The sequence below is a fragment of the Ochotona curzoniae genome, unplaced genomic scaffold (genome assembly GCF_017591425.1).
Source record: "Ochotona curzoniae isolate NIBS_2020 unplaced genomic scaffold, NIBS_Ocur_1.0 contig_2688, whole genome shotgun sequence".
In the NCBI taxonomy this organism is placed as follows: domain Eukaryota; kingdom Metazoa; phylum Chordata; class Mammalia; order Lagomorpha; family Ochotonidae; genus Ochotona; species Ochotona curzoniae.
This window is the reverse complement of record NW_024465553.1, coordinates 233,362-295,845: the sequence shown is the minus strand read 5'-3', so window position 1 is coordinate 295,845 and position 62,484 is coordinate 233,362. Positions and strand designations below refer to the sequence as shown.

Below are 62,484 nucleotides of genomic sequence, written 5' to 3'. Positions count from 1 at the left end.
GCTGCAGTGAGCACAGGGCCTCTCCTGGTCTGAGTGCCACGTCTCCAGAGTCAGAGCACCACTTAATAGCCTCCAGACACGGCTGTGCATGGTGTCCCCTGGCCAGGTACTCAGATGCCACCATGGTCAGTTCGTGGCAACCGCAGTCCCCAACCATGCCCAAGAGCTGCACTACGTGCTATGTCCACCCTTCGCCCCCAGGCACCCTAGACCAGGGTGCCCCCGTGCCCGTCCTCAGCAGCAGAGGGGGCTGGAGGAGAGGTGGGCTCAGAACAGGCCTTGGAGGGAAAGTGATGGCTTGTATGTGGGGGTGGCCACAGGTGGGCCAAGCAGGACGTGATCCAGGCTGGGTCCCTGACTGCCAGGCCCAGCTGGGGGCTCCACTAGGCGTCATTCTTTGAAATGCCAACCAGCAGTTGAAGTCTGCAGGTGGTGGGCAGTGGGCACTTGTGGGGTGGGAGAGGTGGAGGGGCCAGATGCTGAGGAAGCCTCCTGGGTCACGTCCTGCATCTTCCAGCTGCCCGCTCACAGGTGGCTGGGAACCGCTAGGCCAAGTCCCTTGCACAGGGAATAGCAGGGACAGCACTGGTTGTGACCCCACCTTGTAGCCTACTGAGGACTGCCTGGCTCCACCCAGCATCAAGTCCCCAAGGTGCCCTCTGGCTGTGTTCCCTCCTTCTCAGCACCCCAGGGTGCCCTGTGTGCTTGCTCACCCGATCCATGAGCACTTGGGCTGCCCTGAGTGTGGCTCCTGTGCTGGCCCATGGTGAGCACTCGCCATCCTTGAGACCCCCGACGTCAACACTTCTGTGATGCCCAGACGTGTTAGGGACCCAGGCCTCCTTCTCTCCCTCCCTCCCGGCACTTGTTCTGTAACCCTGTGAGCCTTGCTTCCCCCACCCCGAACCCCCTAGGCTCCGCGTGAAACTGACCCAAGTCCCACCACTCACACCCCCCGTTTCCAGGCTCAACCGCCTGGCCCTCTAGCATTCGCCATACTGGGGTGGGGGACGGGCGCGGGACCCCTGCCCTGTCCCCGCAGGTGTGCGAGCCGCAGCAGCGCGGGCGCCCGAGCCGCCACTGGAGCGTGAGCATCGACGAGCGCCGACAGCTGGCCGTGCTGGGCGCGCGGGAGCGGCCCGACGCGGCCAGGAGCTCCTCTCACTGCTCGGTGCGCGGGGCGCTGCCTGGGGCCGCCCGCCCCTCCCCTGCCTCGCGCCTGCCTGAGCCCACTGCCACCCGCAGGACATCGCGCACACGGTAGCTGAACTGGTGTCAGATAATGTGGACAGGGACGTGCTGCTCCCCCACCCGCCGCAGTCCGCCGCATCCAACCACGCCTTCCACGCGTTCCTGACCCGGAGTGCACCCTTCTGGCAGAACGCCAAGATGGAAGCCCGGAGCCCGCAGACGCCCCCCTCCTAAGAGCCCGCTCAGCCCAGCTTCTGGCGTCCAGCTCCTTTCCTTGGGGGCCCCCGGGGTGAGGAGCAGTGAGCAGGCCCCCGGAGGACCTGCCCGCCTGCCCGCAAGTGCCGACCGTGAGGTCGGGTGGCCTCCCGAGGCCTGAGTGGGCACACCGTGTGTAGGTGCCGGCTCTGGGGGGCTGTTGAGCTCAGGGTCCCCGGAGACGTAGGGAGGCTTCCTGCAGAAGGTCAGGGCTTGCCCCGACCGCCTGTGCAAGTGCTGGTGGACAGGGGCCGGCCAGGCTCCTGAGCTGCAGGTGAGAGGGACATCAGAATGGGGAATGGGGGAAGGGCAGTGAGGGAGTCAGTGCCCAGAGCAGCCTCCTCGGGACCCCCTGCCCGCCTGGCTCCCTGCCAAGGCCCTCAGCCACTGGCCCTGGTCCCTGGATTCCCAGCACCCCAGGAGCAGTCCCTATTACTGACTTGGTGGGCCCATCTCCCCAGGAAGCCTTCAAGGTCACTGCTGGCACCTCCCTGGGTCGTGGAGCCACAGGGACTGTAAGAAACCCGTCAGGAGACCCACGAATCTTGGCTCAGAACCCACTGATGTGGGGAGCACACTGGGCCTGCTGAGTGCTGTGTGGGTCTGCTGCCAGACCCACTTGGGTGTCCCCTGAAACTGTCCCCAGTGGAGCTCACTGGGATGGCCAGCCTGACCCTCAGACCCCTGGCCATTGCAATGGCTGTGAGGCCAGCCCTCCTCCTTGGGAAATGGGCCTTGCCTCTGAAACGCCAGCCAACACCAGTGCACGTGTGTGCTGGCAGACAGCTGTGAAAGCACAGCTGGATTTTCATCTGTTCCCATGATGAGGTCCCCTAAAGTCCCACATGGGTCACCCCAGGTCAAGTTGAAGGTGCAAGCAGGACTGCCTTGGGGTAGGCTCCTGCAGCATTCCTGGCTTGATCCCCAGCTGTGGGCAGGCCCAACCCTTTCCTACCGTAGTACCCTCTGACCCCAGTTGGGCCGACCCTGATGTCAACTTGAGGTCTGCTTGGGTGTGTTGCCCAGTACATACAGGCTCTGGACATTGTCCTGGGTCTCTCCTGTCAGTGGTACCTGACAGAGAACTTCTGGGAGTGACCCCAGGACAGAGGGGGTGGATGCCCATGAAGGATGACACATCACACAGGTGGGACTATCCCAGGCTGTGCAAAAAGGGGAATAAGGGACCCGGGCAAGTCGGCCTCGGAGTGGGTGTGGGGACCCTGCTGCCATAGCACCTTGTGGTGAGAATGTCACCTCTGCTGCCCCTGCTGGGGATGCTACTGTATGGCCACAGGGCACCTGGGGCCAGTCAGCTCTGTGGCTCCTCTTCCAGCAGGTGCACTGAGGTGGGCGTCACAGTCCCCAGCTGAGAGCCCTGGAACCACTACTCCTGTAGTCTCGTTGCAAGTAACTGTCAGCTTTACAGAAATATTGGCCTGCTGACGCTGCAAAAAGTGGTTTGTGTGTGACCAACATGTAGAGGCAGAGGGCCCAGTCTCTTCTGCGAGGCTAGCATTACACATGGGCACCAGTCTCCACTGCCCTCACTTGCAACTCAGCTCCCAGCTGATGCACCTGGGAAAGCAGAAGGCAGCCCAAGTGCCTTCACTCCTGCTGCCCATGAGGGTGACCAAGGGGGACAGTTCCAGACACCCAACTTGCGCCTAGCTGAGCCTCAGCCCTAGGCCATTGAGGTATGAACTATGTGTGGGACCTCGGCCCCGGCCATTGAGGTGTGAGCCTTGAGTGGGACACCTCTGTGTAACTTTGCCTTTCAAATCTTTCCAACAAATGAGTGTGAAAGCAACTCCCAATGTGGTCATGAAAGTGACTTCCATAGATCACTCCAGATGTTCTGGAGCACGCAAAGGTGAGGGGATTTTTGAAACATGGAGAGAGTGGACAATAGCTACTCTTGAAGCTTAGAATATTGGGGAAACCCCACTGAGGTTGGATGCGGGATTCTTTACCCTGAGGGTTTTTTTTTTTAAGATTTATTTTTATTATTATTATTTTTTTATTGGAAAGGCGGATATACAGAGAGGAGAGACAGAGAGGAAGATCTTCCGTCCGATGATTCACTCCCCAAGTGAGCGCAACGGCCAGTGCTATGCCGATCCGAAGCCAGGAGACTCTTCCGGGTCTCCCACGCGGATGCAGGGTCCCAAAGCCTTGGGCCGTCCTCGACTGCCTTCCCAGGCCACAGGCAGGGAGCTGGATGGGAAGCAAGGCTGCCGGGATAGAACTGGCGCCCATACGGGATCCCGGGCGTGCAAGGTGAGGACCTTAACCACTGCGCCACCGTGCTGTGCCCTACCCTGAGTTTTGAAGGTTCTAAGATGATGAGAAATCACCAAATCTCCAAGCTGTGTGCTAGTGCAGGTAGGTGAGGGAGCTGGGATGGAGTTACGCTGCAAGCAGGTGAGGGAGCTGGGAGGGGTTATACTGCAGGTAGGTGAGCTGGAAGGGGGTTACACTGCAGGCAGGTGAGGGAGCTGGGAGGGGTTATACTGCAGGTAGGTGAGCTGGAAGGGGGTTACACTGCATGCAGGTAGGTGAGCTGGGAGGGGGTTACACTGCAGGTAGGTGAGCTGGAAGGGGGTTACACTGCAGGCAGGTGAGGGAGCTGGGAGGGGGTGTTTCAGAGGCTGGCTATCAGAAGGCATGTCTGAGTCAGGTTAAGGCATCTGCCCACATTGGAGGCTTGGGCTAAGCTAAGTAGCATTACCCACTGCCTGCTGGCATATCCAAAAGCTGGGGTTGTAGGTGTGTCTGGATGGGCTGGGCCGTAGTACCCACTCGCGAGTGTTGGAGCAGGGGTGGGCTACATAGGCTTGAATCACAGCACCCACCAGACCATGAGAAAACCAGATCTGAGAGGGGACAAATTCTTTACGGGAATTGTGGGCTCACTTCTGTGGGACTGCAGCATCCACAGATTTGTCCAAAACCTGTGGTTGGTGACAGACTGAGTCAGGCTGTACTTGGGTCTCGCCTGACACCCGGGTCCAGGGCTGGGTCAGGGCTCGATGGAGCCAGGATGCAGCAACCACTGACACATGCAAAGGCCAGGACTAGGGCAGATCATATCAACCAGGGCCATGGCACCCACTGACATGCATCAGATCTGGAGCTGGGAGACAACCTGGTAGGGGAACTCCCTGATAGGCCACACTTCTTGCTAGGGAACGCAATAGTTGGACCAGGCAAGACTACATTTGTGTGAGCCAGGTCTGGGGATGGGCTAGGCTGGGCCAGGCCTTAGCCTGTGCTGGCATGCACAAGAGCCAGGACAGGGTGTGGGCTGTACCTGGCTTGGCTGGGCTGGGCTGGGCTGCAAGAGCTGAGACTGCAAGTGGGCCATGACAGGCTGGGTTGAAGCACCTGCCAACGAGTGAGAGCTGGGGCTGGGCACAGGCCTAGCAGAACTCTGGGGACTCCCCTACTAGGCAACAGTTCCCACAGGGGAGTGTGAGAGCTGGGGCTGTGGGAATGTGTGTGGGTTGGATTTGGGGGCAGGCCAGATTAGGCTAGAATCAGAAGGCTTACAAGAGCCCAGGCTAGGGACCCAGTGCGATAACGTAGCACTTAAAGTCCTCACCTTGAAAGCACAGGGATCCCATATGGGCACTGGTTCTAATCCCAGCAGCCCCACTTCCCATCCAGCTCCCTGCCTGTGGCCTGGGAAAGCAGTTGAGGATGGTTCAACGCTTTGGGTTCCTGCACCCGCGTGGGAGACCCAGAAGAAGCTCCTGATTTCGGATTGGCTCAGCTCCAGCCATTGTGGCTGCTTGGGGTGTGAACCATCAGAAGGAAGATCTTCCTCTGTCTCTCCTCCTCTCTGTATATCTGCCTTTCCAATAAAAATAAATATTTTTTTTAAATGAAAGAGTCCAGGCTGGACTAGGCTATAACAACGTCCACAAGAGCTGGAATGGGTGCAGGCCAGTCAAACTAGGCCAGAGTGAGTACCAGGTCTGTGGGCCCACCATGCCAGTGTGGAAGGCAGTACCCACTGGCACACATGAGATCTGTTGCTGGGGGTGGGCCTGGTAGAACTTGGGAAATTCCCTGCTAGGCTGCAGCTCGCACTGGTGAATGTGAGAGCTGGGGCAGGGGGCAGGCTGGGCTAACATCCACAGCACACACTGGCACTAAAGGCCAGATTGGACAGCACTGCCACTTCCCAGCAGGGCTGGTGCTGGGGGTGGGCCAGGCTGGGCTAGGCTGCAGCACCTACTGCCAAATAGCAAGATTGGAGACAGACCATCTCAGACCAGGCTGTAGTACCCACTGGCATGCACAAGACCCAGAGTTGGGACCTGGTAGGCGGACTTCAGGAATTCCCTTGCTGCTGTTGCTTCCATCGGAGTGTGAGAGCTGGGTTTGGTTGGGCCAGGTTTCTGAAGCCACTGTTGTGCACAAGACTCAGAATGGGTGCAGAACAACCGGGTTAAGCTGTATCACCTGCTGGCAGGTGCTGAGACCAGGTGCGAGTCAGACTGGACCACAGTAACCCTGGGCAGGTACAAGGTGTGGGGCTGGGAGTGTGTCTGGCAGCAGAACTGTGGGCACTCCCCAGATGGGCTGCAGTTTCTGGCTGGCGAGGTGGGCTAGACTGGTCAAGAGGCAAAAGTCAAGTCTGAGGTCAACCCTGGTGAGGTTTTTTGGGGTTCTCTTCAACTACAAGGCTGGACTCAAACCCCAGCTGGGGAAAGTCACAAAAATATGGGCTGGCCTTGGAGGGCATGTATCAGGACTGGACCTCCTCAGTTGCTTCTGCGTGTGCAATGCGCAGCATGTCCAGAAGCACACAGGGGACATGACAGCCAGCTCACCTAAATAACAGAGGATACTGAGTGCCTCATCAGAAGCAGACAAGTTGGGCCACTCTCCTGGCTGAGTTTTGCAGCATGTTCCTGGGCTTGGTCATTTTTTTAGATTTTTTATTTATTTTTAAAAAATTTATTTTTATTAAAAAGGCAGATATAGGGCCCAGCGCGGTGGCGCAGTGGTTAAGGTCCTCGCCTTGCACGCCCGGGATCCCATATGGGCACCGGTTCTAATCCTGGCAGCCCCGCTTCCCTTCCAGCTCCCTGCCTGTGGCCTGGGAAAGCAACAGAGGACGGCCCAAAGCTTTGGGACCTGCACCTGCGTGGGAGACCCGGAAGAGGCTCCTGACTTCGGATCGGCATAGCACTGGCCGTTGCGCTCACTTGGGGAGTGAATCATTGGACGGAAGATCTTCCTCTCTGTCTCTCCTCTCTGTATATCCACCTTTCCAATAAAAAAATAATAAAAATAAATCTTTAAAAAAAATAAATTCTTAAAAAAAAAAAAAGAAAGATATACAGAGACAAGAAGAGACAGAGAAAAAGCGCTTCCCTCCACTGATTCACTCCCCAAGTAAGCTGAGCTGATCCGAAGCCAGGAGGCAGGAACTTCCTCTGGGTCTTTCCCATGAGTCCAGGGTCCCAAGGCTTTGGGCTGTCCTCGACTGCTTTCCCAGGCCGCAGGCAGGGAGCTGGAAGGGAAGTGGGGCTGCCGGGATTAGAACCAGTGCTCACTTGGGATCTCTGCGCATTCAAGACGAGAAGTTTAGCCACTAGGCCGCTGCACTGGGCCCAAGAAGGATTTTTCCAACCCTGGTTAAACAAAGCTGATGATGTCTCAGAACTATCAAAGCCACACAAGCACATCCTTGGAATACTCTTCCCTACAGCGGGGTCTCGAAAGCGTCAACAAATGATGGTCCCCTGTCCCCGAGTGTAGTCTGACAGCGAGGAGTGGTTCCCTTCCCTGTTCCCCTGTGAACACAGGAGGGAAAAATGGAAACTCGCGTTCCACCCATCTCCCTCCATACTCCCACATTTCCCACCTAATCAGAAGCCCCATGGGCATGCGTCCCTTTCAACTATGCAAACAATATTAAGACAAAGGAAACCATTAAAAAAGAGAAATCACAAAGCTGGGGTGGGCCTAGCGTCCCACCCCAGCTCCCTGCTGGTGTGTCTGGGAAACCCTGCTGGAGGTTCTAGCTTCCTGGTCCTCTCTTCCCACCTCTGTCATTCTGCCTGTCAAATCTTGGCGAGGAAAAAAAGGAAAAACCATGACAAAGCCAATGTGGCCTTCCACTTTCACGCCAGGCCTTGCCCATGTCGCCACATGTGCTGTTGTACCTGGATAATCCCATGGCTTCCACCTCCGGGGTCCCACACTGCAGTCAGCTCACCCCAGAGATGGTGCTAGATCCTTTAGACGAGAAATTTGAGGGTCCTATGCGATGGCCTAATGGCAAAACCCTTGCCTTGCACATGCCAGGATGCCACAGTGGTGCAATGGTCTAGTGGCTAAATGCTCGCCTTCATGCACTGGCATCCTTTATGAGCATCCCAAAGGAGAATCGGTTCAAGTCCCAGCTGCTCCACTTCCCATCCAGCTCCCTGCCTGTGGCCTGGGAAAGCAGAGGAGGATGGCCCAAAGCCTTGGGACCCTGCACCGTGTGGGAGATCCAGAAGAAGGTCCTCGATCGTGGCTTTGAGTTGGTTAACAAAGCATTCCTATCTTCACAGTGCACATACTGCTTTCCATTCCCCTGCACACACCATTTATCCCTGTGCAATGCTCCTGTGTCTGCCCATGCACACACTCCTGTCCATCCCCGTGCACACACTCCTGTCCTTTGTACATACATTCTTGCCCGTCCCTGTGCACACTCTCCTGTCTGCCTCTGTGCAGATGCTCCTGTCCATCCCTGTGCACATACCTCTGCCCGTTTCCATGCACACGCTGCTGCCTGTCCCTGTGCACACGCTCCTGTCCGGCCTCCTGCACCAGCCTAAGCTTGCATCTGTCTGGCCTGATGGAGCAGCTGCAAGCATCTGAGCTCTGAAGTGTCAGGAAAAACGTGCCTCCGTGTCTGTCATCCTGTGCACTCTGTGTCCTCCCTTCATACCAGGCCTGCCCAACAGACTGCCCCTTCTCCTCCTCCTAGCGCTTCCCTCCCACATCTGTCCTTGAGTTCTGGGCTCAGGGGTGGCCGGTACTTGGCTGGTGTCTCCGGGGGGGGGGGAGGGGAGGGATCCTAGCAGGGGTTGGAGCAGTCTGGGCTCCCTCCTGGCTTCTGGGCCAGACGCTCACGGCCGCTGCCCACCCTTTCGGGGCACCCCCTGCTGCCCTCCGGAACGCACTCACGGTGCCTGGCCTCCGGAATGGAAAAGGCCAGCCCTGGGACCCGCGGCCACCCCCGGGGGTGGCACCCAGAGCGCTCAGGCTGGCATGGCCAGGAGGGCAGTGTGCTGCAGAGACAGAGCTAGGGGGGCGGTCCACCCGGGAGAGACCCCCTCGGCAGGATGGCGGCCCCGCGCTCTGTACCGCGGAACCCACGCAGGCCCGGGGCCGAGCCGGGGCGCGCCGGCGAGCGGGCGGGCGCGCGGCCGCGGCGGCGCGGGGTCGGGTAACGGCCCGCGCGGTGGGCGGCGGCGCCCGAGGCCCCTCCCCGCCCCGCCGCTCCTCCCCTTCCTCTCCCGCCCGCGCCGCGGCCCTCCCGTCCCTGCGCGGCCTCGGCGGCTCGGCGGCGGCGGCGGCGGCGGCGGCGGCAGCGGCAGCGCGGCCCCTTTAAACCGCCCGCCCCGGCCCGCGCCGCCCCCGCGCCAGCCTCCATTTTCCGGCCGTCCGCGCCGCGCGCCGCGCCCGCCCGCGGCCCCGCCGCCGCCGCCGGCCCGGACATGGCCGCCAACATGTACAGGGTCGGAGGTAAGGCCCGGCGCCGCCTTTATGCGCCGCGGCGCGGCCCCGCCGCCCCCGCAGCCCGGGCCCGGCCCCGCCGCCCCCCGCAGCCCGGGCCCGGCCCGCGCGCACCGTCCGCGCGCCCCGCGCCGCCCGCGCCCTGCCCCTCCGCGAGCCCCGCGCCCCGGCCGCCCCGACCCAAAATGGCCCCGGGCCGGTGGGCGGGGGTGGGCGCGCGGCCGGCGCGGCGGGGGCCGGGCCCACCTGTTGGGCCGGGGGCGGCTGCGGGGCGCGGGCCGTGCGCGCCTCGGGTCGGCGCCGGGGCGCCCTGCGGGGCCTGGAGCCCGGCCTGGCGGGAGCCCCCCGCGCGGAGCACGTGGCCGGGCCGGCGCGCGCCGCCGCGGGACTTCGGGGGCGTTGGGCTGTGGGTGGCCTGGGAGCCGGGCTCGGCTCCGTGGAGCGGGGTCCTCCGGGGAGCGGGGGATCGTGTCTCCGTGCCCCCCAAGCGCCCCGCCTGCAGCCGCGTGGGGTGGGTTGGGGATGAGGGGTTGTCAGCAAGGAGCGATCGTCCAAGTGGCCCCCAAACTTTTCACTAGCTGGTTCTCACCCGGCCTGCTGGGGCAGCGCTGTGTGGGGCCTAGGCCAAGGCCTGGATGTGGGGGAAGTTGGTGGCTCCGGCCTTGCCCCAGTTTGCGGCTGTCTGTGTGTGTGTGGCTGGGCTGCCAGCGTAGACCAGCCTCTGGGCTTAATCCACTGCTCAAGAAGTCGTGTGTCCCATGAGGGGCAGCCCGCCAGCCTGCAGCCAGGGGTTCCTGGTGCTGATCTGGGAAATGGGCACAGCCCCGTCCCCAGGTCCCACACCTCTGCCTCCCAGCCTGGGTGGACACAGGCCGTCCACTTTCCTGGAGCAGAGAGGACAGGCAGGAGCCCTCCAGCCTGGGCTGAGCTGCTGCCCAATTCTGGACCACCTGGCTCCCAGGGGAGACATGGACAGATGGACCAGCCTGGCCATCCCCTGCCTTGTTGGATAAGACACTCCCAATGTCGTGATGAGACTTTTCTGAGTGCTGCCTGGCCCCCACAGGCTCCTCTGGATGCAATGACAGTGGGACATCCAGGTCCCCTTTTCTTAGACACTGTTGGGTTTACACAGCCCGGTGCAGAGAAGGGGCGTGCATACCGTGTTTGCACACCGTGTGCCCCCAGCAGGGCTTGAGCCCCTAGGTGGGACTTGGGAGGCAGCCTCTTGGCTCTGCCCTGACCCCTGGGAGTGGTCATTAAGGGAAATGCCCTGGGCGGGTCAGCCGGGAGAGGTTGGTGGGCTTCTGGGATATTCTCGGTCCTGGAGTCCCCCCAAGCAGCCTGGTAGGGGTCAGGGTTCGGGACCTTGGGGCCTAGTTGGCGGGGATTGACCATTGCTGGGTTTTTTTTTTTTCTGACTCTCCTGTCTGCATGCAGGTGGTTGGGGTTCTGCGCCCCACTGCCTGCTCCTTGTGCCGCTGTTGGCACAGATGCGGGCTCTACTTCCCATTAAACTCTGGCCCAGCATCCCAGGGCGGGGTCGGTGCCGGGATCCTGAGGCCTGTCTGCTGTCTGCAGCTGGGCTTTGGACATGGACCCCGGGGTGCAGGCAGGAGGGGGTTCCTGAACACCTGATTAACAACCAAAACTGTGGGGTGCGGGACAGGGAGGGAGGAAAAGCAGATGACCCAGGAAGGGGCTTCTTGGGGCTCTGTCCTGTCCCCAGCCTGACTTGGGCCCCTCCTGGTCCCCCGTGTGTGTCTACCCTGTCCTCTGATCCCCTGGGGGCAGCAGGCAGAGCTGGCACAGTGCTGGGGCGTCCTCCAGCACCCCTTCTCCTCTGGGCCCTGCTGCGTCTGTAGGCTTGGGTGGCCACAGGCCTCTAGCCAAGCGAGGCCTGAAGTTGCTGTCCAGCTTTTCTGGCCCCGCCCGTGAGGCCATAGCTGCCGGACCCAGGGCAAGCTGTCTTACTGTCCCTGATCTCTGAGGTACCTCTGCAATTGAGGTCCAGCTCTGCCCTTAGGGCCTGTGGTCTGGCAGGTGGATGGCACGGCTCCTGGCAGGGCTGGGCCTGCCGGTGGTCAGTGCTCCTTCTCTTGGTCCTGCTGCCTGCCTGTTCCATGTTGAGCCCAGCGTTCTCTGAGGGGTCTGACAGGTGGGCCGGGTTTGTCAGGGCCCCAGATGGATGGTGCTATAAGCACGCATCCCATGCTCTTGTTGGAGATGGTGCTGGGCTGGGGTGACTGCGGCAGCCTCACTGGATGACCGCGTAGGTCATGCAGGCCTGGTACTGGGGGTGTGGAGCCTTGCTTGACCGCCCTTGGGGCCTTCCAGGGCCACTCCCCAGGGGGTTGGGCCAGGCTGGAGCTGCCCACGTGGGCACAAGTTCCCTGCTTTCCCAGGCACATTAGCAGGGACCTGGATTGGAAGGGGAGCAGCCAGGACTGGAGCTGGTGCCCCAGGCAGTGGCTTACCTTGGCCCCCAGCACCAGCCCCTAGTGGAGCTTCCTGGTGCAGTGCGTCCCTTATGGACACCATGGCCCTCCCAGTGAGGGTCCCTGGGGTGAGCACCTGTTCCCAACGGTTCTCTTGACTGCAAGGCGCTGGGAACGGGTGGCTCTGCGGGCTGACCTGGCTCGCTGGCTCTGGTGGCACACACCTACCTCTCAGCTGTTGCATTGATTTGAAGGCATTTTTTCTGGGCTTCTTGAAAGGCAGGTTGATAGATCTTCACTGCCCAAATGTTCACCATGGCCAGGGCTTTGCCAGATCGTCGGGCTCCCTTGTGGGCTGCAAGGTTACCCCCACTGGAGCCACCGCCCTGACCTCCCGGGGTGCAGGAGCAGGAAGAGAGTAGGGGTTGCTGCCCACTGGCTGCCTGCGCCTGATTTTCTTGTGCAACTAGGCAGTCCACCCAGCCCAACATGGTCAGGACCTCCCCTGCCCCACTGTGAAGTGCTGCCGTGTGGGGCTCGCCAGGTCGTCCTGGCTCCCAGAGTCAGGAGGGACGGGTGCTTTGCTGAGCTCTGCTCTCTGAGCTGCTTGCCTGTCTCGTTGGGATGGGTCACAGGGCTGTGTGGTCGAGAACCAGCGTCTTCACCTGCGTGGGCTTCACTCGGGGTTGGGAGGTAGTCTGCCATCCTAGCTGAGCTCTCAGATAGCTGAGAAATAAGTTGCAGAAAATTCAGAGTCAGGGTCCATCAGTGTGGACTGGTGCTGTGGTGGGCAGGGCTCTGCTGTCACACGTGTTCTGTGGCCAAAGTTGAGGTGTTCCCCTGAGCAGCTGTCAGACTGAGGTTCCCCACCCCCACGCCAGCCCTGTTCATCTGCCCAGTTACAGATCCAGGCTCCTGTGACTTCCGGAGGAAGACACTTCTTCAGGAGTGCCTGATGTTACCCAGTGCCTGACAGAGGACATGGGCCCCTGGGTCTGTCCATGTCCTGAAGCCGTGGAGTTCATCTCCTCCTTGGGTCCCTGTCTGGCCCATCTGAGACCTTTGTGTTTGTGCCCCAGGTCTCATGGTGGGGCCTCTGTGCTGTCTCCCGTGGACCTGGGGGCAGTGTGACGCTGGCCATGCCCGTAGGCAGGCCGGGCAGCAGAAGCCAGTGTCCAGGGCTGAGGGGCTGGCAGGGGCTTGCAGTCCACAGAGCAGGCCGTAGCGGGCATGTGGTTGGAGCCAGGGGAAGTCGCCATCAGGCTGTGTTCACACGGCTCCTGACACTTGGCCAGGCGAATGCCTGTCCTCACCCAGCCGGTGTGGGGGTGGGTGGCAATTATTGCCATCTGAACCGTGGGACTCGGCTGTCGGAAGTCCTGTGGATTTGGTCAGAATAACTCGGCCAGGTGGGTTACGTTTTGTTGTCTGTTTGCTTACTTGTAGAAGAATCGATTTGTATTGGAATGGCAGATTTTCAGAGGCGGGATTGATCTTCCATCCACTGGTTCACTCCCCAGGTGGCCACAACAGCTGGAGCTGAGCCGATCTGAGGCTAGGAGCTGGAGCCGTTTCTGGATCTCCCACGCGGGTGCAGGGTCCCAAGGCATTGGGCCGTCCTTGACTGCTTTCCCGGGCCACAGGCAGGGAGCTGGATGGGAAGTGGAGCAGTAGGACTAGAAGCAGCACCACAGGCAGAGGTTTGATGTAATGCATATGGCACTGGCCCCAGTTTACTTTTTATGACTTATTTATTTGAAAATCAGAATTATGGAGGGAGAAAGATCACGCCACTGGTTTACTTCCCTAAGGGCCGTGTCTGCCAGACAGGGCCAAGCTGAAGCCAGGAGCCGCATCTGGGTCTCTGATGTAGGTGCAGGGGCCATGTTCGCTGCCTCCCTAGGCTGTTAACAGGGACCTGGATTGGAAGTGACCGTGCAGTGTTCCCCACTCGGGGCCCTCAGGAGCATGTCCTAGTGCTTGTGTTCGATGACCCTGCAGTCCCTGCTCACGCCCAGGTCAGCCATGGTGGCAGCTGTCCGAGCCTGGCCGTGGCCTCCCACATACAGATCTCGGCCCCAGGTGCTGCCCGGGCGCTGGGCCAGATGCGTCTGCTTTTCTGTCAGCCTTCGGATTCACTCTGCACTTTCTTGCTTGCTCAGTCTTACTGATTGCAGCCTGTGGTTGACGCTTGTGAACTGGAAAAGTTCCCTGTGTCATGGTGCCCAGGGCCGTCACTGGTGTGGAGGCCAGCTCGCGCGGCCATGCTGTCTCCACCATGCAGGAGAGCTGCCTCTTGTGGATTGTTTGTGCTCTTGTGTGTGGGTAGAAAGCTTCACTTGCTAATTTCAGACCTTCTGGTCTCTGTCACCCGGAAGGAGACCTGACTGTCACCACCTCCCTTTTCTCCAGTTTCCTTTTGGGTGTCACGCAGCTTTCTGGGGTCTCAGGAAACACCTGCATTTACTGTCCTTGGGGCTAAGAGGGTAACCTGGAGGGCAGGATGCTCAGGAGTGCGTCCTCAGGGGTGTGTGCGTCCTCGGGTGTGTGTGCATCCTTGGGGGGCGTCCTCAGGGGTGTGTGCATCCTTGGGGGGCGTCCTCAGGGGTGTGTGCATCCTTGGGGGGCGTCCTCAGGGGTGTGTGCGTCCTCAGGGGTGTGTGCATCCTTGGGGGGCGTCCTCAGGGGTGTGTGCATCCTTGGGGGGCGTCCTCAGGGGTGTGTGCTTCCTCAGGGGTGTGTGCATCCTTGGGGGGCGTCCTCAGGGGTGTGTGCGTCCTCAGGGGTGTGTGCATCCTTGGGGGGCGTCCTCAGGGGTGTGTGCGTCCTCAGGGGTGTGTGCATCCTTGGGGGGCGTCCTCAGGGGTGTGTGCATCCTTGGGGGGCGTCCTCAGGGGTGTGTGCGTCCTCAGGGGTGTGTGCGTCCTCAGGGGTGTGTGCGTCCTCAGGGGTTTGTCCTCAGGGGTGTGTGCATCCTTGGGGGGCGTCCTCAGGGGTGTGTGCATCCTTGGGGGGCGTCCTCAGGGGTGTGTGCGTCCTCAGGGGTGTGTGCATCCTTGGGGGGCGTCCTCAGGGGTGTGTGCATCCTTGGGGGGCGTCCTCAGGGGTGTGTGCGTCCTTGGGGGGCGTCCTCAGGGGTGTGTGCGTCCTCAGGGGTGTGTGCGTCCTCAGGGGTGTGTGCATCCTTGGGGGGCGTCCTCAGGGGTGTGTGCATCCTTGGGGGGCGTCCTCAGGGGTGTGTGCGTCCTCAGGGGTGTGTGCATCCTTGGGGGGCGTCCTCAGGGGTGTGTGCGTCCTCAGGGGTGTGTGCATCCTTGGGGGGCGTCCTCAGGGGTGTGTGCGTCCTCAGGGGTGTGTGCGTCCTCAGGGGTGTGTGCGTCCTCAGGGGTGTGTGCGTCCTCAGGGGTGTGTGCGTCCTCAGGGGTGTGTGCGTCCTCAGGGGTTTGTCCTCAGGGGTGTGTCCTCGGGGACATCCTCAGATGTCTGCCCTTGGGCACCTGCAGGTGGAGCTCCACAGGCCCTCCCACAGAACCTGGTGGCAGGGGGGGGTCTGACTTCTGTGTTCTTTGCTGTTTCACTGGGATTGGGTGGCTGTGACTGTACCTTAACCCTGGTCTGCTGGAGGCACATGTCAGGGCCGCAGCTTCTCCTGGGACCCCCTGGGGTTCCCCAGGCCGTTCAGGCTGAGCCTCCAAACAAGCAATGGTGTCCAGGTGGCTGGTGCCGCGTGCCCTTGTGAATTATGTGTTCTGGTGTCCCGGCCTGCGAAGCCCCAGCTCTGCCCTGTGGCTTGCTCCTGTGGTAGGCTGAAGTCGGGGGAACAGCCAGCAGTGTCCACAGTGGCCCTGTGGGAAGCTGACTCCCAGCCCTGGACACTGTGTCCCCAGCTGGGCTCACCTGAATCTGTCACTGTTCTGTTCACAGACTACGTCTACTTTGAGAACTCTTCTAGCAACCCCTACCTGATCCGGAGGATCGAGGAGCTCAACAAGGTATGCCAGGCAGGAGCAGAGGGACCCAGGGTGGCCTTGAGCCACATGCCGGCTGCTGGTCCCCAGATGGGCCTGTGTGGAGCCTCCTGGGATGCAGGGGTGGCCCTCGGCTCGGTCCTGGTGCTGGTTCAGCAGTGCTGGGAACTCTGTCCAGCACATCCTCCCCAGGTGCTGGCTTAGGACCCAGGGCTCAGAATGGGGGGTCTACAGCTGAGCCGTGGGGACCACGAGGGGCTGTGTGGTGCTGATCACACACACAGCCTTTCCCTGGGCTGGCTTCTGGTTGGAGGTGTAGCTGAAGGCCTGGGGCCACAGGTGCACCCCCTCTACTCATCCCCCAGGGTCTCCTGGACCCTGGTTCTAGGCCTTGAGCAGATACCTTCTGCGGCTCAGGGTGGTGGCAGAGCTTGTTGGGGGTTCCTAGGATGGGCGGGGTGGGGGGTTGGCTGAGCTCACCTCAGGGCGTGTTGGAGTATAGTGGGGGCCCTGGGTGTGCAGCCCAACCCCATCTCCCCGGGCACAGCCCAGCTGGCCTTGCTCCTGCACAGCCTGAGCCTATGGGGCTGTCACTAGGGCCGCTGTGAGTCCCCGAGGGCTGGGCGGCAGATCTGAGCTGGTGATGGGCTTCTGTCTGTAGTCTTAGTGGACACCTGACGTCCTGGCAGGCCAAGCTGAGTGAGGGAGAGGAGGCTGTGTGGGCAGAAGCTGACTGTGAGAAGCCAGGAAACAGCTGTGAGGACTGGGGGCTGCAGGCAGGAGGACAGGTACTGAGCCAGAAACTCTGCCCCCACACCCCCCGACTGCTGCTGGGACCATGGGGGCCATGGGCAGTGTCCTCTCCCAACCGTGTGCAAGACTCAGTAGGACCTCCTGGGCTGAGCCTGGCCCAACCCTGGCTGTGGTCCATGTTTGGAGAGTGAATCGCGGAAGGAAGAATGATCTGCCTGTTTCAGTAAATAAAAAATAAATGAAAGGTGTTGATTTTTCATGAAGCCAGGTAGCTAGTCCCACAGAAGTGCACCCCACGCAGGAGCCACGGACACATGGCAGGCTGGGCCTGAGAGCCGGACATGGGCTGACTGGGGTCATGCAATGGCCTGGCCCTCCCAGCAGCAGGCAGGTGGTGTGGCAGCGCCTGGAACGGTGATGAGGTGCTTAGAGGCAGCCCCAGCTGGAGGTCACACACATGGGGACACAGCCGCACACAGCTGCACACATACCTGTGCATACACACAGGGAGTTACGGACACACACACACAGGGCTGAGTGACTACAGTGGGGCCACTCCTGGTAGGATTTTTGTTTTCATTGTTGGTTGGTTAGTTGGTTTAGCTCAAAGGCAGAGTTAGAGAAGAGATGGACTTTCCATCTGCTGCTTCACCTGGCAGGTGGCTGCAGCTGACAGGACTGGGCCAGACCGGAGCCAGGAGCCAGCTCTCAGACATGGGTGCAGGGAGCTGGAAGTGGGGCAGCCAGTGCTCGCCCCGTGTGGGATGCCAGTGTCAGACTCCAGTGGGAGAAGTGCAGGGGGTGAGCTGCTGGGGGGTGCTGGGGACACAGGCCCAAGTAGGCCCTGCACTGCCGGGCCACACCAGCGCTGTATTGTCAAGACCCTGGGCGTGGGACAGCACATTGGAGTGGGCCCTTAGTATGGGAGGCCGGTCTGCAGGTGGAGGGCAGGGCTGGAGTCGCCTGTGTGCAACTTTGGTGCCTTTAACTTCTAACTGTTCTGCAGGCCTGTGTCCGAGCAGGCATGACTGCCGGGCTGTGGAGCTGATGTAGGGCTCTTCATGCACAGCCCCTCCTCGGGACTGCTGTGGGAGTTGTTTCCCCTGGGAGGGCGAGAGTCCTGGCCCCTGCAGGTCCTGTTTGAGGGGGCTGATCCATCCTGGGAGGATGGGGGTGGGGAGACAGGTTCGCGGTGTGGCTGCACAGCCTCGTGGGTGCCAGGATGCTGTGGAGTCTGCTGCTTGTGTCACACTCGTCCTGAGGACCTCTGAGGAACTGCTAACGTGTGCTTGCTGTTGCAGACGGCTAGTGGGAACGTGGAGGCCAAGGTGGTGTGCTTCTACCGCAGACGCGACATCTCCAGTGCCCTCATCGCCCTGGCGGATAAGCATGCCAGTGAGTCTGCGGCCTGGCAAGGGGACTGGGGGCCCCCAGGGCTCAGCGCCAGGCCATCTCTGCTTTCTGCTCTTTCCTCTGTCACCCCGTGCTGGTTGAGGGACCCGCCGTTTGCTGCTTGCTGCTCGCAGACCTGGACCTACCGCTAGGTGTCCATGCAGTGTGTACTGGGCCCTGGCCCTTTTGTACTTTAGCTGAAGCTGTATTTGGCACTGCAGATTCAGGGTGGTGGGATGGAGCTCCTGTGGGGGTGGAGCCAGGTGCTGGGGATGGAGCTCCTGTGGGGGTGGAGCCAGGTGCTGGGAGTAGAGCTCCTGTGGGGGTGGAGCTCCTATGGGGTGGAGTCAGGTCCTAGGGGTGGAGCTCCTGTGGGGTGGAGTCAGGTCCGTGGGGTGGAGCTCCTGTGGGGTGGAGCTCCTGTGGGGTGGAGCCAGGTCCTGGGGGTGGAGCCAGGTGCTGGGGGTGGAGCTCCTGTGGGGGCGGAGCCAGGGTGGTGCAGGCTGCACTGCCCTCAACTGCCCCTTAGGCTGGCTGAAGCATGTTCCTTCCTACAGAAGTGTGGCGAGCTAGGGGGCCTTGCTGTGTAGACACTGGACTCTTCCAGGGGCCAAGTGTATAGGTCATGCAGTCTTTCCTGCCTGGATGGAGGGTCAGGAGGGCTCAGGACAGGGACAGGGCGAAAGGGGGCTCCAAGCTGCAGGCCCAGCCAGGTGTTTCTGCTGCTGGGCACATAGCACACCACCCCCAACGCCTGGGCTGCTGGGAGAGCAGTCAGCACATGACAGGTTACAGAGTGGGGCCAGTTTGGTTCAGGGGAAGTGTCCATAGGCCCTGGGCTGGGGCTGGCTTCCTGGAAGGGGTAGGCCTGCAGGTGGTCCTCCGTGGGAGGAAGTCTCAACCTCTGACCAGAACTGCTGCCTCCCTCCTTCCCTATGAGAGTGGCCTATGAGAGTGCTCCTGTCTCCTGGGGCCGGCCTGTCCCGGGCGAAGGCGTGCAGTGCCCGCAGTGCTCCTGTCTCCTGGGGCCAGCCTGTCCCGGGCGAAGGCGTGCAGTGCCCGCAGTGCTCCTGTCTCCTGGGGCCGGCCTGTCCCGGGCGAAGGCGTGCAGTGCCTGAGCTCTCCTCCCTTGCTGTGCTGTGACTCAGGCTGAGCAGTCAGCTAATTCCTGGGGGGGTGTCTGTCCTCGGGGACACACCCTGGGAAGCTGCATCTCCTGCTGCATCAGCTGCTTTTGGGAGCTCGCAGCAGCTGGCAGAGAGGAATGGAGGCCAGGAGACCTTGAGTGGTCATTCTTGCCCCTCACGTTGTGACTGTGGTGGAGACCTTGTGTTCTGGTGCTGTGGTCCCAAGGACGCTGCCTGGGCTGCCAGTGGCCATGCTGTGGCCCTGAGCTGGTGCACAGGTGGGGCTGGAGTTGTCACGCGAAGTCCTGGGCTGATTGATGAGGCTGCTGGCACCTGGGCGGCCTAGAGGGCCAGTTTTAGGTCCCAGAGTTCCTGCAGCTGCCACTAGGGGCAGCAGAGAGCCACAGCTGTGCCGCCACGTGGGGCGAGACAGAGGGTAGCAGCCTTTGGAATGTGGGCAAGTTGGGGGAGTATGGTGCCTATGCTCGTCTGGGCTGGGCCGGGGTCAGCTGGGTGGTCTTCAGTCCTTGCCAACTGGCCCCCGGGCCTGCCCTGGCCTTGTGGTGCTGACACTGCTGCCTGAGTACTGTCTGTCTGTTGCATAGCCTTGTCTGTGTGCCACAAAGCCGGACCGGGGGCCGACAGCGGTGAGGAAGGTAAGAGCTGCCCCCGCCGTCCAGGGCAGGGCCTGCACACGCCACCCGCATGCAGCTGGCCCAGGGTGTCCTGCGGGGGCAGCAGAGGCAGGGCAGGGCACCGGCTGCTCCTCTCTCCTCTCCTGCTGCCAGCGCTGGGCCTGGGGTCCCGTCCACTGTGTCCCGGTGTCCCAGGATAGCCTGACCGTGCATGGGGAGGGCCATGTTCTAGGGGCCTCCATGGCCCCCATGGTCCTGATGGGCTTCTGTCCTGCAGGGGAAGCAGAGGAAGAGGTGGAGAGCCCTGAGCTGGAGGAAGAGCTGCCAGACAGGCTCAGGCACCAGCTGCGACACCGTGAGCTCTTCTTGTCGCGGCAGCTGGAGTCTTTGCCCGCCACTCACATCAGGTACCTCACCTCCCACCTCGGTGACCCCACTACCGCATGGGGTACCCCACCCTCACCTTGGGTACCCTGGCCCCACCTCAGCTACCCCACCTCTGGTCTGCCTACCACTGCCCATCTCACAAGCTTGCTTTTTTGCAGGGGCAAGTGTAGTGTCACGCTGCTCAATGAGACCGAGTCGCTCAAATCCTACTTGGAGCGGGAGGTGAGAGGCCATCCACCCTGCCACCTTAGTGCCCAAGGTGGGGCACTCTGAGAGGCCATTCACCCTGCCACCTTAGTGCCCAAGGTGGGCACTCCCTGAGGGGCTATCTGCCTTACACAGGCTCCACGCTGGTCCTCTAGTGCCCTGGGTTGGCCAACAAGCAGGTAACTCTGTCTGAGGCCCATTGTGCATAGGGAACTGCTTACTGCATGTCCCCCTGGGGGACCACACCCGGGAGACCACACTGTGGAGGCTGGAGCTGCTGGGGCACCTGGGCTCGGACCTAGCCTCCCAGCCTGAGGGTCCTAGCCGCACACGGAAGGGTCAGCAGCTTATCCAAGGGCTGCTGCTTGAGTTCAGGGCTGCCCTAGTCCAGACACATCCAGCATAAGGTGGTCAGCACCAGAGGGACCAGAATGCCTGGATGAGGCCAGTGCTGGGGTTGGAGATCTCCAGGAGCCAGGCTGCTGGGCAAGAGGCCTGGGGCCAGGGTCTCCCTGTCCTGGGTCCCGCATGGCTGGCTGACGGCTGCATGGGCCCCTTGTCCAGTGAGCTGTGAGCCCTGTCTCCGAGTCCCAGGGCGCACTGCGGCGGGCAGCTGTCCCCAGCAAAGGGACCCGATGTGGATGTGGGCGCTGTGGGTTCAGACACTGGCTGTGTTTTCTAGGATTCCTTCTTCTACTCACTTGTCTACGACCCACAGCAGAAGACCCTCTTGGCAGACAAGGGGGAGATCCGGGTGGGCAACCGGTACCAGGCTGACATCACTGACTTGTTAAAGGAAGGTAGGGTACACCGTGGCCAGGACCGGGTGGCAGTAGCCTGGGCCGCTTTGAGCCTGGGTTTGGGCTGTGACTTCTGACCTTCGGGCAGAGGTGGCCCATGAGTTGGTCTTCCTGTATCAGTTTTCATTTCTTGTTTTCTAAAGAGGTCAGGGTGCGGGGTCCACTCCCCAGATGCCTCTGCAACCCAGCTGAGCCAAGCTGGGTAAGAGCCAAACATGGCGTCCAGGTCTCCCAGAGGGTGGCAGGGTGAAGCTGGCACCCCTGCACCTGGGGCTGGGCTGTGTCAGGATCAGAGGTGGCCTGAAGGGCCTCCTGCCATAGGGTTCTGGTAATGTCTGCCATGTGCTCAAGGGGCTGTAAGGGAGGGAGGATGGGGTCAGTCAGTTTCTGGCTGGCCAAAGGTCCCAGGGGCGTTTGCCAGGCCCTGGCTCTCACAGGCCAGCCACTTGCACTGTGCCCTCCTACTCCCACCCCCTGTATTGGTTCTGTGTGTTCTTGGAGGCTGAGCCTGGCTGGGCTGCTGCCTGGACCTTGGGGCTCTTGTCCGACTGAGCAAGAACTACATAGGAGCCACGTCTTGGTTGAGCCCTTCCTCTTGCAGCGCCTGCGGGAGAGCGGGAACCCTGCCCTGGGGCCTGGGACCTATGCAGTAACCACCTCTGGGTTGCTCTCCTGTATGTGAGAGGCCCAGGCCTGAGCCCCAGCCACAAGGAGTGGCCCCCTGATCCTGGGCCAGTTGCCTTGCTAGCACGAGTGAGGCTTCTGGAGCTTGCCGTTGCTCCCTGAGCCACGTCCTGTTAAAAGGGTGTGGAACTGCAGCTGTGCCTAGCCAGCGGGGCTGGGTGCTCCCAGTGGGCAGAGAAGCCCGGGCCTTATGGGGGTCTCACAGGGTGGCTAAGTATGAATGGGGCAGAGGGCAGCTGAGTGGGAAGTGAAGGTGGGCTGTGGGTGGCCAGATGCCTGTGGGGGTTGGCCGTGGGTAGTGGGATACCTGTTAGGGTTAGAAGCCGCCTTCTCAGGGCCTGCATCCAAGACCACATGGCCACTTCAGCACAGCTGTGCCAACCTCCTGCTGGGCTCAGCTGCCCAGCATGTGTGCCATGGAACCTCAGGGTGGCCTGGAGGCCACTGTTCTTGGGCAGTCCCAGCCAGCTGCACCCTTCCTGGCAGGCGAGGAGGATGGTCGTGACCAGTCCAAGCTGGAGACAAAGGTGTGGGAGGCCCACAACCCGCTCATAGACAAGCAGATCGACCAGTTCCTGGTGGTGGCGCGGTGAGCTCTGGTGGTGGCCCTCGGGTGAGAGGGGGCTGTGCTGTGCTTCCCCAACCCCCCAGACTGGACAAGTCAGGATCAGGGAACCCCAGCTAGTACCTCCGGTCCTGACCTCACGAGCCTCCTCCTTAGAGGTGTTGGGGTCCTGGGGATGCTGGATACTGCCAGCTGCCTGGCCTGGCTCAGCCTGTTCCCTCCCCCAGCTCTGTGGGCACTTTTGCACGTGCCCTGGACTGCAGCAGCTCCGTGCGCCAGCCCAGCCTGCACATGAGCGCCGCGGCCGCTTCTCGAGACATCACCCTGGTGAGTGTCCCCAGCTGCCCGACATGTGGGCCCTGGGGTTCCTGGCCTTGGCCGGAGGGGGACAGGCTGGGCAGCTCAGGCCAAGATCGCCACTTCCCCTCCCCACAGTTCCATGCCATGGACACACTGCACAAAAACATCTACGACATCTCCAAGGCCATCTCAGCCCTGGTGCCACAGGGTGGGCCGGTGCTGTGCCGGGACGAGATGGAGGAGTGGTCAGCATCCGAGGCCAATCTCTTCGAGGAGGCTCTGGAAAAGTATGGGAAGGACTTCACAGACATCCAGCAAGACTTTGTGAGTACCGTGCTGGGGAGGTCCCGCTGCCAAGAGCTGCTAGGTACCTGAGACGGCGTGGGAGCTGAGTGTCCACGGTGGGCTGGGGAGCGGGATGGAGGCCCGAGGCCTGTCCCTGACCTGCCTGCTCTCGTCCAGCTGCCGTGGAAATCGCTGACAAGCATCATTGAGTACTACTACATGTGGAAGACCACCGACAGATACGTGCAGCAGGTGGGCTCCGGCCCTCTGTTCCGTTTTCTCCCCTGTGCCCCTGGCTAGCCCTGGGGCTTGGTGTGGATTTGCCACCAGGGACCCCTCCCACGTGCGAGCTGTCTGCATTCTAACCCTGCACAGCCTGCTGACCTCTGACCCTCTGTTCTATTCTAAGAAACGTTTGAAAGCTGCTGAGGCTGAGAGCAAGTTGAAGCAAGTCTACATCCCCAACTAGTGAGTGTCACACTGCTCTGCTTGGGGCTGGGGCTCCGGCTGGGCCCTCTGGAGTCCTCCTTGTGGGCAGGACTGGACACTTGCCTAGGTTCCGGGCCTTGGAGAGCTTCTGGGAGCTGGGGTGCCAGGATCCTGTCCTGAATTCCCATGCCCTTTCCTCTGCCCTCCCTCTAAGCAACAAGCCAAGTCCAAACCAGATCAACGTGAATAACGTCAAGGCCGGCGTGGTGAACGGCACAGGCGCTCCGGGCCAGAGTCCTGGGGCCGGCCGGGCCTGCGAGAGCTGTTACAGTAAGTGCCCCTGGGCCCTAGGACTGGGGGCTGCCAGGTGCTGGCTGGGCATTGTGGTACCTGGTCTGGTCCTGAGGCTCCTCTGCCCCTGCCTGGGAGGTCCCTGATGTCTGGGGTTGTAGGGTGCTGGAGTCTGGGTTGGGGAGCCTCTCGGGGAGTGTGGGAGTGCCCTGGGAGGTGGTGGGGGATCCTGGCCCTGCGGGGATGTGGCGGGCGCGCGCGGGATGCTGTCTGCATCGCTGGTTCTGCTTAAGAATCCGTCTATTTCCAACTTTGTTGTCCGTAGCCGCACAGTCTTACCAGTGGTATTCTTGGGGTCCCCCTCACATGCAGTGTCGCCTCTGCGCATCTTGTTGGACGTATTGGAAGAAATATGGTGGCTTGAAAATGCCAACTCGGTTAGACGGAGAACGGCCAGGACCAAATCGCAGCCACACGGTAAGCTGCCGTGCACTGCCCCCCACCTGCCTTCATGCCCACCCAATGCTGCCTCGGCCCCCGGTCATGGCGCTGTGTTGGGGCTGTGTGCCCCCTTTCGCAGAGTCCCCATGGCATCCCAGCTCGGAGCAGCGGGAGCCCCAAGTTTGCCATGAAGACAAGGCAGGCCTTCTACCTGCATACCACCAAGCTGACCCGGATTGCCCGGCGCCTGTGTCGTGAGATCCTGCGCCCCTGGCATGCCGCGCGGCACCCCTACATGCCCATCAACAGCGCAGCCATCAAAGCCGAGTGTGAGTCCTGCTCATTCTGGGGAGGGGGCAGGTGGAGCAGGATGGGTGCCCGGCCCTCACTCCGCTTGGTCCCCACAGGCACTGCCCGGCTGCCAGAGGCATCCCAGAGCCCACTGGTACTGAAGCAGGCTGTACGAAAGCCCCTGGAAGCCGTGCTCCGGTACCTGGGTGAGTGGAGCCATGGTACCCCCTCAGTGCTGCCCCCTACCTGCCTGCCGGCCCCAGTGTGGCCCGGTCTGGCTCTTTCAAGACAGCCCAGGGCTGATCACCCTACCCAGGGTCTAGGCTGCCAGGGTGGTATCCATTCCCCAGGGGAGGTCCCTGCCAGAGCAGAGTGACCTCCACAAGGACGCGGCCCTGAGCTGAGGGCGGGCTCCCCCTCGGTGGAGCAGAGGCCCTCGGCTCTGAGCCGGGGCTTTGGGCCCTGCCTCCATCCTTTCCTCTGGGAGGGAACATTCCGGAACTGTGAGCTAAGTGCCCTCCGCACAGACATGAGTGGCTTTGGCATTGCTGGCTTTATTGGGTCTTGAGCCCCAAGGCTGGCCCAGCCCTTGCCTTGGGGGAGAAGGTGGGCAGGGCCGGGAGGCCTGTCTGGCCAGGCTAGCGGGTGGTTAGTTCTGTATTGGGCCCGCAGCCAGCCCTCTGCCATCAGCGCTGGTGGCCTGAATGAGGCAGACGTGTGATGGCTGCGTCTGGATTCTCTCAGCTGCTGGCCATCACCCAGGGGTGTGCTGGCTGGGGGACCCTGGGCCGCTGGAAGCCCTGTGCCGCAAGCTGCCTGCCCCATACCTGTTAGGGGTCCCTTCCCCCATCCCTGTGTGGCCACCTCGGGTTGACCCTGGCCATGCCACCTGCAGAGACCCACCCGCGCCCCCCGAAGCCCGAGCCCGTGAGAGGCACTTCCAGCGTGCTGTGCAGCCTGACGCCCGCCAAGGCAGCCCCTGTCATCAACAACGGCTCGCCCACCATCCTGGGCAAGCGGAGCTATGAGCAGCACAACGGGGTAGACGGTGAGTGGGAACAGTGCTGGCTGGCCCGGGCCAAAGCCCGGCGCTCCACAGGCCCTGACACTGTCTTCTCTCCTCTCTGTCCCTTGGCGCTGCCAGGCAACATGAAGAAGCGCCTCTTGATGCCCAGTAGGGGTAAGGCCCAGGGCAGCCGCTTGCGGCCAGCCCGTCAACACGCTGTGTGTGCTGTGCTGCCCGTGCTGGCCCCTGCGGGCGGCCCGGGGCACGCGTGGGGCCGTCCACACGGTCAGGCCGGCCATTTTGGGTGCCCTGGGCTCCGCACTTGGCCCTTCCTGGCCCCGTGCCATGTGGGACTGTGCCTGCTGCCTGCCCTGGCGCCCCCGCTGCCCACCCTTGTGCTGTGATGCCGCATGCTTGGGCTGTCCGCGTTGCCCCTGCGATGCCATGTGGGCCCTTCCGCTGGGGGAGGAGCAGACTAGCCTGGGCCTGGGGAGGGCAGTGGGCCTTGGGTATCCAGCTGCACCTGTACCTCTCAAGCTTTGCCCCAGCAGTTGCCTCTGGACTACTGCTGGTGAGGTCCTGGAGGTGCTGGGCTCTGCAGTCAGTCCCTGCCCTGGCCACTCCTACTTGGTGCCCTCCATGGAGCCCACAGCTGTGCCTGCTCGGGCTGGCTTCGTGTTCTGCAGCCAGTGGGCATAGGCCAACCTTGTGGGTGGGAGGGCGGTCTGACAACAGCCCCCAGGCTTCAAAACGAGTAACAAATGAGCCAGATGAAAGACCATTTATTCTTGCTGAATTTCCACAGCTAGGTCCTTTGTCCTGCTGTGGACCCTAACTACGGGAGCCTGGGGAGGGAGCATCCTGCTGGGCAGGTCTGGGCCGCCTGAGGGTGGCGCTCAGCCCCTAGAGCCAGAGAACTGGGCTGGCTGGGCCCTGGAGGTCTTGGCAGGTGGTGCCAGGGCCGCCCCTCCCGCACTAACCCAGCCATGCTGCCTGCTGCCTCGGGCCCAGGGCTGCGCACGCGCACCTAACCCTAACATCTCTTCCTCCCGCTGTCCGGTCGCTCTGGTAGGCACTTACCTGGGTAAGTAGCCACAGGCGGGGCTGTCCCAGCTCAGGGCCTGGGGTCAATGGTGCCCACTCCCTCCCCTAGTAAAGCAGGCTAGGGGAGTCTCCCAAGGCCCAAGGGGGTTTGCTGGGCGGAGGGTTGGGCCACCTGCCAGCACACTGTGAACCTCCAGGCACAGAACGCTGTCCTGGACACTGGCCAGCTGAGCCAGCTGGGGTGAGGGCTGTGTGGCTGTGGGCAGACCTTCCAGGCACTACCCAGGCCTGCAGCAGGAGCTGTCAGATCTGAGGCGGCCCGGACAGTGGTGACTGTGAGCCCTGGGACCTGGGCCTCACCATGCTCTCCTTGTCCGTCAGGTCTGGCAAACCACGGACAGCCCCGGCACATGGTAAGACGGGAGAGGCAGTGGGCAGTACCCAGGGCACTGTGCTCCTGCCAGCTGCCTTACGCCTTGTCTGGCACAGGGACCAAGCCGGAACCTCCTACTCAACGGGAAGTCCTACCCCACCAAAGTGCGCCTCATTCGGGGGGGCTCACTGCCACCTGTGAAGCGGCGGCGGATGAACTGGATTGACGCCCCCGACGACGTGTTCTACATGGCCACCGAGGAGACCAGGTGGGGCCTCCGTGGGGCGGCCGGGGGCTCTGGCGTGCAGCCACGCCTGGCCCTCACCGCCTGCCTCCCGCCCACAGGAAGATCCGCAAGCTGCTCTCATCCTCGGAGACCAAGCGTGCTGCCCGCCGGCCCTACAAGCCCATTGCCCTGCGCCCGAGCCAGGCCCTGCCGCTGCGGCCTGCGCCCGTGCCCGCGCCTGTCAACGATGAGCCCATCGTCATTGAGGACTAGCGGCTGTGCCCTCGCTGCCTGGCGCCAAGCAAGCGCCCTCAGATCGCCAGCGCCCCATTCCCACTCTCCCCTGCAAATGCCGCTGCTCCGGCGGCCGCTGGGCAGCGGCGACAGTTTAACTTATTCCCAGAATGCCGAGCAGTTGTTTTAGCTTTGTGTTGACTTCTGGCTGGAGCGGAGCTGAGGGTCGGGCCTGCACGAGGCGCCCCCGCCCGAGGCTGGGCCCTGCGCTTCTGTTGTGTTCTGTTGAAGGTGCCATTTTAAATTTTATTTTTATTACTTTTTTTGTAGATGAACTTCAGCTCTGTAACTTACACCCGGAATGTTAGATCAGTGTGGCTGGTGGCGGCCAGCCTAGCTGCCTTTTGGGTTTGCCCTTTGTCTTTTCAAGTAATTTTCATATTAAACAAAAACAAAGGAAAAAAAGCTCATAAAAAGAAAAAACCCAACTCGCCCTTGGCGTCTCTCATTCCCTGAGGACCCCAGGGCCCCCTCGAGTCCTCGGTGGCTGCTGTTGCTGCTGCCCAGTGCGCTGGGTGCTGTGGCCAGCCCAGGCCATGGCCTCAGCTGCTGCAGGGCCCGGAGAACTGGCTGGGCCCAGGCCTGCCTCCACGCTGCAGAGCGAGCTGGTCCATTCCTGAGGAGACCTCCAGAACCGTGGACATGGCTGGTCAGCTCTGCCCGGTGCTCAGGGCCAGGGCCCACCTGTGCACCTACAGGAGCCAGGCCCCAGTGTAGCCAAGGCTGTGGGCATCACTGCCCCCCCATGAGGTCGCTGTACCTGGTAGCCAGCCCTCCCGCACCCCACCCCCACTCCACTCAGACAGCCTGATATGGAGCTCTCAGCCTGGACATGAAAATAGAAACCACTTTTCCCTCCCTGGGGAGAGATAAGGCCCAGGCTTGCCATGGGGCCCAGGGGGCAGAAGGGGCTGCAGCCGACCAGGACCCCAGCTTCCCTTTCTTACAGGGCTGAGGAGGAAGGCCAGGGGAGAGACGCCTGCCCCTCCACCCCAGACCTCTGCAGCCCACCCACCCCAGGACCCTCTTGGCCCTGCCTGGGACTGGCAAAGCTGAGGCCTCACTGCAGGAGGCTGTGGCTGCTGGGTGCCTGCCTGCAGCCTGGCCTCAGGGCTATGAAGGCCACTCCTGTGTGGCTGTTGACCATGTCCCTCTCCCCCCCCCCCAGGGTGGCCACGTCACTGCAGGACCTTGGCTTGGGCACCCAGGACGACAGCTGGGGGCAGGCAGGAGCAAGCTGGATGCAGCTGCCCGCCCCACCCTGCCACCTGGGAGGAGCCTCCCCCATCCCGACCAGGGCTGGGACACTTGGGGCCCCTTCCCAAAGTCGCCTTCCAACCAGACACCTGTGCAAGCCAGCTCTACCCTCAACGGCTCTGGAATTCCAGGTGGAGGGGCCTCAAAGTTGGTACTAAGTGGGGACAGTGGGCTCATGACTGCCTTGAGCAAGGGAGAAGCTGGCCACCCTACCCAGGGACAACCTCCCTCCCCCTTTGTTTCCCAAGCTGTGGTTGGCTCCAGTCCACAGGTGCTGGGGAGCTGGTCAGGCTGGTCAGTCGGGCTTGGGGGTAGCACCTGTTTCTGGGCTGCTGTTACCATGGCAATGGCTGTAACTACTTGGTGTGTGAGGGGGAAGGGACCAGGCCAGGGACCGCACCAGGAGCTGAGGGGTCCTCTGCTCCGTCATCCCTGCCAGGCTCAGTGGGGTACTGAACCTGTAAGGGGAGGAGCCTGCGAGGCTGCCCAGCGAGCACAGCCCCGGTGGTTGGGAAGTGCCCTAGCCCATTCCCTCTACTTAGCCGGGAAGCTGCTTGACCTAGGGGCCTGCAGGAGCGAACAGCTCTTCCCCACTCCACCTGTCTTCCCTAACGCACCCCCCCCCCCATGTGGCGCTGTTTACCCAGGGCCCACTAGCACACCAGTGTCACGCCCTGGGCATCCCTTTCTTGTCTGGCTACCCCGCGGCGGCCTGCATCCAAATGACATCCAGGCTGCCTGGCCTGGAATCCGACTCTGGTCCCCAAACCGCGCGGTTGTTGCTATGGAAACTAAGCAACAAAGGGAAGCGGGCAGCACAATGTGGCGAGTTGGGGGTGGGGTCTCGCCCGAGCCCCCTCGCCGTGATGGCTGCTCAGGGTCCGAGTGCAGGAGACCGGTCCAGCGAGTTGCGACCTTAGGTTCTGCACCCCCGCCCACGGCCTGGGGACGCACCGGGGCCGCAGCCCCGACGTTGCCACGGAAACGGCCGGGTCGCGCCCCTGCAGACCCCACTTGAGACGCCAGGGACGCGGGGTGCTCCGTCCGTGGCAGGTGCGCCCTCAGCCCCGCGTCCCCCACCGCCCGGCGGCCAGGGGCGGCGGCGGGCTCCCGAGGCCCCGCCCCGGCTGCCGAGCCAATGGACGGCTGGCGGCGGGGCGGGCGGAGGCGCGGGCGCGGCCGCAAGCGACGGTGCGGAGACGGCGCGGGCGGAGGGCGCGGGCCGACCGGGCTCGCAGACCATGGCTTCCAAGTGCCCCAAGTGCGACAAAACCGTATACTTCGGTGAGTGCCGGCCCCGGCCGGGTCCGAGCCGCGCCCGCGGCCCTTGGCGCGCAGCCCGCAGTTCGCTCGGGTGCGCCTGGCCCGGCCCTGGGATGCGCGGCCCGACCGCGACTCGCCGCACTCCCCACGCGGGTACGGCCCGAGGGTGGAGCCGCGGCGACGCGGGACGGCCAAGCCGAATCTCGAGGCGATTGACCCGTGTTGGGGGCGCGCGTGGGTCCTCGGGACGAGCTCAGGGCTTGGGGAGCGCGCAGACCTCGCGGGCCATCGCAATCCCAGTTGCGCGCGGGGCGGGGTCGGGCGGGGCCGCACGTTGCCGAAGCTTCCCACGCGCTCGGAGCCCTCTGTGCTCCACTCCCTGGACCCCTCGGAGGGACTGGCCAGGCACCAAGCCGTGATGGCCCCCGCGCCCAGCCTCTACTCTGACCTCTGTCCAGGCTGGTCGGGTGGGATTTGGGCTCTGCCTGGTTCAGTCTAAGCGGGAGCGACCTTGGCATCCGGTGCCCGCCTGGGCGAGTTCACCCAGCAGTTTCACGTGGGTGTGGTGTTGGGGGGGAATGGGTAGAGGTGGAGGGATGCGCTGGTCCCTGCGCCCACGGCAGCGCCAGCTTTTTGGAACCCCCACCTCCTTAAGGTCAGAAGAGTCCTGTTCCCCCCCCGTAGGCAGGCCCTTCCCCAGCCCCAGGCCTGCCCCCAGCGGTGCCCACTGAGCTGCCAGTGCCTGCGTAGAGGACAGCTTGCAGGACGGCCCAGGGATGGGAGGGGCCGGCCGGGAGCAGTGGTCATGTCCAGGATGTGCGGGAGGGAGTGGGGGGAAGCCGAGTGTTGCCGGCCAGATTTGTCCTGGTGTTGCTGTGACCTGAGGGGCTTCCGCCTCAGCCCTTCTTTAGGCCCTGGCCAGGACAGAGGGCTTGTCCCTGGCAGGATCCTCCTGCAGCCCAGCTGCCCATTACTTTGCCCCAGGCCAGCCAACTGGGGGCTGTCTGGGGCCAGGGCCAACCCCGGGAAGCAAAAGCACTCTGTCTACTTGGGCAGCCGCTGGCCCTTGCCACAGTTGACGAAGGCCCTGGCAGGCCCTAGTGGCCTGTGTCCTGCCTGGGAGGCACAAAGGGGGCCGTGGCTCTGGAGCCTGGCCTTCCACCTCCAGGCAGCCAGTACCTGGCAGAGCCTGGCTTGGACCCAAATGGACTGGACGCCTCCACTCTGTGTCCCCTCCTCCTTTTCAGGGCCAGAGACCCAATCAATTATGTCCCCAGTGCGTGGCCATAGATGCACTGTGGGTTCGAGGGTCAGTTTCCTGCCAGGGCCGGCAGAGCTCCTGAGGCTAACAGTCTGTTCTTGACTGGGGCACACTAGGGGCCTGGTGGCCTGGATGTCCCCAGGAAAGCCCAGCTGGTACTGCCTCGCCCTGGGACCCAGGACCCAGGACCCAGGTGGGTTGTGCTGGGGCCTCTCTAAGACCCTGAGCCAGAAGAGCCTCTGGCCCGTGGCCCTTCCTGCCAGACAGGGCGGCCACCTCCGGCCAGCCCCAGCCCCTTCCCTTCGGATGGGCCCTGCTCAGCCGCTCTTCCTGCCTCTTTCTCCCCCGCCCTTTCCTGCCCTGCTCCCTAGACAGGTCCTGGCTTCCGCCCACTGGGGCCCTTGCAGTGTGGGAGAGAGGTGGGGGTTCTAACTGCCACGACAGCTGGCCTCGAGCCTTTGGCGCCAACGTGGCAGCTCCTATCCGGAAGCTAAATATAGACTAGTGGGATCCAGTAGGAGCTCCCAGAGCGCCAGCTTCCCTGCCCTGCCTGGCGGCCTGGGAGCTGCTGCTGGTTCTGCCAGGTCCTGGTGGAGCCAGGAGCCAGGAGCCAGGAGCCAGGTGTGAGGAGGGGGCAGGGAGGTGTGGGGAGGGGAGGCAGGTGTGAGGAGGGGACAGGTGTGGGGAGGGGAGAGGCAGGTGTGGGAGGATGGGAGAGGCAGGTGTGGGGGGGGGGGAGAGGCAGGTGTGGGGAGGGGAGAGGCAGGTGTGGGAGGAGGGGAGAGGCAGGTGTGAGGAGGGGAGAGGCAGGTGTGGGAGGATGGGAGAGGCAGGTGTGGGGGGATGGGAGAGGCAGGTGTGGGGAGGGGAGAGGCAGGTGTGGGAGGAGGGGAGAGGCAGGTGTGAGGAGGGGAGAGGCAGGTGTGGGGAGGGGAGAGGCAGGTGTGGGAGGGGATGGGAGAGGCAGGTGTGGGGAGGGGAGAGGCAGGTGTGGGGAGGGGAGAGGCAGGTGTGAGGAGGGGAGAGGCAGGTGTGGGGGGATGGGAGAGGCAGGTGTGAGGAGGGGAGAGGCAGGTGTGAGGAGGGGGCAGGGAGGTATGGGGAGGGGGCATGTGAGGAGGGGACAGGTGTGAGGAGGGGAGAGGCAGGTGTGGGGGGATGGGAGAGGCAGGTGTGAGGAGGGGGCAGGGAGGTATGGGGAGGGGGCATGTGAGGAGGGGACAGGTGTGGGGAGGGGAGAGGCAGGTGTGGGGGGATGGGAGAGGCAGGTGTGGGGAGGGGAGAGGCAGGTGTGAGGAGAGGCAGGTGTGGGAAAGAGAGAAAGGTGTGTATGGGGGAGGTAGGTGTGGGGATAGGGAGGGAGGCATGGAGGTACAGGGAGGATCCCATGGGTGTGTAGGGGTCAGAAGAGCCTCACACCCCCCTGCCCACAGCTGAGAAGGTGAGCTCTCTGGGCAAGGACTGGCACAAGTTCTGCCTCAAATGCGAGCGGTGCAACAAGACCCTGACTCCGGGCGGCCATGCAGAGGTGAGCCCCGTGGCAGGCTGGGGGCGCGGGGCCCAGTTGTGGACACGTGCTCATCCTGCACTTTCCCTAGCATGACGGGAAGCCCTTCTGCCACAAGCCTTGCTATGCCACGCTCTTCGGGCCCAAAGGTGAGCACACATCCCACCCCTAGCCCTGTGCTGGGAGGAGGGCTGAGTGGGAGGGAGTGACGCATGGGTGCAAGCATCCACGTGCTGGCCGCTCGCAGGTGTGAACATCGGGGGTGCTGGCTCCTACATCTACGAGAAGGCCCCCGCCGGTGGACCCCAGGTCACTGGCCCCATCGAGGTCTCCGCAGCCCGACCAGAGGAGCGGAAAGCCAGCAGCGCCCCAAAAGGGCCCAGCAAAGGTGAGTAGGGAGTAGGGGATTGGAGGGGAGGGGAGGGGCGGTACCCAGGCCCCCCCCACCCCCCCGCTGACCCCAGCCTGCCCCTCAGCCTCCAGCGTCACCACCTTCACTGGAGAGCCCAACATGTGTCCTCGCTGTGGCAAGCGGGTCTACTTTGGTGAGTGCTGCGCCCTGGCCGGCCCTGGGCCACCGCAGGCTGCGGGGTGCACCCAGTGACATCACTGCCTCCCCACAGCTGAGAAGGTGACATCCCTGGGCAAGGACTGGCACCGGCCATGCCTGCGTTGTGAGCGCTGCAGCAAGACACTGACCCCTGGCGGGCACGCCGAGGTGAGGACATGGTGTGGAGGGCAGGGACGCCCCTGGGGCCCCCAGCGAGCCTCGTGCTGTTGATGCAGCTAGCCTTTCCCCAAGGACTCAGGTCCTGGAGGGGTTGGATGCCTTCCCCGAGGGAGGACACCCAGGGGTCCTGGAGGGGTCGGGAGCCTTCCCTGAGGGTGGGGATCCAGGCTCCCAGTGTGGCGCCAGCAGGGGAGGAATGTTTAGCACCTCCTTGCCTCCGGTCCCAGCACGACGGGCAGCCCTACTGCCACAAGCCTTGCTATGGAATCCTCTTCGGACCCAAGGGTGAGTGTGTGGTCAGGGGTCATGAGGGTCCCTGCTGAGCGCCTGGCTGGAAGCACGCCCTTGAGCAGCTGCCGCCTCTTCCTGCAGGAGTGAACACTGGAGCCGTGGGAAGCTACATCTATGATGCCAACCCCGAGGGCCCCGTGCGGCCTTAGGTGTCCCCGCGTGGCAGCACTGGCCCTCCCGCTGCCTTTGGCCGTTGGAACCTGCCGTGCCTGCTTGGGCCTCAGGGTCTCCCTCTGCCGCTGCCCAGTGTTATTTATGCCTTGGAGGTGGCTTCACCTCTCTGCACAGTGCCCAGCAGCCCTGCCAGCTCCCACCTAGCCTCTCAGCACCCACCACACCCACACGGTATACCCCCCACGCAGGTGGCAATAAAGTGTTTGAGCATTGCGAGATTGTGTGTCTGGGGGCAGGGGGTGGGGAGTGTAATCCAGAGTGGGTCCCACATGGGACAGAGCCCCGGCTTTTGCAGGGGGGCTGTGGACCTGGGTCTGGACTCCTGCAGGTGCCAGCCATGGAGGGGAGGGGCCCTGGGCAGAGGCTGGGGGTGCTGAGAGGATGAGGTGAGACTGCACCCCAGGGTTTGGAGTGGGGATTGGTGCCTGTGGGTGGGGGAGGCCCAGGGTGGGAGAAGGGGGCTCTATCCAAGAGCAAGGGCCCCCTGGCCCCCAGGGTTGGCCAGGAGCTGCCTGGGTGCTGCTGCACCTGCCTCATGTGTGATGTCCACTAGAGGGCACCCCTGGTCTGCCACATGGGACCCGGGTCTTTCCCTCTTGCTGCCCAGCCTGAACCCTCAGTCCCGCATTCCCATTGCCCGCCCACCAGAGCCCTGGTGCTGCCAGCAGCTGCTCCACCTCCCCCGCCCACCAGAGCCCTGGTGCTGCCAGCGGCTGCTCCACTTCCCTCTCCCCGTCTACCAGCTGAGATAGCTGAGTCGCCACCACTGGACCCAGTGTCCTGTGGACAGCCATCCGTGTCCCTGGGCCAGGGGAGGGGCCACAGAGCTTGTTCCAGTGTCTGCCAATAGTATCACTGCCCTCCTGGCAAGTTGGAACTGGGCAGGCTGGCCGGCTCCTCCAGGCTGGAATGCCAGAATGCGAGCCTGTGGTGGGAGGAGGGGGCTGGAGCAGGCTGCGGCAGGTGGGGCTGCCTGGCTGCGCTCCTGGTGGGGGTTGGCTTTGGTGAGAACCTGGCCCTCCTGCACCCTGTGTCCACTCTGACACTGGCTCTTAGCAGGAAATGGGATGTTGGGAGGGCTGTGCCGCTCCCCTAGAAGCTGCCAGTGGAAACTATGCAGACTCATGGTGGGGGTGATGGAGGCAGGATGGGGTCTCTAGGGAGGCTCAGCCACTGGGACAGCAGCGCTCTACCCCCAGGCCTGTCCCTGCAGGACCTGCCCGCTTCCGGCTGGGGGCGGATGACGCGCAGTTATGTTTGTTTCTAAGGGGTTGTCATGGAAACCAGGGCGGGTGCCGGTACTGTTTGTCTGCAGGCGTTGCTGGGCAGCGCTAGTGGTGGTGGCTGGGGGCCCACGCCCTGCCAGGACTCCTGATGGCTGCAGCTCCCCAGAGCCCCTCCAGTTCCTACCAGGTGCTTCCTTTGTGCCAGAGTCCTGGATACCCCCCATGTACAGGTGGCAGGAGCTGCCTTCTGCACCCTCTGGCCAGCAAGGGGCCCTCCCTGCTCTCAGGCCAGAGAGCACAGCAACTGCAGCGCACGCCGGCCTTCACTGGATCCGCTCCGTGGGGCCTGGCTCATTGCTTGTCCCCAGGTTCTGCTCCTCTAGCCTCTGACCCCCACCCCGTCCCTGAGCCAGAGACCCCAGCGTCAGCCCTGTCTTTCCCAGTGCTACGCCCCTTCTGACCCCTCTCCAGTCAGGCATCCCCAAACGTAGCACTCCTATGGGTCCCTGAAAACAGATGGCCGTGGGCTCTTGGGGGGCTGGTACAGGCCAGGCAGGCAGGGACAAGGGCACCAGGTGAGGGCGGGACCTCAGCCAGGACCTGACTCACATGGTGTGCTGAGAGAGAGAGAGAAAGAGAGAGAATGTGCCTCAGAGCTACACATAGCAAGCCTCAGCTGCCCGGCAGGTAGTGCGGAACTCGAGCTGGCTGCCAGGGCCTGGCTCCAGGAGGCAGGCCCGGTACCAGGCCTGGCCCATTCTGGCCAGACAAGAGGCCTAGGTGCAGGTCGGGCAGGCTGAGGAGCCCCCCGTGCCTCCACACCATCACAGCTGACATGTGGATCCACTCTGAGCCCTGGAAGGTCAAGGAGCCCCTCTGGGGGCCACTCAACAACCCCCATGCCCCTGCCTTTTCTACTTTGGGGCCAGGCCAGATGGGGTCCCAGGAGACAGAGCTGCTGAAAATAGGCCCTGGGAACTTGTGGACAACAGAGGATGGTGGAGGAAGCATGGGGCGTCACCCTTGGCCAGGCCTCCACCCTTCTTCTGGGCAGAGGCTGTGGGCTGAGCAGCCTTGGGCTGGGGTCCTGGCCCCTTCCACCTGTGAGTCCTGCACTCTGGGCTGGGCTTGACAGCCAGCCCTGGTGGGCAGGGCTCCGAGGACCAGGAACAGAGCTGCCAGTAGGGGTGATAGCTGCTTCCTCAGTGGGCAGGTCATCAGCAGGGCACTGAAAGGCCAGCCCTGCCATCTGGGTCCTGGTGTGGCTCCCACGCAGCCATGGCACAGGGTGGGCACAGCATGAGCTGAAGGTTCTTGGCATTCATGTACATCCTGGTACAGGAGGGCTGCTGTGGGCACAGTAGAAGCCTGTGTGGCTATGGGGCAGCTGTGTCCTTTTGGCTCTGGAGGGGAAAGACAGAGAGGCATGGGGGGGGGCAGCTGGAAGTAGGGGCCTGGATCCTGTAGCTGAATCTCAAGGGGTATAGGGACCATGCAGGATGGGAGCCTGTATCTGGGGTGGGGAGTAGGGGGAGGAGCCTGAGAGGCCAGTGGGGGTGCCATGTTGGGAGGGTTCCAGCTGTGTATGTGTGTGTGTTTGGGTGACTGTGATCATGTGTGTGTGTCTGTTATCTGTGACTATGTCTGACTGTGTGAGTCCTTGTGGCTCTGTATCTGTGTGCTGTGTTGCCAAGTGGTGTAAAAACTGCTGTGAATCAACAAAGAGGGTGCAGCCCTGGCCCTTGCCCTCTTGGCATCCTCCCCGCCTGGGGACCATGGTAACAGAAAGTAACAGAAAGGAAAGCCAGGGAAAGCCATCACCCCAGTTTTCAGGGGGCTCTGCCATGCAGGGCAGGGCTGGAGTCCAGAGTGCGGGCAGACCGAGGTCATTGCTCCCACTTGCCTCAGCCAGTATTGTGTGGTGAGCAGCATCCCTGTGGCTGGGTGGGGCTGGGGCAGGACCACAGAGGGCACACCCACGCACATCCTTACAGGCACCCGGAGGACAGGCCCTGGGGTCCCCGGGACATGTTCTGGCAGATGTGGAGGTGGCTGGGCAGGGTGCTCTGGGGCTGGGGTATGGAGAGCAGGAAGGTAGCCTGGCCTGGCTCCCAGAGCCCCCATGGCCATGCCAACCCTCCCTGGCCTTTTCCCAGGCCATCGGCCTCTGCTGACTGCTTGTTGCTGGCTCTGTCTCCTGAAAGCCAGGGCCTGGATGGAGTTTGGAGTGCTGGCCTGAACTCTAGCTACCTTTGGAAGACAGATGTGCAGGCCTGGGAGTGGGCTTCAGGCTGGCCAGGGAGGCACGGTGCCCAGACATGCAAAGTCTCTGCATGGGCAGGCTGGTGGACCCCAGCTGGGTCCTGTGGCACTTGCAGAGCTGCAGTGGGGGCCCAACCGGAGGCCTCAGATGTCTGGAGAGAGTTGTGGGGGCAGGACACACCTTGGTGTGGAACTCTGCAATGGACATGCGGGGCCTCAGTTGTCCCACCTCCCTGGGAGCTGTCCTCTCTTCCCCATGCTGGGGGCCAATGGAAGGCCGCCCAGCAGTGTCCAAATGGGAGGTGCAGTGGCTCCAGTGTCAGGCCTGGGGACTGCAGAGAGGGTGAGGTCGGGCTGTTGAGGACGGGGCCTGGAGCGGTCCTGGGGCAGCAGCAGAGGAGGCTGTTTTCTTCCAGCAGGCCCCGCCTGGACAGGGGTGATGTTGTTTTCCCCAGCTGGGTGTGTTGAGGGGAGATGAGGATGGTTGATGGGTGGGCCGGCAGCTGGAGAGGGACGGTGGGAAAGCCCTCATGCTGGGCCCTGAGACGAGACCAGGGTGGGGTCTCCCAGCATGCAGGCTCCAGGGCAGGGGAGGAGGTCTTGGCTGGCCACCAGCTCTGGGAACCTGGCAAAGCCCCCTAGAGGATAAACAGGGAAGTGGGGCTGGTATCCACTCCAGGGCGGTACCCGAGGCTGGTTCCCAGGGTGGAGGGCAGGGGTGCAGCCCCAGGTCTCTGCTGCCGCTGGGCTAGGGTGGGGCAGGCGGACCATCTCCGCCTGGCACAGGTCAGGCGGCCTCTGCCTCACCCGGGTGCATTGGGCAACTCCCCGGAGGAGATAAGGGTTCAACCCTCACAGTTCATCCTCCTGGCCCAGGAGAGGAACCTCCTCCGGCAGTCTTCTGGACTCCCCTGAGGCCATTCCACGGGGCTTCCCCAGGGAGGGGCAGGGCAGAGGCTGCCAGGTCAAGGCCCTTCTGGCAAACCCCTGCACCCTCTCCTTGGGGGTCGCCAGGGTCCCGCATGCACACACATTTCCTCGGGCTTTGGGAGTGACAAAGTGCGTCCAGGCTCCGACAGGTACCAACTGTGGCAGGTGCGCCATTCTGCCCCGGCTGGGGGAGGTGCGGTCATTGCCCCCAGAGCATGCACTGGGCCCCGTAGGGGTCACCCCGGCAGCGGTGTGCACCCCCTGCCCCTCCTCCGCTTGTTGGTCTAGATCCAAGGTCCCGGGGTCCAATGCCCCCTCCACCGGCTCGGGGGCGGGGCGTGAGGGCGGGCCTCCAAGGGGCGGGGTCCCGGGTTCCTGAAAGGCGCGGACCCGGCCGGACCCACCCAGTCTCGAGCCCACAGTCTGTTCTTGCTGTCGCTGCTGCCGCCGCCATGCCCAAGTGTCCCAAATGCGACAAGGAGGTGTACTTCGGTGAGCGCCGCCCCGGGGCAAACGCGCTGTGGGGCACCGGGCCTTGTCTCCATCTCCTGCCCTGGGGTCTCCCCACCTCCCTCGGGTCTGCTCGTCTCTCTATCTCCATCTCCCGTCCATCGCCCACGGGATACCCGGTCTGTGTCTTCCCGTCTCCATTTCCTGCCCTCCGGTCTCCAATTTCTGTCTCCCCATCTCCAGCCCCCGGCTCTTCCTGCCTGGCCACAGGGCGCCCTGGGCGGGGACCCCGCGAGCTAGGCTGGGGCTGAACTCGTCCCTCCTGGAGCTAAGCGGAAAGAGACAGAATCGACCCCGGTGCAACCTCTGGCCTCTGGCGCCCACCGGGGTCCACTCGGGGGAGCAAGGAACGGGAAGTCATGGGAGGGAACCCGGGGGTGCGCCGGAGCACGGCGTGGGTCTCAGGACCCCCCTCGCCTCTGCAGCCGAGCGGGTGACTTCCCTGGGCAAGGACTGGCACCGACCCTGCCTCAAGTGTGAGAAGTGTGGGAAGACGCTGACCTCCGGGGGCCACGCTGAGGTAAGATGCTGCCGCGAGGGAACAGGGTGCAAAGGCAGGGCGGGGGTCGCCTCACCTCCTACCTTGTCCTTGCAGCATGAAGGCAAGCCCTACTGCAACCACCCCTGCTACTCCGCCATGTTCGGGCCCAAAGGTAGGCTCCCCTCCACTCCCCTCCCCTCCCCTAGGGTGCGCCCCACGAGGCGCTGACCGCTTCCGCCTCTGCCTGCAGGCTTCGGGCGCGGCGGCGCCGAGAGTCACACGTTCAAGTGAGCACTGGTAAGCCGCACCCCGGGGAACAGGTGGCCCCCCAGGTCTGGGGCTGCACCCCGCTCACTTCTCCCTCATCTGTCTGTGCAGGTGCTGAGACCCCTGCCCCCTGGCCCAATGCAGATGCCAGGCCTCGTCCCCTGATGCCCAGCGCTCCCTTTTGGCCCCCACACAATAAACTGAGCACTGGGAGACCTATGTATGCGTGGGAGATCTGTGCGTGTTTGTGGCCACATGATGTTGGGCTACAACCCAGGCCCTGCCATGAATACTCCTGATACACTTCCCTTGGGGGCCATTCGGGGGTATCTGCTCTGGTCATGCCCCTTGCCAATTCCCAGACCCACAGAGGCGGCCCTCTGCGGGGTGCCCAGGGCTAGGGGTGATGCCTCTGGGAGTGGGTGGGGCAGTCACATGAGTCAGCCGGCAAGCTGCGCCCTCCCAGCCACTTGGGGAGGACTCCTGGCCTGCCCTCTTCCCACTTCCTGCCGCCCCACCCGAATCCACCCACCCCACCACGCGCCCTGGAAACCCTACCAGCCAAGCAGGAGTGGCCCAGAGTGCGCTGTGGCCTGCCCTGGGGGACACTGTGGGCAGGGTTCATGCTCTCCAAAACAGATGGTTGGCAGGTGCACCCCATGCCTGGGGCTGGGGTGACCCTGGGTAGGGCTGGGCCTGCAAAGTGGGGAGTCAACAGGGTGTGCCGGAAGGGCAGGGGTGCCAGGGACTGTGGCCAGACCAGGACCTGGTGGATGCGAGCTGGGGGTGGGGGACAAAAGTGGAGGCGGAGAGAAGCCTGGGGGCAGGACTGACAGCAGCGGGTCGGGAGGAAGGCAAGCAGCCGTGAGCATCCTGCAGGCCCTTGCTCGGGGTCTCCCTGCCGGCCACCCCGGAAAGGCGCTGCCCCTGCGCGCGTCCCGGTGCACCCTTCCTGTCCACCCTATCCGAGCACGGGTTCAAGGCCCTCCCCGTCCAGTCCTCCGTCCACCCGGCTCAAGGCCCTCCCCGTGCACTCTTCCTGCCCACGGGTTCAAAGCCCTCCCCGTCCACCCTCCCCGTGCACGGGTTCAAAACCCTCCCCGGGCACTCTCCCCGCCCACCCAGCTCGCGGCCCTCCTCATGGGGGCGCTCCTTGGAGTTGCCGAACAACCCGGAAGTGCATCCGGACGGGTCGGAACGCCTAGCTCTCAAACGCCGGGACCTCGCTCACGGGCCTGCGCCGCGATTGGCCACAGGCTTCGGCTCACCATGTGATTGGCCACAGGCACCCGGCCCGCCCTGTGATTGGCCACATGCGCTGGCCCGCCCTGTGGTTGGCGCCCCGTGATTGGCCGCAGGCCCCGCCCCCTGCGATTGGCGGCGCGAACCGGGCGGCAGGCGCATGGCGCGGTGGCGGCGCCGGGTTCGCGGGGCGGCCGCCCTGCCCGAGGCCGTCGCCGCGCTGAGTCGGGCGCTGCCCGCCGCGCCCAGCCCCGAGACCTTCCGCCGCGCCAAGTTTGACCGTCCGGAAGCAGTGAGCGCGGCGGGGCGGGGCGGGGCGGGGCGGGCGGCGCGGAGGGAGACGGCTCCGCTCGCCGCTCGTTCTCTTCCGCAGGCCGCCGCGCTCTGGAGCCTCCTCGCCCGTGTGCTGTCGGCGCTGCCGGCGCCCGCAGTGCCCGCCTCGCTCGGCCCAGGTGAGCCGGCCCCGCCCCGCCCTCCAAGCGAGCTCCGCCCCGGCCCCGCCCTCTAAGCGAGCTCCGCCCCCGACACAGCCCCGCTTTCTAAGTGAACTTGGCCTCGGGCCCCGGCCCGACAGAGCCCCGCCCTCTACGTGAGCTTCGGCCCTAAGAGTCCCGCCTCCAATCGAGAGCCCCGCCCTCCAGGAGGGCGCCCCAAATGCACTGGCCCCGCCCTCTCAAGGAGCCAAGTCCCTCAGGGGAACCGCCCTCTACGTGGGCCAGCCCCCCGCGGGGCCACGCCCCCAAGGCTCTAGCCCCGCCCCGCTCACGGAGCCCCGCCTCCCTGGAAGGTGGACAGGGCAGCCCTGACCCCGGCCCGGGAAGGAGCGCTGTCCCTTCGGCCTGCTCGGGTCGGTGCCGCCGCGTACCCCTCAGCCCGCCGTCCCCTGCAGAGGCCCGCTGGGTGAAGGCCGCGCTGCGCGCCCAGGGCTACCAGCGGCGGGCGCTGTGGGAGCTGCCGGAGGATGGCTCGCGGGGCAGCCGGGAGCTGCTGCTGGCGCTGTCCTGGCTCCTGGCTCGGGGGCCCCTGCTGGAACAGCTGCTGGCCCAGACGCGCGTGCAGCTGGGGGACCGGATGCCGGCGTTCCAGGTGGGTGTGGGGTGAGGGCGAGTTAGGGGCCTCTCCTGCGCTCTGGGCTGCATCCCTGCTGTCCCCTCTCCAGTGCGAGTTGCCGGCCAGGCCCGGCCCAGCTGCACCCTCCGTGGCTCCTGAGGGCCCTTTGGACGTGCGCCTGGTGCAGTGGCTGATGGGGACGCTGCGGTTGCGGTGGCAAGGCCTGATGTGCAGTCAGCAGGAGCACGCTGCCCTCCTGAGCAAGGTGGGCCGCGCTGTGAGCCTCGGGGAGCTGGGTGGGCAGCAGGGCCGAGGGGCTGCTGGCTGCCTGGCTGAGGCCTGTCGCCCACACTCCGTCTTTGGCAGACCCAGTCTCCCATAGGGTGTCCTAACTTACCCCCTGGGAGGCCCGCCCCACTCCACCACTCTAGGTGGGCCAGCTGCTCTATATGTGCACTTGTGGCCTCTGGGCCACTGTGCCTAGCCAAGGTCGGTCTCCCTGCTGGGGCCCACACCCTTCAAGTCGTGGGCCTGGCTGCTGCCCAGTGGAGCCGTGCAGTGAGGAGGGTGGGGGCTCCCAGCCACGAGCCCCTCGCCATGGTCCTCTCGAAGGCCAGCCGCTCCTGTGCTGGGTCCGCTCAGGCTGGCTTGGCCCTGGCTGTTTCAGATCCATATGTTCACGCGCGGCTGCCATGGCGACTGCAGCCTCCATCATCTGTCTGTTGTGGAAACTGAGGCTCTCAGGGACCCAGAGAGTGGCCGGCAGGTGAGAGCCTGGAAGGCTCCGGGGGTTCCTGAGCTCACTGTCCCAGGCTCTCCGGGACTGGCTTCCCGTGGCAGGGTCTTAAGGCACAGGCACCCAGGTGGGCTGGTCACCCCGAGGGGTGTCTCTGGGGTGGAGGAGGTGGGCCTTGACACAGGTGCGTCCCAGTCTCATCCTGTGCCTGCCGAGGGGTTGATTACAGAGGAGCAGCCCTGGGGCCCGGGCTGGCTCAGGGGCCTCTGGGAGTTGTAAGACAGGCTGGGGCTGTCCCCAGTAGTGGGCCCCTGGGCTTCAGGGTGACTTGGGCCTGGCAGAAGCCATAACAGCTCGAGCTGGTGGTATCTCAGCATTGGGTGCTCAGGCCCCACTGCCCCTCCTGCTGACCCACGCTGCAGGACCTGCCCACCACTATCACGTGGCAGCCGGACAGGTCTAGCACTTGCTGACACTTGGATTGGCCTTGCCCCTTCCCTGCCCTGTCCCTCCATGGGCACAGGTGGCATGGGGCAGGGGCAAGTGACCCTGTGCCACATTGTGTTGGTGGGTCCAGTCCTGGAGCCTTGTGCTACCTGGGCCTCCTCTTGCCTGTAATGGCTCTTGGGGCCTTCTGGGCCTGCCCTTGGCTTTGACCCCCTCTTGAAGTGGCACGGGGACCTGAGCTGGCAGTCAGGTGCCTGCAGCCCCTGCAGGGAGACTCCTCAGTGGACACTGAGTGGGGTGGTGGGGCTTGCAGGGAGGGGAGTTTGGGCTTCCCCGGCCTGTGTGAGGTCTCTCTTTGCAGCTGCTCCAGGCTCTGGAGAGTGAGAATGCACGTCTGGAGGCCGCGATGCACTGGCGGGGGAGCCAGCTCGTCTACTGGCAGTGGCTGGTGAGGGGTGCCTGCTATACCTGTGGGTGGTGCACCTGTGGGGGTGCCCAGTGCACATGTGGGGGGTGCCTGCTGCACCTGTGGGGAGGCCCACGTTGCTGGTCCCGTGGCCTCCGGGACTTCCCGGACACTACCTGCCGAGTGACTGGCATCAGGGGCCACCACTGCTTTGGGCACTGCCCTTGTGCCACCAGGTGGGGCCTGGGCCAGCACACCCACATGTGTGTCTCTGCAGGACACTATTCTGGACATCTGCCCTGCGGGGGCCCCTACCCCAGCCTCCCCGCCTGCATGTCTGCCCAGAATTCCCAAGCGTGGAGTTGACGAGTGGGAGCTGCTGGAGCGGGATCTGCAGGGCCTGCAGGAGGAGCTGCGGGAGGCAGCAGAGCCGAGACGGGCAGCCTGGGAGGCCAGGGTGAGGCCCTGCATGCACAGGCTTGGTGCCCAGCTCCATGCCACCCCCTCCCCCATGGCGGGTGACTCCAGGGAAGTGCTAATGGAGCTGAGCCACTTCTAGAATTGCATGCTGTTTGTTTTTATTTATTTTTTTTAAAGGTGTATTTATTTTTGTTGGAAAGGCAGATATACAGAGAGGAGCAGAGAGATAGAGAGGAAGATTTTCCGTCCGATGATTCACTCCCCAAGTGACTGCAATGGCCAGTGCTGTGCCGATCTAGAGCCAGGAGCCAGGAACTCTTCTGGGTCTCCCATGTGGGTGCAGGGTCCCAAAGCTTTGGGCCATCCTCCACTGCTTTTCCAGGACACAGGCAGGGAGCTGGATGGGAAGTGGAGCTGCCGGGATTAGAACCGGCACCCATATGGTATTGCAGTTTTCAAGGTGAGGACTTTAGCCACTAGGCCATTGTGCTGTGCCCGGGTCCTGTTTTTATTATTAATTTAACTTTAAAGATTTGTTCATTCGAAAGGCCGAGTTACAGAGAGATCTTTGATCCACTAGCTCACCCCCCAAGTGGCTCAATATTCAGCACTGGGCAGGTCTGAAGCCAGGAGCCAGGAGCCTGCTCTGGGGTCCCAAGGCCTTGGGCCATCCTCCACCGCTTTCCCAGGCCTTTTCCAGGCAGGGAGCAGTATGGGAGTAGAGCCGCTGGTTTTAGAACCAGAGCCCATACGGGATGCTGACACTGCAGGCGACAACCTCGCTGGCTGTGCCACAGCCCTGTTCTTATTTGCTTGAGAGGTGCAGATAGGTGGAACAGACAAGGAGTCCCGGCTGCTGGGCTGCTCCCTGTTGCCTGCCTGACCCCTGGCTGTGGCTGAAGCAGGGACTCAGTCCAGATCTCTTGGGAGGCCCTGCCGCCCCTGCCCTGAGGCAGGGTGGTGAGTCCTTCCCTTGTCTCCTGCACACAAGGAAGCTTTTGCTGCTGAACTGGTTCAACCTCAACTGCAGGCCGGGTGCCCTCTAGAGTGCAGTACCCCTGAGGGGTGAGGGGACTCCTCTATCTGCTGCCCACTGCACAGCTGTCCCCTGCACTATTCCTGAAGGTCACCAGGGAGTGTGTCCCCAAGGGCTCTGCCCTGGGTGCTGGGTGGGCCTGGGGCTTGGGAGCTTGGCTGCCAGAACCAGGCCCACATCCCCCCACAGCAAGCTGGGGCCGCACAGGCGGTCCTGGGGGACACTTGAGGGCCAGAGGACCCTGTTCCTGTCAGCATCCGGGGTCCCTGTCGGGGTGCAGCAGGCTTTGCTGGATTTGGGGTCCCTGGGAGCACTCTGCTGGCACAGGTGAAGCAGGGTGTATCTGGGGTCTGCCCACACCCCTCCAGGAGCAGCTGTAGGGACACCGGGTCCAGGGCCCAGGGCAGCTCCAGCTGAGGCTCTATCTTGTTGCAGGTGGATGGCCAGGGCCAGGGACCGCAGTGGAGCCGCTCTCGACAGGCCGTGCGGGAGGCCGTGAGCCAGGCACTAGCCTCCCTGCAGCAGTCCTGGGAGGAGGGCGGCATCCCTGCCCAGCCCCTTGGGCCCCATCGGCTGGTGAGAAGTGAGGATGGGATGCTGTCCAGCCAGGGTCTGCGGGCTACGGAAGTCATCAGTCTGTTGAGAAGCCAGGAGGCCTGTCTGGAAGCGCTGCTGTGCCAGCTGCAGGAACAGTGTCGACGGGAGCTGGCCAGGCTGGCCGGAACGCTGCCTGGTCTCGTCTGGATCCCAGCGCCTGGACGTTGAGGGTCGGCCAGAGCCTGCTGAGAGTGTCAGAGGAGCAGGGTCCAGCTGGCATGGGTGCCCACCTGCGGGCAGGTCATGGCTAGCTAGGGGCTGTGAGCATTTAGGTCCTTGGCTGGGGCTCTGAAATAAACAGTCATGCCAGCTGCTCAGCTTCTGTGTTGGGACGGGCCAGTGGGAGGGCTGCCCTGGAGGGCCCCTCACTGCTCACCGTGCCAGGCGGGGGCAGGGCAGGTGTCCCCAGTCAGCCTCCCCAGGTGGCTGCTCTGGAGAGCCCCTCACTGCTCACCCTGGGTCCTGCTGCGGGTTGGGTATGGGGAGCGCTGTCAGGCGGGGGCAGGGCAGCCGTGGACAGAACAGCTTTGTGCCGAGGCTGCCTGGCCAGCTCCCACGCCTGACAAAGGCTGCATTGTTCTGGGACGCAGCCGCCGGCGCTCCTGCCGCCTCTTGGAACTTTCCCTGGTAGGACTGGGCCTGGCTTTCAGCCACCACCTCCCCTCGGTTGGAGGTGGTTCTGCTGGAGTTTCCACAGGCCTTTCCCACGTGCAGGTCCTGGCAGCACCAACGGCGTGGCCAGGCTCTGGCAGCCTCCTCCCGGGCTGGCCCGTGGGTCCTGGCCAGGGCTTACACCCTCCCGCCAATCTGCCACACCAAGGAGCTGCGCCCTGCCTTTGGTCTGCGGTGTCCATGTGGTCTTGACCTGTGGCTGTTCCAATGGGACCTGAGCTCCTGAGAGGACAGGGCCTTGGGGAAAGGCCATGTCCTGGTTTGTGTGACTTCTGAGCACCAGGCCCTGGGCGCACTGGGGTCCTCCTTGGCCTCAAGCCCCTCCCCCACAGCCAATGGGGCCTTCCGTGTTCCCTCCTAAAAGCTGGCCTGAGCTCCATGTGGGGCAAGTGGGCAGCCCGGCAGTGGGCAGTGGGGCTTGGATCTTGGGTGGCAGCTGTTCCTGGGAGATCCTGCAGGCTTCCTCAGGAGTTCCAGGGCACAGGAGACCTGGAGGGTGGGGTGGGGAGCTGGGAACAAGGGTACTAATAGCAAACAGCTCTGCCCCCTCAGAGCCAATCTCCCTTGGGGTGGCTCAGCTGCCACTTGAAGCCATGTGCCAGTCCTGCTCTGGCCTGGTTCTGAGGCAGCTTCTGCTGGCGTGCCCCTGGGAGGCAGCAGTGGTGGCTCCAGTACTTTGTTCAGCACTCATGGAGACACCTGGGCGGGGATCTGTATGGCTGGCTTTGGGTGGTGCAGGTGTCAAGCGGTAAACCAGTAGACAGAAATGTCTTTTTGGAAGCCTGGCTTTTAAGTCAATGAATCTTTAAAACAAGGGCAAGTGCTGCACAGAGAGAGCGCAATGGATACAGGTCAGGATCTCACGGGAGACCTGGGGTGGGGCTGGCACTGCAGCCCCAGTGAGCGCAAGCTGTGAGAGGCATGGGGACATTGGCAGGAGTCTTGGGGGTGATGAGAGGGACAGGGAGGACAGCCACTGGAGGCCAGCAGGATTGAGGCAGGAGGGGTGTGTGTGGTGACATAGCAGGTGTCAGCCCAGCGGAGCTGGGGGGGCTTCCACATTCCCACCAACAGCTAGGCGCTCCTCCAGGGTCACACCTGCCTCCTTGGCTGGTTTTGTCCGAGATGGGTGGTTGGCAGGTTGATGGGAGTGGTGACGCTGCTGGGGATGCTGCATCACCTATGGGTGAGGCTGGGTGCTAGTCCTGGCTCCAGCTGTCAGCTAGAGTGTCCCTTAGGAACAGCAGGCTGTGGCTCAAACTTAGCTCTCTGACATGCTTGTGGGTGAGTGCAGTTCTGGGTTCTTGCATTTAGCCTGGTCCAGCCTCAGCGCCGGCCAGCTATGGTGAGAGTTGGGGCAAGAAGCATGGAGGTCTGTCCCTGCTCTTCTAATAAATGAAAGTATGAAGATAAAGCAGCAGTGTGAGGGTGCATGGGTGCTGGGGGACAAGGTGCTGAGTAACGGGTGGATGGGTGCTGGGGGACAGGGCACTAAGCCACTGGGGTGGATGGGTGCTGGGGGACAAGGTGCTGAGCCACTAGGGTGGGTGGGTGCTGGGGCCTTGATCCACTGGGGGAGGTGCCTGAAGCAAAGCAGCTGTTCTAGGCCTGGCCACTGCTTTCTGTCTAGTCTGCCAGGAATGCACCTGCATGCCTCAGAGAACAGCTCAGTGCCTGAGTCCATCCCCCAGGAGGATCCCTGGATGAGCCAGGCTGTCCCATGCTCACATAGGGCCCCATGTGGCCACAACGGCCACACACAGCTTCATATAGCTGAGCCCATATGAAGCCTGGAGTTTCTTCCAGGTTTCCCACATGGGGGCAGGGGCTCAAGCACTTGGCCATGTTTCACCGCTTTCTCAGGCCACTAGTGCGGAGCTGGGTCAGAAGTGGAGCAGCCAGAGCATAAACTGCTGTTCACATGGGGTGCCGGTGCTGCAGGTGGGGACCTCAGCTGCTTCTGGCCCCATGTGCCGGTTGAGCTCCTGCCTCGCTGCCTTGGGGAGCTCCTGCCTTCCCCTGCTAGCTGGGGCTGCTGCCCTTCCTGTGGGACCCTCGCGGTGGCTATTGTCCATCTAGGGGCCTCGGCAGGCGGAGCTGACCCCAGCCCAGGCCCTTAGTGCATCCCAGTCCGTGGCCTGTGGCCACTCCATCCCATCCACTCGGCCCAGCACTTCCTTCCAGCATGTCTGCCCTGCCTGGCAGGACCCTCTGGGCCACAGAGGCCCTGAGTGCACAGCAGTGTGGCCTCCTCATCTCCCTTTGGTGGCTCGCTTGGGGCTACTTCCTTCTGGAATCTCCAGCAGAGAAGTTCCGCTGCTGCCCCTGCCCAGCCCTGACTCTCGGCCTTATGGGACTAGGTCACGGGGTGTGCAGCTGGGCCCTGGTGGAGGGTGGTGTGGCCTGGGGTCGTGGGGCACCCAGCTAGGGCCTGGCAGGGTGCAGGTTGGCCTCAGGTTGAGGGGCACCCAGCTGGACCCTGGCGGAGCGCTGGGAGGCCTGGGGGTCTCTGGGCGCCCAGCTGGACCCTGGAGGGGGGCGGGGTGGTCTGGGGTGCCCTACCCAGCTGGGCCCTGGCAGAGCGTGGGATGAGGGGCCGTACAGTGTTCTGGGTTCGTGCCCTTCCTCTAGCCCTCCTCCCTCGCCGGATGCAGTCCCTTCCTGGGCAGCCCAATTTTGGGGTGTCCTGAGGCCTTCCCCAGGGGCGGGAGTGGACTGCTGGGACAGCGCTCCAAGCCCAACTCTGCCGCCCGGGGCCCCCACTTGCTCACAGCCCACCAGCAGCACGGTGCAGAACAGGCCCAGATGGGTTTGGCTCCACCCCTCCTCGCCCCAGGATCCTGCATGGCACATGTCCCGCAGAACACACGCCGGCCTGTGCTCCAGGGATGGAATGGCTCGCGGTGGGTAGGGGCGCGCAGACCAGGGTACAGTGGGGGCAGCTCTGTCCGCAGTCCCGGCCATCAGCTGCGGCGCCGGCGCAGCGGGCCCAGGGACGCTCGAGGTCTTGCCATAGCCGACAGAGGACCCCGGCCCGAGCCGCGGCCAAGGTCCAGGGCGCCCGCAGCGGCCGTTCCCGCGCGGCCAACCGCAGCGAGCCGGGCGGCAGCCCCGCCCCCTGCCGCGGCCGACTCGGCGGGCAGCGGGCTCGGTCGTGAGTGGGATCCCCGCCCGGGGTGGGCACGGCGCAATCTCAGTGTTGCGGGTGAGCCCTGCGGTGTTCGGGCCCCGCGCCACCTGCCCCGCCGCGCACTGCGGCCGCCGTGGTAACCGCGCGGCCGCCAGGACCCTCCCCGCTCGCCGGGCGCGGGGCCTCCGGGCGCGGGGCGGGGCCTCCGGGCCGGGGCGGCCGGGCGCAGAGGCTCGGCGTGGCCGGAGGCGGGGTAGGCGCGGGCAGGAGGCTGCGGGGTGGTCGTGCAGGCGTCGCCGCTCGTCTCTGCCCTCGCGCGCGCCGCGGGGCCTGTGGGGCCGAGGGGGCGGGCACGGGAGGTCGGGGTCCGAGTGCGGGCCGAGCCGCCGAGGTCTGGCCCGGGGGGGCCCGGGGACAGAGGCCTGGGCGGAGCGTGGGGGTGGGGCGGCCGGGCCTGGCCCTGGCTTCCGGGGGGCAGGGTCTGTCCCGTTGCCCGCACGCCCCGGCCCTGGGTTTGAGGAGTGGCTGAGAGAGCGGTGGCGGTTCGGCGAGCGGAGGCGAGGCAGAGATTCCCGGCACGGCTGCAGGCGGAGGCCCAGGTGTGCGGGGACACGGCCGGAGCGGGCTTCACGGCCCCGCAGCAGACCCGGTGGGCGTGAGAACGGGGCGTGCCGCAGGGAGCGGCAGCTCAGGGCGGTTGGAGGCGGGAGGGTTGGGGCCTGGGGACCCACAAGTGCGCGGGTGGCTGTGGGGACCCCTTGGAGGCGCGCCGGGTGCGGAGCCCCAGGCCTTCGCCATTTGCAGGGACCGCGGGAGCCCCGGCCTGTCCGTCATGCGGACGGCGAATTCTACGCCTTTGTCTAGACAGCGCCGTTTCCTGGGCCCCTGGGCCTGGGGGGCTGTGCGAGGATGGGGAGGGGCCCGGATGTGTGCGCTGGTGCGGGTCTGGGGGCGGATGCGCTGGGAGGGAGGAGGGGGTGGCGCGGCGCGGGAGGACGCGGGGTCCCGGGCCGAGGCTCGCGGGTCTCCCCACCCCTGGGGCGCGCAGCGCTTGGGGAGCGGAGCCGGTTCCCCTGGGGCGGAGGATGCGCGCGAAGCCGAGAAGCCGCTTCCGTTCCGTCTCGGCCTTGGCGGCGGCGGGAAGGAGGTGCCAGCCGCTCAGGTGGACGTGCGGTGCCCCCTGGAGGCCGTGCGCCCCGGCCGCCGCGGGTCCCCTCTCCCCAGCCCCGGTCGCCGCGCCTAGCGGCCTGACCCGTTCTCCTCTGGTCTTCCTCAGGTTCGCATCTCGCCGGCCCCGTGCCCGGCTGCCGCGCCCCGCCATGCCCGCGGGCTGAGCGCCACCCGCCGCCGCCATCCGGGCCTCCCAGGGCCGCGTGGCGCCTGACGGTGGGGCCCCGGTGGCCGACCATGGTGCTGCCGCCCCCGGACCGGCGGCACGTGTGCCTGACCACGCTGGTGATCATGGGCAGCATGGCCGTGATGGACGCGTACCTGGTGGAGCAGAACCAGGGCCCGCGCAAGATCGGTGTGTGCATCGTGGTGCTGGTGGGCGACGTGTGCTTTCTGCTGGTGCTGCGCTACGTGGCCGTGTGGGTGGGTGCCGAGGTGCGCACGGCCAAGCGCGGCTACGCCATGATCCTCTGGTTCCTGTACGTCTTCGTGCTGGAGATCAAGCTCTACTTCGTGTTCCAGAACTACAAGGCGGCGCGGCGCAGCGCCACCGACCCCGTTGCGCGCAAGGCGCTGACGCTGCTGCTGTCGGTGTGCGTGCCGGGCCTCTTTCTGCTGCTCGTGGCCCTCGACCGCATGGAGTACGTGCGCACCTTCCGCAAGCGCGAGGACCTGCGCGGCCGCCTCTTCTGGGTGGCGCTGGACCTGCTGGACCTGCTGGACATGCAGGCCAGCCTGTGGGAGCCGCCGCGCAGCGGGCTGCCGCTGTGGGCCGAGGGCCTCACCTTCTTCTACTGCTACATGCTGCTGCTCGTGCTGCCGTGCGTGGCGCTCAGCGAGGTCAGCATGCAGGGCGAGCACATTGCGCCGCAGAAGATGATGCTCTATCCGGTGCTCAGCCTCGCCACCGTCAACGTGGTGGCCGTGCTGGCGCGCGCCGCCAACCTGGCACTCTTCCGCGACAGCCGCGTCTCGGCCATCTTCGTGGGCAAGAACGTGGTGGCGCTGGCCACCAAGGCCTGCACCTTCCTCGAGTACCGGCGCCAGGTGCGCGACTTCCCGCCGCCCGCGCTCGCGCTGGAGCTGCAACCGCCGCCGCCGCCCGCTCAGCGCAACGCGGTGCCGGCGCCCCCGCACGGCCCGCCCGGGCACCCGCACGGGCCCTCGCCCACGCGCGAAGCCCTGGACACGTGACGGGGCCCGCGGGGCGCGGTGGGGGCGGCGAGGGCCCCCTCCGCCTCCCGCTGCTGCTTCATCTCAGGAATCCTCTGTCCTCGGCGCGCTGCCTGCTTGGCCGGGGAGGCCGGCGCGGAGGCCTGGGCCCTGGGGGCGCCTCTGTCGTTTTAAAGACTCGTGTTCACGGTTTTGTACCTGCACCGCTCTGCCTCGCCTCTTCCCTGTGTCTGGTGTACTCCGGGGTCTAGCGCTGGGCCCCACAGCCTGGCCAGGGCGAGGACCCAGGCTGTGCCTCTCCCCCTTACCCCCTTAACTGCTCTGTGCTGCCAGAGGCACCGGGGTGGTGGTGGGGGCATCTTGGACCCCAGGCCTGGTCCTACTCCCTTCCTGGTTCCACCCCCCCCCGGGGGGGCATCTCAGACCCCAGCCCTGACCCTCCCCGCTCCATGTAGCTCCCCGACCCTGGGGGCACCATGGACCTGGGCCTGACCCTCCCCGCTCCGTGCATCTCCCTGGCAGTAGCAGCCCTAGCCCTGTACGGGATGGCATGGATCCCTGACCACACCAACCCCACCTACCACCCTGGGAGCTGCTGGAAACCAGGTGCTGTGTCCTGACCCCGCCTGGCTGGCAGGCTGGACAGGCAGTGGGGGCTCCCCAGGCATCTTACTGGGTTCTTCCTAGAGGAACTCCCTGGCTGCTCCTGCTGCCATGGCACAGGGGAAATTGGCTTCTCCCACAGAGGGAAGCAGCAGCACCCAGCCCACCCATCATGCACCCTGGCTGCTCTGTCCTGGCTGGCTTTACTGGCACATCCTGCACCGTCCACCCAGGCGTTTGGGCAGCTGTGCAGGCTGCGCCCCTCCTAGCTGGGTCCTGGAACCCACTGCTGTTATGCAGGAACCCCTGCTGCCGGCAGGTGTCAACAGCCTGGCTTGTGTCCTGTCCTCTTGCCTGTTGTGGGGCAGATTGGCTTGTCCCAGCGTGCCCTCCTGGTTTCTGAGGGTGGCCAGCCATGGTGCCCTTGCCCTGTCTTCCCAAGGCCTGTGAGGGTGTGGGGTTAGGGTTGGTCTGTAGGGTTGAGGTAGGGCCGGCCTGACTGGGCAGATCTCAGATGGACTGAGGAACCGACCTCACTGCAGGACCAGTGGGCAGGGCCTGGAGGAGGGAGTCAGGGGTCAGCTCCTGGAAGCCACAGGGTGGCCAGGGGAGCTGCTATGTGCTCAGAGCTGTCAGGTGGAGCAGGCTGAGAGGGCATGTGGGTGGCGGGGCCCTGGGGACAGCTGCTGCAGGGGTTGGCTGTGAGGCAGGGCGAGTAGGGGGCTGGGTTGCTCCTTGGATCTGAGTCAGGCTGTAGCGTTTTGTGCACACAGGGAGAGGTCTCTAGTGGCTGATGGGAGACCACCCCATCCCCCACTGCCCGAACAGCTCTACTCCCTTGATTGGGCCAGGGAGCTGAGATCAGTGGGGATAGGAGTGGCTGAGGGCCCCGCCAGGTGGCCACCATGGCCGGCCTTGCACAGAGCAGCCCGTAGGCGTATGATACCCAGAGTCTTGCTGAGGGTCTTGCCAGCCTGGCCTTACATCCTTGGAGGTCTTGGTGCCTCCTTCCCACTCCCAGAGCTCTTGGAGCCTGGGTCAGATGGGCCACTGAGCTGGAAGGCCTGCCTGTCCTGGAGAGACTGCCTCGGTGCCCCGGACTCCATCAGGCTCTGTTCTGATTCTGCCTCCTGGCTTGGCACTGGGCTTTGGGGCTGCATCCTCTGCCTACCTCCCCATGAGCTGTTAGTGCCATCCTGTGCCAATACCAGGTGCCAGATCAGTGTGGGGAGGGACTGGGTTGGGGTCCCCCTCCTCAGTGTGGGAGGGGCTGGGGTCCCCCCTTGCCCATGTCACAGGGTGGGGGCTGGGAGGGGTTGAGGTCAGGGTGGAAACTTGACCTGGTTCCCAGGACGATGTGTGTCTCTTGTGGGTGGGCGGGGCTCACTTCGCCATGGACAGGTAAGTCTGCTGCCAGCTTGGGTGTGGGCAGAAGACACAAGACTTCTGGGTCTTTTTTTTTTTAAAGATTTATTTTTATTTGGGCCCGGCACGATGGCACAGTGGTTAAGGTCCTCGCCTTGCACACCCGGGATCCCAAATGGGCACCGGTTCTAGTCCCAAAAGTCCCGCTTCCCATCCACCTCCCTGCCTGTGGCCTGGAAAAGCAGTCGAGGACGGCCCAAAGCTTTGGGACCTGCACCTGCGCGGGAGACCCGGAAGAGGCTCCTGGCTTTGGATTGGCATAGCATCTACCGTCGCGCTCACTTGGGGAGTGAATCATCGGACGGAAGATCTTCCTCTGTCTCTCCTCTCTGTATATCCACCTTTCCAACAAAAATAAAATAAATCTTAAAAAAAAGATGGTGAACACATAAGAAGTTACTATTATATGAAAAAAAAAAGATTTATTTTTATTGGAAAGTCAGATATACAGAGAGGAGAGATGGGATGATCTTCCATCCACTGATTCACTCCCCAAGTGGCTGGAATGGCTGGAGCTGAGCCGATCCGAAGCCAGGAGCCTCTTGCTCGCAGGTGCAGGGTCCCAAGGCTTTGGGCCGTCGTCCTCTGCTTTCCCAGGCCACAAGCAGGGAGCTGGATGGGAAGTGGAGCAGCCAGGACATGAACCAGTGCCCACATGGGATCCTGGCACGTGGAAGGTGAGGGTTTAGCTGCTGAACCATCACTCCAGGCACAGTAGGCATTGTGAATCTTGTGGGGAGGGGGAAAGATACTGCACATGTGATGCATTGTATTGGACACACAACACACTGCGCCAGCACGCATGGCACATGGCATACGGTATATGCACATGGCACACACAGCACATGGCACACACACTGCACTGGGCACACAACACTGCGCCAGGATACATGGCACATGGCATACGGTATATGCACATGGCACACACAGCACATGGCACACACACTGCACTGGGCACACACTGCGCCAGCACGCATGGCACATGGCATACGGTATATGCACATGGCACACACAGCACATGGCACACACACAGCACTGGGCACACACTGCGCCAGCACGCATGGCACATGGCATACGGTATATACACATGGCACACACAGCACATGGCACACACACTGCACTGGGCACACAACACTGCGCCAGCACGCATGGCACATGGCATACAGTATATACACATGGCACACACACTGCGCCAGGACACACAGCACACGGCACACACTGCACTAGAACACACACAGCACATGGCAAATGTTACATGCACACTGCACACACTAGGCACATACTATTATACATGACACATACTGTACACATTAGACATGATATTGCATACAACACACATGACACATGGGACACACTGCATAGGACTTGCGGCACACACTGTATACTCATTCCCCTTAGGGGATTCCAGTGGCAAAGCTGGAAGAGCTCTTGGTGGTTGTGTCCAGGGGCCCACAGAGGACAGTCTGGCGGCAGCCTCTCAGCCCCTCCTGGTCGGCTGACCCTTGGGGGTGAGTCATGCCCGGGCTGGGAGGTCCCAACATGGACCTGGCTCTGTTCACCAGACTCTTAAGTGACTAGAAATGTCCTTGCAACTGGCCTCTTGCCTGTCGCCAGTCCTGCTGCCTGCTGGTCCATTCAGCCCCCAAAGCGATGCCAACTCCCCAGGGGCAGGAGGGATGCTGCCTTAAGATCTGGGGTGGGTGGACAGGCCAGAGGATGGGTGGGGGCAGGAGGCAGCCTGGATTGGCAGTGAGCACAAATGGGACTAGGCACCAGGATAACAGCACCTGTCCCCAGCCCGGGCTGACCCCTGGGTGTCACTTAAGAAGGTGAGTGCCTGCACAGAGGTGGGGAAGCCTAGCAGCTGTGACAGTCCATGCCCCCTCTGAGAGTCCATGCCACCTCTGTGCCAAGGAGGACAGAAGGAGCGATCCTCCATTCCCTGATGGTTCCCGTCCCCAAGCCCCACAGCAGCCTGGAATGCAATTTGGGGCAGCCCATGGGTGGCAGGGACCCAGCACGTTGCCCCCAGTGACCAGAGGACACCCATGTCCTCCCGGGCGGTAGAGGCCTTGGCCTGTTGGTGCACCGCGTGTGATCGCCTGGGGGCTCACGCCAGGCCCTGGGGTCTTCCAATTGCTGCTCTGAGGGGTGGCCTCCAGCAGTGGCAGCCTGGCCATGGGGCTTCCCGGCAAGGGTGGGTGCACCTTGTCCCGATGGCGCCCGGCGCTGCAGCCCGGTGAACCACCAGGCAGGCATGGAGGCCACATGCTGCCCAGGGCCAGCCCACGCTGGGTGCAGACACCTCCTAGGCAGGGACACTGCTCTTGTGCGGAGAGACAGGTGTGGTCCAGGGAGGGGGCAGCCGGGTGTGGGCGACTTTGGGGTCACCACCTGGGTGGCCTCCCGGACAGGCAGGAGGCGGGGCATGTGCTGTGGGGCAGCGGCGCTGCCCACTGGGCTCACCTGCCAGCCAGGACTCACTGGGCTCACTGGCTGCCTGTGCGGCAGGAGGTGCGAGCCGGGCGAGAGGGGCAGCTGGGCACGGACCCTGCCTGTGGGGACGTGGGCACCCCGCTCAGATAAACCGGTGAATCTAGAAGATGGGCCAAGTAGGTCAGGCCTCAGACAGGACCGGGATGGCGGCGGGGGCTGTGACGCCCGAGGGAATGAGGGACTTGAGTGCCCGCACCAGCAGGAGGGCGGCGTGGGTCAGGAGCCGGGGCCTCCACCAGCAAGCGCTGTGCGTCCGACACGTGGGCACTTGGGCACGTGGGCATGAGGACGTGAGGGAGGGCTCTGGGGGAGCACGGGGTTGCTGGCCCGGCCGGCCCCCTTCTGAGGTGGAGGCGCTTGTGGGTCCCCAGAGACGGACAGGCCGAGAGGGGCGAGTGCCCCCAGCGCGAGTGAAGGTCGCCAGGCTGGGACAGCTGCCCGGGTGGTGGTACCTGCCCTAGCGGGTGGTCACCTGCTCAGGCGACCTGTACTCTGCTATGCCCATAGGGTTGCCCACTCTGAGCAAATGGTCCTTCCATTCCTGCTGGGTGCCCACCATGCCCACAGGGACCCTGCCCCACTGCTCCCAGACAGCCCGGGCTGCCAGAGGCTGGCGTGTGGCAAGCACAGGGCTAGTCCTTGGCCCCCAGGCCTGGCCTCTCCAGGCCAGAAGCTGGACCTGGCCAGGCAGGGCTGGCACTGGGCAGAGCCAGCAGCCCCTTGTCTTGGGGAACCTCTGGGGGCTGGAGGCCCCAGAACCTCCTGAGCTTGGGCTTGGCCAGGCTTCCACTGCTGACCGGGGACCACCATAGCCCGTCCTGAGGCTCTGCCGGCTGGAGTCAGCATGCACGTGTGTACGCTGCAGAGGGAGAGGGGAGGAGAGTAGGAGAGAGGCGAGTGAAAGCCAGACCGTGGCCTCTCTGGGCACCCCCGCCCCGGGGCCTGCAGCTGTTGGGGATGGTGGGCAGGGGCGCTCCGGGTGTCCCTGTGGTGGTGGCCCTGGCCAGGCTGTGCAGAGGCTTGGGGTGGCTCTGGGTGCCATTGGGTATGGTCACCCCAGTGTAGAGCGTCCCCTTCGTGGGCAGCCTGGTGCGGGCCTGGCTGGGTCTTGACTGGGTCCCTGTGGGCTTGGGCTGCTGTGTGTGTGTGGGGATTCAGCCCGCCTGGCACACACCCTCAGCTGGGGGTGAGGGTGCTGGCTCAGGGTGGTGTGGGGCTCGTGGGGCACCCGGGGTCGGGCTCGGGGGGGTAGTGGGGTCATGGTCAGTCTGGGTCAGGTCGGTGTCAGGCCGAGGTCCAGGGCAGTGGGGTCGGGCTGGGTCATACCGGGTCAGGTCGGGGTCCAGGGCAGTGGGGTCGTGGTCGGGGTCCAGGGCAGTGGGGTCAGCCTAGGTCAGTTTGGTGTCAGGACGGGGTCCAGGGCAGTGAGGTCGGGGTCCAGGGAAGTGGGGTCAGGCTAGGTCAGGCTGCGTCTTGCTGGGTCAGGACGGGGTCCAGGGCAGTGGGGTTGGGGTCAGGTTGGGGTCATGGTCAGGTCGGGGTCTGGCCTGCTCTGGGCTCCGGCGCGCAGTGGCGCAGCGTGGCCACCAGGGCGCGCCCGTGCACCGCCGCGCGGTCCTTCCGGCCGAGTCGGGGTCCCAGGGGCCGCGCGGTCACCTGCAGGGCGCCCTGCTCTCCCCGAGCCTGACCTTGTCCTGTCTGCCCAGAGCCGCGCTGCACCCAGGAAGCCCTGCTCCAGCAAGGAGGTGCTGACACCGGGGTGCAGGGTGTGTGGGGGAGCAAGCGGTGCCAGGCGGCCCTCCTGTCTGTGGTTGGGAGCCCCTCGTTCCTGCTGGGCCGGACTGTCCCCCGCAGGCCCCCCGGGCCGCCCTGCCTGGCGGGAGGCTGGGTGGGGGGTGGGCTGGCCGGGTCCCAGGACACGGGGTGCAAAGCCGGCAGTGGCCACGAGGGGGCGCCCGAGCCCAGGCAATCCCTAGTTCGAGGGCCACCCCAGGCGCACTGGTGCTGGACGTGCTGGGGTGGGCCCGACCTGCACCTTCTGCCCTCTGCCCTGACCCCTGCGCCCTTTGCCTTGCTCCCATTGGAGGTGCACCTTCTGTTCTGCCCTAGCTCTGTGCGCTTTGCCCTGACCTGCACTTTCTGTCCTGCTCTCTCTTCCCTCTGCCCTGCCCTTTCTAGCTGCGTCCTCTGTCCTCTCCTCCACCCTCTGCCCTGTCCCCTCCTCTTCTGCCCCTGCTCTACTCCCTGTTCCTCTGCCCTGACCTTGGCTTCCTGGCTCAGCCGTCTCCTTTTCCTCTGACCTTGTCCTGGTCAGGGACGCGCTGTTGCCGTCAGCCACATGAGGGCAGCAGAGCCCGGCTTGTCAGTCAGGGTGGCGGTGCTGGTGAGGGAGAGGAGGGCTGTACGTTTTAGGCAGGTGAACTTGAACCCTGGGGAGAACTCTGAGCGGCCCCTGGCCTGACCGGGGGGGGGGGGGGGGGGCCCTCTCTCCACAGTGCTGGCCTGACTGGTGCCCCTGCTCCCCACAGTGCTGGCCTGACTGGTGCCCCTGCTCCCCACAGTGCTGGCCTGACCGGGGGCCTCCTGTTCCCCACAGTGCTGGCCTGATGGGGGCCCCCCCCCCCGCTCCTCACAGTGCTGGCCTCACTGGGGGGGGGGACCCCCTGCTCCCCACAGTGCCCCTGGCCTGACTTGGGCCCCTGTTCCTCACAGTGCTGGCCTCACTGGGGGGGGGGACCCCTGCTCCCCACAGTGCCCCTGGCCTGACTTGGGCCCCCTGTTCCTCACAGTGCTGGCCTGACAGGTGACCCCGGTTCCCCACAGTGCTCGCCTGACTGGGGGCCCCCTGTTCCCCACAGTGCTGGCCTGATGGGGGGCCCCTGCTCCTCACAGTGCTGGCCTGATGGGGGCCCCTGTTCCCCACAGTGGTGGCCTGATGGATGCCCCCTGTTCCTCACAGTGCTGGCCTCACGGGGGGGGGGGGGGGCCCTGCTCCCCACAGTGCTGGCCTGATGGGGGCCCCTGCTCCTCACAGTGGTGGCCTGATGGGGGCCCCCTGTTCCTCACAGTGCTGACTAGGGCTAAATACACAGGATTTGTTTTCCACATTTTAAAATTTATTTCAAAGGCCGCATGACAGACACAAAAAGAGCTGCCATTCCTGCCTCGGCCAGCCCTGACGGGGTGGGCGGCCAGCTGGACAGGCCTTGCTGAGGCCCGAACATGAATGTGTGTTAGTGTGTGGGGTGTCGGCTTAGCCACCCATAGTGCTTCTTTTCCTTTTTCTTCTTTTTAAAAAATTTGTTTATTTTTATTGGAAAGGCAGATTTACAGAAAGGAGCAGAGAGAGGAAGGTCTTTTACGCACTGGGTCACTCCCCAAATGGCCTCAATGGCTGGAGCTGAGCTGATCTGAAGTCAGGAGCCAGGAGCTTCTTACTGATCTCCCACGTGGGTGCAGGGTCCCAAGGCTTTGGACCGTCCACTGTTTTCCCAGAACACAGGCAGGGAGCTGGATGGGAAGTAGGGCTGCCGGGACTTGAACAAGTACCCATAATGTGATGCTGTGCTTGGGGGTGGGGAATTAGCCATTGCTCTGGCCCTAACCCCGTAGTGTCTTATCACTCCAACATTGATGAAAACGGCATTGCAAGTTAACACCATTAACATAAGGCACACATGAAACCATGTGATGTCCCAAATGACCTGCCCTGAAGGTCACTTGTGCAGGAAACAGCCTGTGAGTGTCCATGGATCAGGCTTTCTCTGGACTCTCAGGGTGAGCTCACCCTGAGGGTCCAGAGAGGGGCCAGGGAAGACCCCAGGAGGGGTTACAGAACTTCTACCCCTGATGGTGTGGGACAACACCTCTGCATGGGTAGGCAGCTGGCCACATGCTTCTCAGGTGTGTGTGTGAGCCTGAGCAAGTGTGTGAGTCTGAGCAAGTGTGTGAGTCTGAGTAAGTGTGTGAGTCTGAACAAGTGTGTGAGTCTGAACAAGTGTGTGAGTCTGAGTAAGTGTGTGAGTCTGAGCAAGTGTGTGAGTCTGAACAAGTGTGTGAGTCTGAGCAAGTGTGTGAGTCTGAGCAAGTGTGTGAGTCTGTACAAGTGTGTGAGTCTGAGCAAGTGTGTGAGTCTGAGCAAGTGTGTGAGTCTGAGCAAGTTTGTGAGTCTGAGTAAGTGTGTGAGCCTGAACAAGTGTGTGAGTCTGAGTAAGTGTGTGAGCCTGAGCAAGTGTGTGAGTCTGAGCAAGTGTGTGAGTCTGAACAAGTGTGTGAGTCTGAGTAAGTGTGTGAGTCTGAGTAAGTGTGTGAGTCTGAGCAAGTGTGTGAATCTGAACAAGTGTGTGAGTCTGAGTAAGTGTGTGAGTCTGAGTAAGTGTGTGAGTCTGAGCAAGTGTGTGAGTCTGAACAAGTGTGTGAGTCTGTATAAGTGTGTGAGTCTGTATAAGTGTGTGAGTCTGAACAAGTGTGTGAGTCTGAGCAAGTGTGTGAGTCTGAGTAAGTGTGTGAGTCTGAGCAAGTGTGTGAGTCTGAGCAAGTGTGTGAGTCTGAGTAAGTGTGTGAGTCTGAGTAAGTGTGTGAGTCTGAACAAGTGTGTGAGTCTGAGTAAGTGTGTGAGTCTGAGTAAGTGTGTGAGTCTGAACAAGTGTGTGAGTCTGAGCAAGTGTGTGAGTCTGAGTAAGTGTGTGAGTCTGAGCAAGTGTGTGAGTCTGAGCAAGTGTGTGAGTCTGAGTAAGTGTGTGCGTCTGAGTAAGTGTGTGAGTCTGAGTAAGTGTGTGAGTCTGAGTAAGTGTGTGAGTCTGAACAAGTGTGTGAGTCTGAGTAAGTGTGTGAGTCTGAACAAGTGTGTGAGTCTGAGTAAGTGTGTGAGTCTGAACAAGTGTGTGAGTCTGAGTAAGTGTGTGAGTCTGAGCAAGTGTGTGAGTCTGAGTAAGTGTGTGAGTCTGAGTAAGTGTGTGAGTCAGAACAAGTGTGTGAGTCTGAGCAAGTGTGTGAGTCTGAGTAAGTGTGTGAGTCTGAACAAGTGTGTGAGTCTGAGCAAGTGTGTGAGTCTGAGTAAGTGTGTGAGTCTGAACAAGTGTGTGAGTCTGAGCAAGTGTGTGAATCTGAGCAAGTGTGTGAGTCTGAGTAAGTGTGTGAGTCAGAACAAGTGTGTGAGCCTGAGCAAGTGTGTGAGTCTGAGTAAGTGTGTGAGTCTGAACAAGTGTGTGAGTCTGAGTAAGTGTGTGAGTCTGAGTAAGTGTGTGAGTCTGAGTAAGTGTGTGAGCCTGAGCAAGTGTGTGAGTCTGAGTAAGTGTGTGAGTCTGAACAAGTGTGTGAGTCTGAGTAAGTGTGTGAGTCTGAGCAAGTGTGTGAGTCTGAGCAAGTGTGTGAGTCTGAGTAAGTGTGTGAGTCTGAGTAAGTGTGTGAGTCTGAGTAAGTGTGTGAGTCTGAGCAAGTGTGTGAGTCTGAGTAAGTGTGTGAGTCTGAGCAAGTGTGTGAGTCTGAGTAAGTGTGTGAGTCTGAACAAGTGTGTGAGCCCACAGAATGCAGGGCTGCACGGAGCCTCTGAGACTGAGCAGGTGGCTCTGTGGTCCTCTGTGCCTCTGAGCCCTGTGTGTCACTGTGAGTCTGTGTCTCCATTGTGTCCATGGAAGCTCAGAGAAGCTTATTGTTTCCAGGTGTCCTGTGTGTGTCTCTGAGAGTCGAGTGTGTTTCTCTGGGGCTTGTGTGTGTCCCTCTGAGGCCTTGAGTGTGTCTCTGGAGTCTTGTGTGTGTGTGTGTGTGTGCGTGTGTGAACCTGTTTGTGTCTCTAGGAGACACTGTGTGTGTTTATCTGTGGGGCTTTGTGTGTGCCTCTGTGAGGAACTGTCTGTGTCATTTTGGGTCCTGTGTGTGTCTCTTTGGTGCAAATGTGTGTATTTTTGTGAGGAAATACGTGTCCTTGTGGGGGCTCAGTGTGTCTTTCTGAGAAACGTGTGTGTCTCTGTGGTCCCCTGTGTGTATCTCTGTGAGGGCCTGTCTGAGGAGTGTGTGTGTTGCTATGAGGCCTGTGTGTGTGTGTCTGTGAAGGGTGGTTATGACCTGTGAGGAACTATGTGTGTCTCTGTGAGTGTCCTGTGTATGTCTCTGTGACGAATATGTATGTTTCTATGAGGCCTTGTGTGTGTGTCTGTCTAACCTTGTGTATGTCTCCGTGAGATGCTGGTTGTGTCTTCCAGACTGTGTGTCTCTGTGGGGCCCTTGTTGTGTGTATGTGAGGAACAGAGTCTGAATCTCCTTTGAGTAATTGTGTGTGTCTGTGACAGAACGTGTGCCTGTGGGGAGCCCTGTGTGTCTCTGTGTGACCCTGTCTGTGCTTCTCTTTGTGTTTCTGTGTGTCTGGCTAGATCTGTGTGTGTTTCTATGTGGGCTTGTGTGTGTGTCTGCATGGATTTGTCATTGTCTCTATGCACATGTGTGCGTGTTTCTAAATTTGTGCTTGTGCGTGTCTGTCAGTCTATATTGTGTGTGTCTGTGTGTTTCTCCCAGGATGTGTGTGCATGGGCTGTGTGACCAGATGCAGGAGGGATGCCTTCTGACTTTGCTCCTGGGCCAGGCTGCAGGCGCTTC

The 62,484-nt window shown here is 63.1% G+C and overlaps 5 protein-coding genes across 14 annotated transcripts; all 5 read left to right on the top strand.

The window, feature by feature from the left end:
• The first annotated feature begins 8,965 nt into the window (after positions 1-8,965).
• Positions 8,966-27,547, top strand: MTA1 (metastasis associated 1). Of its 7 annotated transcripts, XM_040974962.1 has the most exons (22): positions 9,155-9,204; positions 15,558-15,625; positions 17,656-17,749; positions 19,479-19,529; positions 19,786-19,915; positions 20,054-20,117; positions 20,785-20,902; positions 22,073-22,175; positions 22,379-22,478; positions 22,587-22,775; positions 22,914-22,988; positions 23,146-23,204; positions 23,380-23,495; positions 23,782-23,933; positions 24,037-24,226; positions 24,305-24,394; positions 25,084-25,236; positions 25,333-25,368; positions 26,267-26,278; positions 26,620-26,651; positions 26,728-26,879; positions 26,957-27,547. In XM_040974962.1, exons 1-22 carry the CDS (start codon positions 9,177-9,179, stop codon positions 27,108-27,110), a joined length of 2,166 nt encoding a protein of 721 aa, XP_040830896.1. In that variant the 5' UTR covers positions 9,155-9,176; the 3' UTR covers positions 27,111-27,547. The 7 variants fall into 7 exon arrangements, with proteins under 7 accessions (XP_040830897.1, XP_040830898.1, XP_040830896.1 ...); XM_040974963.1 differs by lacking the exon at positions 26,267-26,278 and having other exon boundaries at positions 8,966-9,204; XM_040974965.1 differs by lacking the exon at positions 19,479-19,529.
• A 2,036-nt stretch (positions 27,548-29,583) lies between these two features.
• On the top strand, positions 29,584-33,812 carry CRIP2 (cysteine rich protein 2). 2 transcript variants are annotated; one of them, XM_040974973.1, is made up of 8 exons: positions 29,588-29,672; positions 32,346-32,440; positions 32,511-32,568; positions 32,667-32,807; positions 32,896-32,964; positions 33,043-33,137; positions 33,377-33,434; positions 33,522-33,812. In XM_040974973.1, exons 1-8 carry the CDS (start codon positions 29,630-29,632, stop codon positions 33,587-33,589), a joined length of 627 nt encoding a protein of 208 aa, XP_040830907.1. In that variant the 5' UTR covers positions 29,588-29,629; the 3' UTR covers positions 33,590-33,812. The 2 variants fall into 2 exon arrangements, with proteins under 2 accessions (XP_040830908.1, XP_040830907.1); XM_040974974.1 differs by lacking the exon at positions 32,346-32,440 and having other exon boundaries at positions 29,584-29,672.
• Positions 33,813-38,421: 4,609 nt separating this feature from the next.
• Positions 38,422-39,503, top strand: CRIP1 (cysteine rich protein 1). The gene is made up of 5 exons (XM_040974975.1): positions 38,422-38,524; positions 38,968-39,062; positions 39,138-39,195; positions 39,274-39,320; positions 39,402-39,503. The coding sequence occupies exons 1-4, from the start codon at positions 38,485-38,487 to the stop codon at positions 39,312-39,314; spliced, it is 234 nt and encodes a 77-aa protein (XP_040830909.1). The 5' UTR covers positions 38,422-38,484; the 3' UTR covers positions 39,315-39,320; positions 39,402-39,503.
• A 1,189-nt stretch (positions 39,504-40,692) lies between these two features.
• TEDC1 (tubulin epsilon and delta complex 1) lies at positions 40,693-45,535 on the top strand. 3 transcript variants are annotated; one of them, XM_040974969.1, is made up of 8 exons: positions 40,693-40,824; positions 40,906-40,984; positions 41,422-41,618; positions 41,692-41,847; positions 42,250-42,348; positions 43,127-43,213; positions 43,449-43,628; positions 45,063-45,535. In XM_040974969.1, the coding sequence occupies exons 1-8, from the start codon at positions 40,693-40,695 to the stop codon at positions 45,390-45,392; spliced, it is 1,260 nt and encodes a 419-aa protein (XP_040830903.1). In that variant the 3' UTR covers positions 45,393-45,535. The 3 variants fall into 3 exon arrangements, with proteins under 3 accessions (XP_040830903.1, XP_040830904.1, XP_040830905.1); XM_040974970.1 differs by lacking the exon at positions 42,250-42,348; XM_040974971.1 differs by lacking the exon at positions 43,449-43,628.
• A 4,007-nt stretch (positions 45,536-49,542) lies between these two features.
• On the top strand, positions 49,543-51,406 carry TMEM121 (transmembrane protein 121). Its single transcript, XM_040974972.1, has 2 exons — positions 49,543-49,625; positions 50,303-51,406. The coding sequence occupies exon 2, from the start codon at positions 50,434-50,436 to the stop codon at positions 51,388-51,390; it is 957 nt and encodes a 318-aa protein (XP_040830906.1). The 5' UTR covers positions 49,543-49,625; positions 50,303-50,433; the 3' UTR covers positions 51,391-51,406.
• The last annotated feature ends 11,078 nt before the right edge of the window (positions 51,407-62,484 follow it).

Excerpts from the sequence above, each read along its gene's own strand:
- MTA1 (XM_040974961.1), top strand. The coding sequence starts at position 9,177 with ATGGCCGCCAACATGTACAGGGTCGGAG. Across the intron at positions 17,750-19,478 it reads CCTGGCGGATAAGCATGCCA|CCTTGTCTGTGTGCCACAAA; the intron begins GTGAGTCTGCGG and ends TCTGTTGCATAG. Across the intron at positions 26,880-26,956 it reads ATGGCCACCGAGGAGACCAG|GAAGATCCGCAAGCTGCTCT; the intron begins GTGGGGCCTCCG and ends TCCCGCCCACAG.
- CRIP2 (XM_040974973.1), top strand. The coding sequence starts at position 29,630 with ATGGCTTCCAAGTGCCCCAAGTGCGACAAAACCGTATACTTCG. Across the intron at positions 33,138-33,376 it reads CCCCTGGCGGGCACGCCGAG|CACGACGGGCAGCCCTACTG; the intron begins GTGAGGACATGG and ends CTCCGGTCCCAG. Across the intron at positions 33,435-33,521 it reads AATCCTCTTCGGACCCAAGG|GAGTGAACACTGGAGCCGTG; the intron begins GTGAGTGTGTGG and ends CTCTTCCTGCAG.
- CRIP1 (XM_040974975.1), top strand. The coding sequence starts at position 38,485 with ATGCCCAAGTGTCCCAAATGCGACAAGGAGGTGTACTTCG. Across the intron at positions 39,063-39,137 it reads CCTCCGGGGGCCACGCTGAG|CATGAAGGCAAGCCCTACTG; the intron begins GTAAGATGCTGC and ends TTGTCCTTGCAG. Across the intron at positions 39,196-39,273 it reads CGCCATGTTCGGGCCCAAAG|GCTTCGGGCGCGGCGGCGCC; the intron begins GTAGGCTCCCCT and ends CTCTGCCTGCAG.
- TEDC1 (XM_040974969.1), top strand. The coding sequence starts at position 40,693 with ATGGCGCGGTGGCGGCGCCGGGTTCGCGGGGCGGCCGCCCTGCCCGAG. Across the intron at positions 41,619-41,691 it reads ACCGGATGCCGGCGTTCCAG|TGCGAGTTGCCGGCCAGGCC; the intron begins GTGGGTGTGGGG and ends TCCCCTCTCCAG. Across the intron at positions 42,349-43,126 it reads ACCCAGAGAGTGGCCGGCAG|CTGCTCCAGGCTCTGGAGAG; the intron begins GTGAGAGCCTGG and ends CTCTCTTTGCAG.
- TMEM121 (XM_040974972.1), top strand. The coding sequence starts at position 50,434 with ATGGTGCTGCCGCCCCCGGACCGGCGGCACGTGTGCCTGACCACGCTG.